We start from the raw sequence: 72,089 nt of genomic DNA on the forward strand, positions 1-72,089 counted from the left end.
CTCTCCTCACCTGTACGGTTCTATGATCTCCTCTCTATCGCTCTCCTCACCTGTATGGTTCTATGATCTCCTCTCTATCGCTCTCCTCACATGTACGGTTCTATTGTGTCCTCTCTATCGCTCTCCTCACCTGTACGGTTCTATTGTCTCCTCTCTATCGCTCTCATCACCTGTACGGTTCCATTGTCTCCTCTCTATCGCTCTCATCACCTGTACGGTTCTATGATCTCCTCTCTATCGCTATCCTCACCTGTACGGTTCCATTGTCTCCTCTCTATCGCTCTCCTCACCTGTACGGTTCTATTGTCTCCTCTCTATCGCTCTCCTCACCTGTACGGTTCTATTGTCTCCTCTCTATCGCTCTCATCACCTGTACAGGTCTATTGTCTCCTCTCTATCGCTCTCATAACCTGTACGGTTCTATTGTCTCCTCTCTATCGCTCTCCTCACCTGTACGGTTCTATGATCTCCTCTCTATCACTCTCCTCACCTGTACGGTTCTATTGTCTCCTCTCTATCGCTCTCCTCACCTGTACGGTTCCATTGTCTCCTCTCTATTGCTCTCCTCACCTTTACGGTTCTATGATTTCCTCTCTATCGCTCTCATCACCTGTACGGTTCTATTGTCTCCTCTCTATCGCTCTCCTCACCTGTACGGTTCTATGATCTCCTCTCTATCGCTCTCCTCACCTGTACGGTTCTATGATCTCCTCTCTATCGCTCTCCTCAGCTGTACGGTTCTATTGTCTCCTCTCTATCGCTCTCCTCACCTGTACGGTTCCATTGTCTCCTCTCTATCGCTCTCCTCACCTCTAGGGTTCTATGATTTCCTCTCTATCGCTCTCATCACCTGTACGGTTCTATTGTCTCCTCTCTATCGCTCTCCTCACCTGTACAGGTCTATTGTCTCCTCTCTATCGCTCTCATCACCTGTACGGTTCTATTGTCTCCTCTCTATCTCTCTCCTCACCTGTACGGTTCTATTGCCTCCTCTCTATCGCTCTCATCACCTGTACGGTTCTATTGCCTCCTCTCTATCGCTCTCATCACTTGTACGGTTCTATTGTCTCCTCTCTATCGCTCTCCTCACCTGTACGGTTCTATTGTCTCCTCTCTATCGCTCTCATCACCTGTACGGTTCTATGATCTCCTCTCTATCGCTCTCCTCACCTGTACGGTTCCATTGTCTCCTCTCTATCGCTCTCCTCACCTGTACGGTTCTATTGTCTCCTCTCTATCGCTCTCATCACCTGTATGGTTCTATTGTCTCCTCTCTATCGCTCTCCTCACCTGTACGGTTCTATTGTCTCTTCTCTATCGCTCTCCTCACCTGTACGGTTCTATGGTCTCCTCTCTATCGCTCTCCTCACCTGTACGGTTCTATTGTCTCCTCTCTATCGCTCTCATCACCTGTACGGTTCTATTGTCTCCTCTCTATCGCTCTCCTCACCTGTACGGTTCTATTGTCTCCTCTCTATCGCTCTCATCACCTGTACGGTTCTATTGTCTCCTCTCTATCGCTCTCCTCACCTGTACGGTTCTATTGTCTCCTCTCTATCGCTCTCATCACCTGTACGGTTCTATGATCTCCTCTCTATCGCTCTCATCACCTGTACGGTTCTATTGTCTCCTCTCTAGCGCTCTCCTCACCTGTACGGTTCTATGATCTCCTCTCTATCGTTCTCCTCACCTGTACGGTTCTATTGTCTCCTCTCTATCGCTCTCATCACCTGTACGGTTCCATTGTCTCCTCTCTATCGCTCTCCTCACCTGTACGGTTCTATTGTCTCCTCTCTATCGCTCTCCTCACCTGTATGGTTCTATTGTCTCCTCTCTATCGCTCTCCTCACCTGTATGGTTCTATGATCTCCTCTCTATCGCTCTCATCACCTGTACGGTTCTATTGTCTCCTCTCTATCGCTCTCATCACCTGTACGGTTCCATTGTCTCCTCTCTATCGCTCTCCTCACCTGTACGGTTCTATTGTCTCCTCTCTATCGCTCTCATCACCTGTACGGTTCTATGATCTCCTCTCTATCACTCTCCTCACCTGTACGGTTCTATGATCTCCTCTCTATCGCTCTCATCACCTGTACGGTTCTATGATCTCCTCTCTATCGCTCTCCTCACCTGTACGGTTCTATTGTCTCCTCTCTATCGCTCTCATCACCTGTACGGTTCTATTGTCTCCTCTCTATCGCTCTCCTCACCTGTACGGTTCCAATGTCTCCTCTCTATTGCTCTCCTCACCTGTACGGTTCCATTGTCTCCTCTCTATCGCTCTCCTCACCTGTACGGTTCCATTGTCTCCTCTCTATCGCTCTCCTCACCTGTACGGTTCTATTGTCTCCTCTCTATCGCTCTCCTCATCTGTATGGTTCTATTGTGTCCTCTCTATCACTCTCCTCACCTGTACGGTTCTATGATCTCCTCTCTATCGCTCTCCTCACCTGTACGGTTCCATTGTCTCCTCTCTATTGCTCTCCTCACCTGTACGGTTCTATTGTCTCCTCTCTATCGCTCTCATCACCTGTACGGTTCTATTGTCTCCTCTCTATCGCTCTCCTCACCTGTACGGTTCCATTGTCTCCTCTCTATCACTCTCCTCACCTGTACGGTTCTATTGTCTCCTCTCTATCGCTCTCATCACCTGTACGGTTCTATGATCTCCTCTCTATCGCACTCCTCACCTGTATGGTTCTATTGTCTACTCTCTATAACTCTCATCACCTGTACGGTTCTATTGTCTCCTCTCTATCGCTCTCCTCACCTGTACGGTTCTATTGTCTCCTCTCTATCACTCTCCTCACCTGTATGGTTCTATGATCTCCTCTCTATCGCTCTCATCACCTGTACGGTTCTATTATTTCCTCTCTATCACTCTCCTCACCTGTACGGTTCTATGATCTCCTCTCTATCGCTCTCCTCACCTGTACGGTTCCATTGTCTCCTCTCTATCACTCTCCTCACCTGTACGGTTCTATTGTCTCCTCTCTATCGCTCTCATCACCTGTATGGTTCTATTGTCTCCTCTCTATCACTCTCATCACCTGTACGGTTCTATTGTCTCCTCTCTATCACTCTCCTCACCTGTACGGTTCTATTGTCTACTCTCTATTGCTCTCATCACCTGTATGGTTCCAATGTTTACTCTTTATCGCTCTCATCACCTGTATGGTTCTATTGTCTCCTCTCTATCGGTCTCATCACCTGTACGGTTCCATTGTCTCCTCTCTATTGCTCTCATCACCTGTACGGTTCTATTGTCTCCTCTCTATCGCTCTCCTCACCTGTACGGTTCTATTGTCTCCTCTCTATCGCTCTCCTCACCTGTACGGTTCTATTGTCTCCTCTCTATCGCTCTCATCACCTGTACGGTTCCATTGTCTCCTCTCTATCGCTCTCCTCACCTGTACGGTTCTATTGTCTCCTCTCTATCGCTCTCCTCACCTGTACGGTTCCATTGTCTCCTCTCTATTGCTCTCATCACCTGTATGGTTCTATTGTCTCCTCTCTATCGCTCTCCTCACCTGTACGGTTCTATTGTCTCCTCTCTATCGCTCTCCTCACCTGTATGGTTCTATTGTCTCCTCTCTATCGCTCTCCTCACCTGTATGGTTCTATGATCTCCTCTCTATCGCTCTCATCACCTGTACGGTTCTATTGTCTCCTCTCTATCGCTCTCATCACCTGTACGGTTCCATTGTCTCCTCTCTATCGCTCTCCTCACCTGTACGGTTCTATTGTCTCCTCTCTATCGCTCTCATCACCTGTACGGTTCTATGATCTCCTCTCTATCACTCTCCTCACCTGTACGGTTCTATGATCTCCTCTCTATCGCTCTCATCACCTGTACGGTTCTATGATCTCCTCTCTATCGCTCTCCTCACCTGTACGGTTCTATTGTCTCCTCTCTATCGCTCTCATCACCTGTACGGTTCTATTGTCTCCTCTCTATCGCTCTCCTCACCTGTACGGTTCCAATGTCTCCTCTCTATTGCTCTCCTCACCTGTACGGTTCCATTGTCTCCTCTCTATCGCTCTCCTCACCTGTACGGTTCCATTGTCTCCTCTCTATCGCTCTCCTCACCTGTACGGTTCTATTGTCTCCTCTCTATCGCTCTCCTCATCTGTATGGTTCTATTGTGTCCTCTCTATCACTCTCCTCACCTGTACGGTTCTATGATCTCCTCTCTATCGCTCTCCTCACCTGTACGGTTCCATTGTCTCCTCTCTATTGCTCTCCTCACCTGTACGGTTCTATTGTCTCCTCTCTATCGCTCTCATCACCTGTACGGTTCTATTGTCTCCTCTCTATCGCTCTCCTCACCTGTACGGTTCCATTGTCTCCTCTCTATCACTCTCCTCACCTGTACGGTTCTATTGTCTCCTCTCTATCGCTCTCATCACCTGTACGGTTCTATGATCTCCTCTCTATCGCACTCCTCACCTGTATGGTTCTATTGTCTACTCTCTATAACTCTCATCACCTGTACGGTTCTATTGTCTCCTCTCTATCGCTCTCCTCACCTGTACGGTTCTATTGTCTCCTCTCTATCACTCTCCTCACCTGTATGGTTCTATGATCTCCTCTCTATCGCTCTCATCACCTGTACGGTTCTATTATTTCCTCTCTATCACTCTCCTCACCTGTACGGTTCTATGATCTCCTCTCTATCGCTCTCCTCACCTGTACGGTTCCATTGTCTCCTCTCTATCACTCTCCTCACCTGTACGGTTCTATTGTCTCCTCTCTATCGCTCTCATCACCTGTATGGTTCTATTGTCTCCTCTCTATCACTCTCATCACCTGTACGGTTCTATTGTCTCCTCTCTATCACTCTCCTCACCTGTACGGTTCTATTGTCTACTCTCTATTGCTCTCATCACCTGTATGGTTCCAATGTTTACTCTTTATCGCTCTCATCACCTGTATGGTTCTATTGTCTCCTCTCTATCGGTCTCATCACCTGTACGGTTCCATTGTCTCCTCTCTATTGCTCTCATCACCTGTACGGTTCTATTGTCTCCTCTCTATCGCTCTCCTCACCTGTACGGTTCTATTGTCTCCTCTCTATCGCTCTCCTCACCTGTACGGTTCTATTGTCTCCTCTCTATCGCTCTCATCACCTGTACGGTTCCATTGTCTCCTCTCTATCGCTCTCCTCACCTGTACGGTTCTATTGTCTCCTCTCTATCGCTCTCCTCACCTGTACGGTTCCATTGTCTCCTCTCTATTGCTCTCATCACCTGTATGGTTCTATTGTCTCCTCTCTATCGCTCTCATCACCTGTACGGTTCTATTGTCTCCTCTCTATCGCTCTCCTCACCTGTACGGTTCTATTGTCTACTCTCTATCGCTCTCATCACCTGTACGGTTCTATTGTCTCCTCTCTATCGCTCTCCTTACCTGTACGGTTCTATTGTCTCCTCTCTATCACTCTCATCACCTCTATGGTTCTATTGTCTACTCTCTATCGCTCTCCTCACCTGTACGGTTCTATTGTCTCCTCTCTATCGCTCTCATCACCTGTACGGTTCTATTGTCTCCTCTCTATCGCTCTCCTCACCTGTACGGTTCCATTGTCTCCTCTCTATCGCTCTCCTCACCTGTACGGTTCTATTGTCTCCTCTCTATCGCTCTCATCACCTGTACGGTTCTATTGTCTACTCTCTATCGCTCTCATCACCTGTACGGTTCCATTGTCTCCTCTCTATCGCTCTCCTCACCTGTACGGTTCTATTGTCTCCTCTCTATCGCTCTCATCACCTGTACGGTTCTATTGTCTACTCTCTATCGCTCTCCTCACCTGTACGGTTCCATTGTCTCCTCTCTATCGCTCTCATCACATGTACGGTTCTATTGTCTCCTCTCTATCGCTCTCATCACCTGTACGGTTCTATTGTCTCCTCTCTATCGCTCTCCTCACCTGTACGGTTCTATTGTCTCCTCTCTATCGCTCTCATCACCTGTACGGTTCTATGATCTCCTTTCTATCGCTCTCATCACCTGTACGGTTCTATTGTCTCCTCTCTAGCGCTCTCCTCACCTGTACGGTTCTATGATCTCCTCTCTATCGTTCTCCTCACCTGTACGGTTCTATTGTCTCCACTCTATCGCTCTCATCACCTGTACGGTTCCATTGTCTCCTCTCTATCGCTCTCCTCACCTGTACGGTTCTATTGTCTCCTCTCTATCGCTCTCCTCACCTGTATGGTTCTATTGTCTCCTCTCTATCGCTCTCCTCACCTGTATGGTTCTATGATCTCCTCTCTATCGCTCTCATCACCTGTACGGTTCTATTGTCTCCTCTCTATCGCTCTCATCACCTGTACGGTTCCATTGTCTCCTCTCTATCGCTCTCCTCACCTGTACGGTTCTATTGTCTCCTCTCTATCGCTCTCATCACCTGTACGGTTCTATGATCTCCTCTCTATCGCTCTCCTCACCTGTACGGTTCTATGATCTCCTCTCTATCGCTCTCATCACCTGTACGGTTCTATGATCTCCTCTCTATCGCTCTCCTCACCTGTACGGTTCTATTGTCTCCTCTCTATCGCTCTCCTCACCTGTACGGTTCTATTGTCTCCTCTCTATCGCTCTCCTCACCTGTACGGTTCTATTGTCTCCTCTCTATCGCTCTCCTCACCTGTACGGTTCTATTGTCTCCTCTCTACCACTCTCCTCACCTGTACGATTCTATGATCTCCTCTCTATCGCTCTCATCACCTGTACGGTTCTATTGTCTCCTCTCTATCACTCTCCTCACCTGTACGGTTCTATGATCTCCTCTCTATTGCTCTCCTCACATGTACGGTTCCATTGTCTCCTCTCTATCGCTCTCCTCACCTGTACGGTTCTATTGTCTCCTCTCTATCGCTCTCATCACCTGTACGGTTCTATTGTCTCCTCTCTATCGCTCTCCTCACCTGTACGGTTCCAATGTCTCCTCTCTATTGCTCTCCTCACCTGTACGGTTCCATTGTCTCCTCTCTATCGCTCTCCTCACCTGTACGGTTCCATTGTCTCCTCTCTATCGCTCTCCTCACCTGTACGGTTCTATTGTCTCCTCTCTATCGCTCTCCTCATCTGTATGGTTCTATTGTGTCCTCTCTATCACTCTCCTCACCTGTACGGTTCTATGATCTCCTCTCTATCGCTCTCCTCACCTGTACGGTTCCATTGTCTCCTCTCTATCGCTCTCCTCACCTGTACGGTTCTATTGTCTCCTCTCTATCGCTCTCATCACCTGTACGGTTCTATTGTCTCCTCTCTATCGCTCTCCTCACCTGTACGGTTCTAATGTCTCCTCTCTATCGCTCTCCTCACCTGTACGGTTCCATTGTCTCCTCTCTATCGCTCTCCTCACCTGTACGGTTCTATTGTCTCCTCTCTATCGCTCTCCTCACCTGTACGGTTCTATTGTCTCCTCTCTATCACTCTCCTCACCTGTATGGTTCTATGATCTCCTCTCTATCGCTCTCATCACCTGTACGGTTCTATTATTTCCTCTCTATCACTCTCCTCACCTGTACGGTTCTATGATCTCCTCTCTATCGCTCTCCTCATCTGTACGGTTCTATTGTCTCCTCTCTATCGCTCTCATCACCTGTATGGTTCTATTGTCTCCTCTCTATCACTCTCATCACCTGTACTGTTCTATTGTCTCCTCTCTATCACTCTCCTCACCTGTACGGTTCTATTGTCTACTCTCTATTGCTCTCATCACCTGTATGGTTCCAATGTTTACTCTTTATCGCTCTCATCACCTGTATGGTTCTATTGTCTCCTCTCTATCGGTCTCATCACCTGTACGGTTCCATTGTCTCCTCTCTATTGCTCTCATCACCTGTACGGTTCTATTGTCTCCTCTCTATCGCTCTCCTCACCTGTACGGTTCTATTGTCTCCTCTCTATCGCTCTCCTCACCTGTACGGTTCTATTGTCTCCTCTCTATCGCTCTCATCACCTGTACGGTTCCATTGTCTCCTCTCTATCGCTCTCCTCACCTGTATGGTTCTATTGTCTCCTCTCTATCGCTCTCCTCACCTGTACGGTTCCATTGTCTCCTCTCTATTGCTCTCATCACCTGTATGGTTCTATTGTCTCCTCTCTATCGCTCTCATCACCTGTACGGTTCTATTGTCTCCTCTCTATCGCTCTCCTCACCTGTACGGTTCTATTGTCTACTCTCTATCGCTCTCATCACCTGTACGGTTCTATTGTCTCCTCTCTATCACTCTCCTCACCTGTACGGTTCTATTGTCTCCTCTCTATTGCTCTCATCACCTGTACGGTTCTATTGTCTCCTCTCTTTCGCTCTCCTCACCTGTACGGTTCTATTGTCTCCTCTCTATCGCTCTCCTCACCTGTACGGTTCTATTATCTCCTCTCTATCGCTCTCATCACCTGTACGGTTCTATTGTCTCCTCTCTATCGCTCTCCTCACCTGTACGGTTCTATGATCTCCATTCTATCGCTCTCCTCACCTGTACGGTTCTATGATCTCCTCTGTATCGCTCTCCTTACCTGTACGGTTCTATTGTCTCCTCTCTATCACTCTCATCACCTCTATGGTTCTATTGTCTACTCTCTATCGCTCTCCTCACCTGTACGGTTCTATTGTCTCCTCTCTATCGCTCTCATCACCTGTACGGTTCTATTGTCTCCTCTCTCTCGCTCTCCTCACCTGTACGGTTCCATTGTCTCCTCTCTATCGCTCTCCTCACCTGTACGGTTCTATTGTCTCCTCTCTATCGCTCTCATCACCTGTACGGTTCTATTGTCTACTCTCTATCGCTCTCATCACCTGTACGGTTCCATTGTCTCCTCTCTATCGCTCTCCTCACCTGTACGGTTCTATTGTCTCCTCTCTATCGCTCTCATCACCTGTACGGTTCTATTGTCTACTCTCTATCGCTCTCCTCACCTGTACGGTTCCATTGTCTCCTCTCTATCGCTCTCATCACCTGTACGGTTCTATTGTCTCCTCTCTATCGCTCTCCTCACCTGTAAGGTTCTAATGTCTCCTCTCTATCGCTCTCATCACCTGTACGGTTCTATTGTCTCCTCTCTATCGCTCTCATCACCTGTACGGTTCTATTGTCTCCTCTCTATTGCTCTCATCACCTGTACGGTTCTAATGTCTCCTCTCTATCGCTCTCATCACCTGTACGGTTCCATTGTCTCCTCTCTATCGCTCTCCTTACCTGTACGGTTCTATTGTCTCCTCTCTATCGCTCTCATCACCTGTACGGTTCTATTGTCTCCTCTCTATCGCTCTCCTCACCTGTACGGTTCCATTGTCTCCTCTCTATCGCTCTCATCACCTGTACGGTACTATTGTCTCCTCTCTACTGCTCTCCTCACCTGTACGGTTCTAATGTCTCCTCTCTATCGCTCTCATCACCTGTAAGGTTCTATTGCCTCCTCTCTATCGCTCTCATCACCTGTACGGTTCTATTGTCTGCTCTCTATCGCTCTCCTCACCTGTACGGTTCTATGATCTCCTCTCTATCGCTCTCCTCACCTGTACGGTTCCATTGTCTCCTCTCTATCGCTCTCCTCACCTGTACGGTTCTATTGTCTCCTCTCTATCGCTCTCATCACCTGTACGGTTCTATTGTCTCCTCTCTATCGCTCTCCTCACCTGTACGGTTCTATTGTCTCTTTTCTATCGCTTTCCTCACCTGTACGGTTCTATAGTCTCCTCTCTATCGCTCTCCTCACCTGTACGGTTCTATTGTCTCCTCTCTATCGCTCTCATCACCTGTACGGTTCTATTGTCTCCTCTCTATCGCTCTCCTCACCTGTACGGTTCCATTGTCTCCTCTCTATCGCTCTCATCACCTGTACTGTTCTATTGTCTCCTCTCTATCGCTCTCCTCACCTGTACGGTTTTATTGTCTCCTCTCTATCGCTCTCATCACCTGTACGGTTCTATTGTTTACTCTCTATCGCTCTCCTCACCTGTACGGTTCCATTGTCTCCTCTCTATCACTCTCCTCACCTGTACGGTTCTATTGTCTCCTCTCTATCGCTCTCCTCACCTGTACGGTTTCATTGTCTCCTCTCTATCGCTCTCATCACCTGTACAATTCTATTGTCTCCTTTCTAACGCTCTCCTCACCTGTACGGTTCTAATGTCTCCTCTCTATCGCTCTCATCACCTGTACGGTTCTATTGTCTCCTCTCTATCACTCTCATCACCTGTACGGTTCTATTGTCTCCTCTCTATCGCTCTTCTCACCTGTACGGTTCTATTGTCTCCTCTCTATCGCTCTCATCACCTGTACGGTTCCATTGTCTCCTCTATATCGCTCTCCTCACCTGTACGGTTCTATTGTCTCCTCTCTATCGCTCTCATCACCTGTACGGTTCCATTGTCTCCTCTCTATTGCTCTCATCACCTGTACGGTTCTATTGTCTCCTCTCTATCGCTCTCATCACCTGTACGGTTCTATTGTCTCCTCTCTATCGCTCTCCTCACCTGTACGGTTCCATTGTCTCCTCCCTATCGCTCTCCTCACCTGTACAGTTCCATTGTCTCCTATCTATCGCTCTCCTCACCTGTACGGTTCTATTGTCTCCTCTCTGTCGCTCTCATCACCTGTACGGTTCCAATGTCTACTCTTTATCGCTCTCCTCACCTGTACGGTTCTATTGTCTCCTCTCTATCGCTCTCATCACCTGTACGGTTCCATTGTCTCCTCTCTATCGCTCTCCTCACCTGTACAGTTCCATTGTCTCCTATCTATCGCTCTCCTCACCTGTACGGTTCTATTGTCTCCTCTCTGTCGCTCTCATCACCTGTACGGTTACAATGTCTGCTCTTTATCGCTCTTCTCATCTGTACGGTTCTATTGTCTCCTCTCTATCGCTCTCATCACCTGTACGGTTCTATTGTCTCCTCTCTATCGCTCTCATCACCTGTACGGTTCTATTGTCTCCTCTCTATCGCTCTCCTCACCTGTACGGTTCTATGATCTCCTCTCTATCGCTCTCCTCACCTGTATGGTTCTATGATCTCCTCTCTATCGCTCTCATCACCTGTACGGTTCTATTGTCTCCTCTCTATCGCTCTCCTCACCTGTACGGTTCTATTGTCTCCTCTCTATCGCTCTCCTCACCTGTACGGTTCCATTGTCTCCTCTCTATCGCTCTCCTCAACTGTACGGTTCCATTGTCTCCTCTCTATCGCTCTCCTCACCTGTACGGTTCCATTGTCTCCTCTCTATCGCTCTCCTCACCTGTACGGTTCTATTGTCTCCTCTCTATCGCTCTCCTCATCTGTATGGTTCTATTGTGTCCTCTCTATCACTCTCCTCACCTGTACGGTTCTATGATCTCCTCTCTATCGCTCTCCTCACCTGTACGGTTCCATTGTCTCCTCTCTATTGCTCTCCTCACCTGTACGGTTCTATTGTCTCCTCTCTATCGCTCTCATCACCTGTACGGTTCTATTGTCTCCTCTCTATCGCTCTCCTCACCTGTACGGTTCCATTGTCTCCTCTCTATCACTCTCCTCACCTGTACGGTTCTATTGTCTCCTCTCTATCGCTCTCATCACCTGTACGGTTCTATGATCTCCTCTCTATCGCACTCCTCACCTGTATGGTTCTATTGTCTACTCTCTATAACTCTCATCACCTGTACGGTTCTATTGTCTCCTCTCTATCGCTCTCCTCACCTGTACGGTTCTATTGTCTCCTCTCTATCACTCTCCTCACCTGTATGGTTCTATGATCTCCTCTCTATCGCTCTCATCACCTGTACGGTTCTATTATTTCCTCTCTATCACTCTCCTCACCTGTACGGTTCTATGATCTCCTCTCTATCGCTCTCCTCACCTGTACGGTTCCATTGTCTCCTCTCTATCACTCTCCTCACCTGTACGGTTCTATTGTCTCCTCTCTATCGCTCTCATCACCTGTATGGTTCTATTGTCTCCTCTCTATCACTCTCATCACCTGTACGGTTCTATTGTCTCCTCTCTATCACTCTCCTCACCTGTACGGTTCTATTGTCTACTCTCTATTGCTCTCATCACCTGTATGGTTCCAATGTTTACTCTTTATCGCTCTCATCACCTGTATGGTTCTATTGTCTCCTCTCTATCGGTCTCATCACCTGTACGGTTCCATTGTCTCCTCTCTATTGCTCTCATCACCTGTACGGTTCTATTGTCTCCTCTCTATCGCTCTCCTCACCTGTACGGTTCTATTGTCTCCTCTCTATCGCTCTCCTCACCTGTACGGTTCTATTGTCTCCTCTCTATCGCTCTCATCACCTGTACGGTTCCATTGTCTCCTCTCTATCGCTCTCCTCACCTGTACGGTTCTATTGTCTCCTCTCTATCGCTCTCCTCACCTGTACGGTTCCATTGTCTCCTCTCTATTGCTCTCATCACCTGTATGGTTCTATTGTCTCCTCTCTATCGCTCTCATCACCTGTACGGTTCTATTGTCTCCTCTCTATCGCTCTCCTCACCTGTACGGTTCTATTGTCTACTCTCTATCGCTCTCATCACCTGTACGGTTCTATTGTCTCCTCTCTATCGCTCTCCTTACCTGTACGGTTCTATTGTCTCCTCTCTATCACTCTCATCACCTCTATGGTTCTATTGTCTACTCTCTATCGCTCTCCTCACCTGTACGGTTCTATTGTCTCCTCTCTATCGCTCTCATCACCTGTACGGTTCTATTGTCTCCTCTCTATCGCTCTCCTCACCTGTACGGTTCCATTGTCTCCTCTCTATCGCTCTCCTCACCTGTACGGTTCTATTGTCTCCTCTCTATCGCTCTCATCACCTGTACGGTTCTATTGTCTACTCTCTATCGCTCTCATCACCTGTACGGTTCCATTGTCTCCTCTCTATCGCTCTCCTCACCTGTACGGTTCTATTGTCTCCTCTCTATCGCTCTCATCACCTGTACGGTTCTATTGTCTACTCTCTATCGCTCTCCTCACCTGTACGGTTCCATTGTCTCCTCTCTATCGCTCTCATCACATGTACGGTTCTATTGTCTCCTCTCTATCGCTCTCATCACCTGTACGGTTCTATTGTCTCCTCTCTATCGCTCTCCTCACCTGTACGGTTCTATTGTCTCCTCTCTATCGCTCTCATCACCTGTACGGTTCTATGATCTCCTCTCTATCGCTCTCATCACCTGTACGGTTCTATTGTCTCCTCTCTAGCGCTCTCCTCACCTGTACGGTTCTATGATCTCCTCTCTATCGTTCTCCTCACCTGTACGGTTCTATTGTCTCCTCTCTATCGCTCTCATCACCTGTACGGTTCCATTGTCTCCTCTCTATCGCTCTCCTCACCTGTACGGTTCTATTGTCTCCTCTCTATCGCTCTCCTCACCTGTATGGTTCTATTGTCTCCTCTCTATCGCTCTCCTCACCTGTATGGTTCTATGATCTCCTCTCTATCGCTCTCATCACCTGTACGGTTCTATTGTCTCCTCTCTATCGCTCTCATCACCTGTACGGTTCCATTGTCTCCTCTCTATCGCTCTCCTCACCTGTACGGTTCTATTGTCTCCTCTCTATCGCTCTCATCACCTGTACGGTTCTATGATCTCCTCTCTATCGCTCTCCTCACCTGTACGGTTCTATGATCTCCTCTCTATCGCTCTCATCACCTGTACGGTTCTATGATCTCCTCTCTATCGCTCTCCTCACCTGTACGGTTCTATTGTCTCCTCTCTATCGCTCTCCTCACCTGTACGGTTCTATTGTCTCCTCTCTATCGCTCTCCTCACCTGTACGGTTCTATTGTCTCCTCTCTATCGCTCTCCTCACCTGTACGGTTCTATTGTCTCCTCTCTACCACTCTCCTCACCTGTACGATTCTATGATCTCCTCTCTATCGCTCTCATCACCTGTACGGTTCTATTGTCTCCTCTCTATCACTCTCCTCACCTGTACGGTTCTATGATCTCCTCTCTATTGCTCTCCTCACATGTACGGTTCCATTGTCTCCTCTCTATCGCTCTCCTCACCTGTACGGTTCTATTGTCTCCTCTCTATCGCTCTCATCACCTGTACGGTTCTATTGTCTCCTCTCTATCGCTCTCCTCACCTGTACGGTTCCAATGTCTCCTCTCTATTGCTCTCCTCACCTGTACGGTTCCATTGTCTCCTCTCTATCGCTCTCCTCACCTGTACGGTTCCATTGTCTCCTCTCTATCGCTCTCCTCACCTGTACGGTTCTATTGTCTCCTCTCTATCGCTCTCCTCATCTGTATGGTTCTATTGTGTCCTCTCTATCACTCTCCTCACCTGTACGGTTCTATGATCTCCTCTCTATCGCTCTCCTCACCTGTACGGTTCCATTGTCTCCTCTCTATCGCTCTCCTCACCTGTACGGTTCTATTGTCTCCTCTCTATCGCTCTCATCACCTGTACGGTTCTATTGTCTCCTCTCTATCGCTCTCCTCACCTGTACGGTTCTAATGTCTCCTCTCTATCGCTCTCCTCACCTGTACGGTTCCATTGTCTCCTCTCTATCGCTCTCCTCACCTGTACGGTTCTATTGTCTCCTCTCTATCGCTCTCCTCACCTGTACGGTTCTATTGTCTCCTCTCTATCACTCTCCTCACCTGTATGGTTCTATGATCTCCTCTCTATCGCTCTCATCACCTGTACGGTTCTATTATTTCCTCTCTATCACTCTCCTCACCTGTACGGTTCTATGATCTCCTCTCTATCGCTCTCCTCATCTGTACGGTTCTATTGTCTCCTCTCTATCGCTCTCATCACCTGTATGGTTCTATTGTCTCCTCTCTATCACTCTCATCACCTGTACTGTTCTATTGTCTCCTCTCTATCACTCTCCTCACCTGTACGGTTCTATTGTCTACTCTCTATTGCTCTCATCACCTGTATGGTTCCAATGTTTACTCTTTATCGCTCTCATCACCTGTATGGTTCTATTGTCTCCTCTCTATCGGTCTCATCACCTGTACGGTTCCATTGTCTCCTCTCTATTGCTCTCATCACCTGTACGGTTCTATTGTCTCCTCTCTATCGCTCTCCTCACCTGTACGGTTCTATTGTCTCCTCTCTATCGCTCTCCTCACCTGTACGGTTCTATTGTCTCCTCTCTATCGCTCTCATCACCTGTACGGTTCCATTGTCTCCTCTCTATCGCTCTCCTCACCTGTATGGTTCTATTGTCTCCTCTCTATCGCTCTCCTCACCTGTACGGTTCCATTGTCTCCTCTCTATTGCTCTCATCACCTGTATGGTTCTATTGTCTCCTCTCTATCGCTCTCATCACCTGTACGGTTCTATTGTCTCCTCTCTATCGCTCTCCTCACCTGTACGGTTCTATTGTCTACTCTCTATCGCTCTCATCACCTGTACGGTTCTATTGTCTCCTCTCTATCACTCTCCTCACCTGTACGGTTCTATTGTCTCCTCTCTATTGCTCTCATCACCTGTACGGTTCTATTGTCTCCTCTCTTTCGCTCTCCTCACCTGTACGGTTCTATTGTCTCCTCTCTATCGCTCTCCTCACCTGTACGGTTCTATTATCTCCTCTCTATCGCTCTCATCACCTGTACGGTTCTATTGTCTCCTCTCTATCGCTCTCCTCACCTGTACGGTTCTATGATCTCCATTCTATCGCTCTCCTCACCTGTACGGTTCTATGATCTCCTCTGTATCGCTCTCCTTACCTGTACGGTTCTATTGTCTCCTCTCTATCACTCTCATCACCTCTATGGTTCTATTGTCTACTCTCTATCGCTCTCCTCACCTGTACGGTTCTATTGTCTCCTCTCTATCGCTCTCATCACCTGTACGGTTCTATTGTCTCCTCTCTCTCGCTCTCCTCACCTGTACGGTTCCATTGTCTCCTCTCTATCGCTCTCCTCACCTGTACGGTTCTATTGTCTCCTCTCTATCGCTCTCATCACCTGTACGGTTCTATTGTCTACTCTCTATCGCTCTCATCACCTGTACGGTTCCATTGTCTCCTCTCTATCGCTCTCCTCACCTGTACGGTTCTATTGTCTCCTCTCTATCGCTCTCATCACCTGTACGGTTCTATTGTCTACTCTCTATCGCTCTCCTCACCTGTACGGTTCCATTGTCTCCTCTCTATCGCTCTCATCACCTGTACGGTTCTATTGTCTCCTCTCTATCGCTCTCCTCACCTGTAAGGTTCTAATGTCTCCTCTCTATCGCTCTCATCACCTGTACGGTTCTATTGTCTCCTCTCTATCGCTCTCATCACCTGTACGGTTCTATTGTCTCCTCTCTATTGCTCTCATCACCTGTACGGTTCTAATGTCTCCTCTCTATCGCTCTCATCACCTGTACGGTTCCATTGTCTCCTCTCTATCGCTCTCCTTACCTGTACGGTTCTATTGTCTCCTCTCTATCGCTCTCATCACCTGTACGGTTCTATTGTCTCCTCTCTATCGCTCTCCTCACCTGTACGGTTCCATTGTCTCCTCTCTATCGCTCTCATCACCTGTACGGTACTATTGTCTCCTCTCTACTGCTCTCCTCACCTGTACGGTTCTAATGTCTCCTCTCTATCGCTCTCATCACCTGTAAGGTTCTATTGCCTCCTCTCTATCGCTCTCATCACCTGTACGGTTCTATTGTCTGCTCTCTATCGCTCTCCTCACCTGTACGGTTCTATGATCTCCTCTCTATCGCTCTCCTCACCTGTACGGTTCCATTGTCTCCTCTCTATCGCTCTCCTCACCTGTACGGTTCTATTGTCTCCTCTCTATCGCTCTCATCACCTGTACGGTTCTATTGTCTCCTCTCTATCGCTCTCCTCACCTGTACGGTTCTATTGTCTCTTTTCTATCGCTTTCCTCACCTGTACGGTTCTATAGTCTCCTCTCTATCGCTCTCCTCACCTGTACGGTTCTATTGTCTCCTCTCTATCGCTCTCATCACCTGTACGGTTCTATTGTCTCCTCTCTATCGCTCTCCTCACCTGTACGGTTCCATTGTCTCCTCTCTATCGCTCTCATCACCTGTACTGTTCTATTGTCTCCTCTCTATCGCTCTCCTCACCTGTACGGTTTTATTGTCTCCTCTCTATCGCTCTCATCACCTGTACGGTTCTATTGTTTACTCTCTATCGCTCTCCTCACCTGTACGGTTCCATTGTCTCCTCTCTATCACTCTCCTCACCTGTACGGTTCTATTGTCTCCTCTCTATCGCTCTCCTCACCTGTACGGTTTCATTGTCTCCTCTCTATCGCTCTCATCACCTGTACAATTCTATTGTCTCCTTTCTAACGCTCTCCTCACCTGTACGGTTCTAATGTCTCCTCTCTATCGCTCTCATCACCTGTACGGTTCTATTGTCTCCTCTCTATCACTCTCATCACCTGTACGGTTCTATTGTCTCCTCTCTATCGCTCTTCTCACCTGTACGGTTCTATTGTCTCCTCTCTATCGCTCTCATCACCTGTACGGTTCCATTGTCTCCTCTATATCGCTCTCCTCACCTGTACGGTTCTATTGTCTCCTCTCTATCGCTCTCATCACCTGTACGGTTCCATTGTCTCCTCTCTATTGCTCTCATCACCTGTACGGTTCTATTGTCTCCTCTCTATCGCTCTCATCACCTGTACGGTTCTATTGTCTCCTCTCTATCGCTCTCCTCACCTGTACGGTTCCATTGTCTCCTCCCTATCGCTCTCCTCACCTGTACAGTTCCATTGTCTCCTATCTATCGCTCTCCTCACCTGTACGGTTCTATTGTCTCCTCTCTGTCGCTCTCATCACCTGTACGGTTCCAATGTCTACTCTTTATCGCTCTCCTCACCTGTACGGTTCTATTGTCTCCTCTCTATCGCTCTCATCACCTGTACGGTTCCATTGTCTCCTCTCTATCGCTCTCCTCACCTGTACAGTTCCATTGTCTCCTATCTATCGCTCTCCTCACCTGTACGGTTCTATTGTCTCCTCTCTGTCGCTCTCATCACCTGTACGGTTACAATGTCTGCTCTTTATCGCTCTTCTCATCTGTACGGTTCTATTGTCTCCTCTCTATCGCTCTCATCACCTGTACGGTTCTATTGTCTCCTCTCTATCGCTCTCATCACCTGTACGGTTCTATTGTCTCCTCTCTATCGCTCTCCTCACCTGTACGGTTCTATGATCTCCTCTCTATCGCTCTCCTCACCTGTATGGTTCTATGATCTCCTCTCTATCGCTCTCATCACCTGTACGGTTCTATTGTCTCCTCTCTATCGCTCTCCTCACCTGTACGGTTCTATTGTCTCCTCTCTATCGCTCTCCTCACCTGTACGGTTCCATTGTCTCCTCTCTATCGCTCTCCTCAACTGTACGGTTCCATTGTCTCCTCTCTATCGCTCTCCTCACCTGTACGGTTCCATTGTCTCCTCTCTATCGCTCTCCTCAACTGTACGGTTCCATTGTCTCCTCTCTATCGCTCTCTTCACCTGTACGGTTCTATTGTCTCCTCTCTATTGCTCTCCTCACCTGTACGGTTCTATTGTCTCCTCTCTATCGCTCTCATCACCTGTACGGTTCTATTGTCTCCTCTCCATCGCTCTCATCACCTGTACGGTTTCATTGTCTGCGCTTTATCGCTCTCATCACCTGTACGGTTCTATTGTCTCCTCTCTATCGCTCTCCTCACCTGTACGGTTCCATTGTCTCCTCTCTATCGCTCTCATCACCTGTACTGTTCCATTGTCTCCTCTCTATCGCTCTCCTCACCTGTACGGTTCTATTGTCTCCTCTCTATCACTCTCCTCACCTGTACAGTTCTATTGTCTCCTCTCTATCGCTCTCCTCACCTGTACGGTTTCATTGTCTCCTCTCTATCGCTCTCATCACCTGTACAATTCTATTGTCTCCTCTCTATCGCTCTCCTCACCTGTACGGTTCTAATGTCTCCTCTCTATCGCTCTCATCACCTGTACGGTTCTATTGTCTCCTCTCTATCGCTCTCATCACCTGTACGGTTCCATTGTCTCCTCTCTATCGCTCTCCTCACCTGTACGGTTCTATTGTCTCCTCTCTATCGCTCTCATCACCTGTACGGTTCTATTGTCTCCTCTCTATCGCTCTCATCACCTGTACGGTTCTATTGTCTCCTCTCTATCGCTCTTCTCACCTGTACGGTTCTATTGTCTCCTCTCTATCGCTCTCATCACCTGTACGGTTCCATTGTCTCCTCTATATCGCTCTCCTCACCTGTACGGTTCTATTGTCTCCTCTCTATCGCTCTCATCACCTGTACGGTTCCATTGTCTCCTCTCTATTGCTCTCATCACCTGTACGGTTCTATTGTCTCCTCTCTATCGCTCTCATCACCTGTACGGTTCTATTGTCTCCTCTCTATCGCTCTCCTCACCTGTACGGTTCTATTGTCTCCTCTCTATCGCTCTCATCACCTGTACGGTTCCATTGTCTCCTCTCTATCGCTCTCCTCAACTTTACGGTTCCATTGTCTCCTCTCTATCGCTCTCCTCACCTGTACGGTTCTATTGTCTCCTCCCTATCACTCTCCTCACCTGTACAGTTCCATTGTCTCCTCTCTATCGCTCTCATCACCTGTACGGTTCCATTGTCTCCTCCCTATCGCTCTCCTCACCTGTACAGTTCCATTGTCTCCTATCTATCGCTCTCCTCACCTGTACGGTTCTATTGTCTCCTCTCTGTCGCTCTCATCACCTGTACGGTTCCAATGTCTACTCTTTATCGCTCTCCTCACCTGTACGGTTCTATTGTCTCCTCTCTATCGCTCTCATCACCTGTACGGTTCCATTGTCTCCTCTCTATCGCTCTCCTCACCTGTACAGTTCCATTGTCTCCTATCTATCGCTCTCCTCACCTGTACGGTTCTATTGTCTCCTCTCTGTCGCTCTCATCACCTGTACGGTTACAATGTCTGCTCTTTATCGCTCTCCTCACCTGTACGGTTCTATTGTCTCCTCTCTATCGCTCTCATCACCTGTACGGTTCTATTGTCTCCTCTCTATTGCTCTCATCACCTGTACGGTTCTATTGTCTCCTCTCTATCGCTCTCCTCACCTGTACGGTTCTATGATCTCCTCTCTATCGCTCTCCTCACCTGTATGGTTCTATGATCTCCTCTCTATCGCTCTCATCACCTGTACGGTTCTATTGTCTCCTCTCTATCGCTCTCCTCACCTGTACGGTTCTATTGTCTCCTCTCTATCGCTCTCCTCACCTGTACGGTTCTATTGTCTCCTCTCTATCGCTCTCATCACCTGTACGGTTCTATTGTCTCCTCTCTATTGCTCTCCTCACCTGTACGGTTCTATTGTCTCCTCTCTATCGCTCTCCTCACCTGTACGGTTCTATTGTCTCCTCTCTATCGCTCTCATCACCTGTACGGTTCTATTGTCTCCTCTCTATCGCTCTCCTCACCTGTACGGTTCTATTGTCTCCTCTCTATCGCTCTCCTCACCTGTACGGTTCTATTGTCTCCTCTCTATCGCTCTCATCACCTGTACGGTTCTATTGTCTCCTCTCTATTGCTCTCCTCACCTGTACGGTTCCATTGTCTCCTCTCTATCGCTCTCCTCAACTGTACGGTTCCATTGTCTCCTCTCTATCGCTCTCCTCACCTGTACGGTTCCATTGTCTCCTCTCTATCGCTCTCCTCAACTGTACGGTTCCATTGTCTCCTCTCTATCGCTCTCTTCACCTGTACGGTTCTATTGTCTCCTCTCTATCGCTCTCCTCACCTGTACGGTTCTATTGTCTCCTCTCTATCGCTCTCATCACCTGTACGGTTCTATTGTCTCCTCTCCATCGCTCTCATCACCTGTACGGTTCCATTGTCTGCGCTTTATCGCTCTCATCACCTGTACGGTTCTATTGTCTCCTCTCTATCGCTCTCCTCACCTGTACGGTTCTATTGTCTCCTCTCTATCGCTCTCATCACCTGTATGGTTCTATGATCTCTCTATCGCTCTCCTCACCTGTACGGTTCTATTGTCTACTCTCTATCACTCTCCTCACCTGTACGGTTCTATTGTCTCCTTTCTATCGCTCTCCTCACCTGTACGGTTCCATTGTCTCCTCTCTATCGCTCTCATCACCTGTACGGTTCTATTGTCTCCTCTCTATCGCTCTCCTCACCTGTACGGTTCTATTGTCTCCTCTCTATCGCTCTCATCACCTGTACGGTTCTATTGTCTCCTCTCTTTCGCTCTCCTCACCTGTACGGTTCTATTGTCTCCTCTCTATCGCTCTCCTCACCTGTACGGTTCTATTATCTCCTCTCTATCGCTCTCATCACCTGTACTGTTCTATTGTCTCCTCTCTATCGCTCTCCTCACCTGTACGGTTCTATGATCTCCATTCTATCGCTCTCCTCACCTGTACGGTTCTATGATCTCCTCTCTATCGCTCTCCTCACCTGTACGGTTCTATTGTCTCCTCTCTATCGCTCTCCTCACCTGTATGGTTCTATTGTCTCCTCTCTATCGCTCTCATCACCTGTACGGTTCCATTGTCTCCTCTCTATCGCTCTCCTCACCTGTACGGTTCTATGATCTCCTATCGCTCTCATCACCTGTACGGTTCTATTGTCTCCTCTCTATCGCTCTCCTCACCTGTACGGTTCTATTGTCTCCTCTCTATCGCTCTCATCACCTGTACGATTCTATTGTCTCCTCTCTATCGCTCTCATCACCTGTACGGTTCTATGATCTCCTCTCTATCGCTCTCATCACCTGTACGGTTCTATTGTCTCCTCTCTAGCGCTCTCCTCACCTGTACGGTTCTATGATCTCCTCTCTATCGCTCTCCTCACCTGTACGGTTCTATTGTCTCCTCTCTATCGCTCTCCTCACCTGTATGGTTCCATTGTCTCCTCTCTATCGCTCTCCTCACCTGTACGGTTCTATGATCTCCATTCTATCGCTCTCCTCACCTGTACGGTTCTATGATCTCCTCTCTATCGCTCTCCTTACCTGTACGGTTCTATTGTCTCCTCTCTATCACTCTCATCACCTCTATGGTTCTATTGTCTACTCTCTATCGCTCTCCTCACCTGTACGGTTCCATTGTCTCCTCTCTATCGCTCTCATCACCTGTACGGTTCTATTGTCTCCTCTCTATCGCTCTCCTCACCTGTACGGTTCTATTGTCTCCTCTCTATCGCTCTCATCACCTGTACGGTTCTATTATGTCCTCTCTATCACTCTCCTCACCTGTACGGTTCTATTGTCTCCTCCCTATCACTCTCCTCACCTTTACAGTTCCATTGTCTCCTCTCTATCGCTCTCATCACCTGTACGGTTCCATTGTCTCCTCCCTATCGCTCTCCTCACCTGTACAGTTCCATTGTCTCCTATCTATCGCTCTCCTCACCTGTACGGTTCTATTGTCTCCTCTCTGTCGCTCTCATCACCTGTACGGTTCCAATGTCTACTCTTTATCGCTCTCCTCACCTGCACGGTTCTATTGTCTCCTCTCTATCGCTCTCATCACCTGTACGGTTCCATTGTCTCCTCTCTATCGCTCTCCTCACCTGTACAGTTCCATTGTCTCCTATCTATCGCTCTCCTCACCTGTACGGTTCTATTGTCTCCTCTCTGTCGCTCTCATCACCTGTACGGTTCCAATGTCTGCTCTTTATCGCTCTCCTCACCTGTACGGTTCTATTGTCTCCTCTCTATCGCTCTCATCACCTGTACGGTTCTATTGTCTCCTCTCTATCTCTCTCATCACCTGTACGGTTCTATTGTCTCCTCTCTATCGCTCTCCTCACCTGTACGGTTCTATGATCTCCTCTCTATCGCTCTCCTCACCTGTATGGTTCTATGATCTCCTCTCTATCGCTCTCATCACCTGTACGGTTCTATTGTCTCCTCTCTATCGCTCTCCTCACCTGTACGGTTCTATTGTCTCCTCTCTATCGCTCTCCTCACCTGTACGGTTCCATTGTCTCCTCTCTATCGCTCTCCTCAACTGTACGGTTCCATTGTCTCCTCTCTATCGCTCTCCTCACCTGTACGGTTCCATTGTCTCCTCTCTATCGCTCTCCTCAACTGTACGGTTCCATTGTCTCCTCTCTATCGCTCTCTTCACCTGTACGGTTCTATTGTCTCCTCTCTATCGCTCTCCTCACCTGTACGGTTCTATTGTCTCCTCTCTATCGCTCTCATCACCTGTACGGTTCTATTGTCTCCTCTCCATCGCTCTCATCACCTGTACGGTTCCATTGTCTGCTCTTTATCGCTCTCATCACCTGTACGGTTCTATTGTCTCCTCTCTATCGCTCTCCTCACCTGTACGGTTCCATTGTCTCCTCTCTATCGCTCTCATCACCTGTATGGTTCTATGATCTCTCTATCGCTCTCCTCACCTGTACGGTTCTATTGTCTACTCTCTATCACTCTCCTCACCTGTACGGTTCTATTGTCTCCTTTCTATCGCTCTCCTCACCTGTACGGTTCCATTGTCTCCTCTCTATCGCTCTCATCACCTGTACGGTTCTATTGTCTCCTCTCTATCGCTCTCCTCACCTGTACGGTTCTATTGTCTCCTCTCTATCGCTCTCATCACCTGTACGGTTCTATTGTCTCCTCTCTTTCGCTCTCCTCACCTGTACGGTTCTATTGTCTCCTCTCTATCGCTCTCCTCACCTGTACGGTTCTATTATCTCCTCTCTATCGCTCTCATCACCTGTACGGTTCTATTGTCTCCTCTCTATCGCTCTCCTCACCTGTACGGTTCTATGATCTCCATTCTATCGCTCTCCTCACCTGTACGGTTCTATGATCTCCTCTCTATCACTCTCCTTACCTGTACGGTTCTATTGTCTCCTCTCTATCACTCTCATCACCTCTATGGTTCTATTGTCTACTCTCTATCGCTCTCCTCACCTGTACGGTTCTATTGTCTCCTCTCTATCGCTCTCATCACCTGTACGGTTCTATTGTCTCCTCTCTATCGCTCTCCTCACCTGTACGGTTCCATTGTCTCCTCTCTATCGCTCTCCTCACCTGTACGGTTCTATTGTCTCCTCTCTATCGCTCTCATCACCTGTACGGTTCTATTGTCTACTCTCTATCGCTCTCATCACCTGTACGGTTCCATTGTCTCCTCTCTATCGCTCTCCTCACCTGTACGGTTCTATTGTCTCCTCTCTATCGCTCTCATCACCTGTACGGTTCTATTGTCTACTCTCTATCGCTCTCCTCACCTGTACGGTTCCATTGTCTCCTCTCTATCGCTCTCATCACCTGTACGGTTCTATTGTCTCCTCTCTATCACTCTCCTCACCTGTAAGGTTCTAATGTCTCCTCTCTATCGCTCTCATCACCTGTACGGTTCTATTGTCTCCTCGCTATCGCTCTCATCACCTGTACGGTTCTATTGTGTCCTCTCTATTGCTCTCATCACCTGTACGGTTCTAATGTCTCGTCTCTATCGCTCTCATCACCTGTACGGTTCCATTGTCTCCTCTCTATCGCTCTCCTCACCTGTACTGTTCTATTGTCTCCTCTCTATCGCTCTCATCACCTGTACGGTTCTATTGTCTCCTCTCTATCGCTCTCCTCACCTGTACGGTTCCATTGTCTCCTCTCTATCGCTCTCATCACCTGTACGGTACTATTGTCTCCTCTCTACTGCTCTCCTCACCTGTACGGTTCTAATGTCTCCTCTCTATCGCTCTCATCACCTGTACGGTTCTATTGTCTCCTCTCTATCACTCTCATCACCTGTACGGTTCCATTGTCTCCTCTCTATCGCTCTCCTCACCTGTACGGTTCCATTGTCTCCTCTCTATCGCTCTCATCACCTGTACGGTTCTATGATCTCCTCTCTATCTCTCTCCTCACCTGTACGGTTCTATTGCCTCCTCTCTATCGCTCTCATCACCTGTAAGGTTCTATTGCCTCCTCTCTATCGCTCTCATCACCTGTACCGTTCTATTGTCTCCTCACTATCGCTCTCCTCACCTGTACGGTTCTATGATCTCCTCTCTATCGCTCTCCTCACCTGTACGGTTCCATTGTCTCCTCTCTATCGCTCTCCTCACCTGTACGGTTCTATTGTCTCCTCTCTATCGCTCTCATCACCTGTACGGTTCTATTGTCTCCTCTCTATCGCTCTCCTCACCTGTACGGTTCTATTGTCTCTTCTCTATCGCTTTCCTCACCTGTACGGTTCTATGGTCTCCTCTCTATCGCTCTCCTCACCTGTACGGTTCTATTGTCTCCTCTCTATCGCTCTCATCACCTGTACGGTTCTATTGTCTCCTCTCTATCGCTCTCCTCACCTGTACGGTTCCATTGTCTCCTCTCTATCGCTCTCATCACCTGTACTGTTCCATTGTCTCCTCTCTATCGCTCTCCTCACCTGTACGGTTCTATTGTCTCCTCTCTATCGCTCTCATCACCTGTACGGTTCTATTGTTTACTCTCTATCGCTCTCCTCACCTGTACGGTTCCATTGTCTCCTCTCTATCACTCTCCTCACCTGTACGGTTCTATTGTCTCCTCTCTATCGCTCTCATCACCTGTACGGTTCTATTGTCTCCTCTCTATCGCTCTCCTCACCTGTACGGTTTCATTGTCTCCTCTCTATCGCTCTCATCACCTGTACAATTCTATTGTCTCCTCTCTATCGCTCTCCTCACCTGTACGGTTCTAATGTCTCCTCTCTATCGCTCTCATCACCTGTACGGTTCTATTGTCTCCTCTCTATCACTCTCATCACCTGTACGGTTCTATTGTCTCCTCTCTATCGCTCTCCTCACCTGTACAGTTCTATTGTCTCCTCTCTATCGCTCTCATCACCTGTACGGTTCCATTGTCTCCTCTATATCGCTCTCCTCACCTGTACGGTTCTATTGTCTCCTCTCTATCGCTCTCATCACCTGTACGGTTCCATTGTCTCCTCTCTATTGCTCTCATCACCTGTACGGTTCTATTGTCTCCTCTCTATCGCTCTCATCACCTGTACGGTTCTATTGTCTCCTCTCTATCGCTCTCCTCACCTGTACGGTTCTATTGTCTCCTTTCTATCACTCTCATCACCTGTACGGTTCCATTGTCTCCTCTCTATCGCTCTCCTCAACTTTACGGTTCCATTGTCTCCTCTCTATCGCTCTCCTCACCTGTACGGTTCTATTGTCTCCTCCCTATCACTCTCCTCACCTGTACAGTTCCATTGTCTCCTCTCTATCGCTCTCATCACCTGTACGGTTCCATTGTCTCCTCCCTATCGCTCTCCTCACCTGTACAGTTCCATTGTCTCCTATCTATCGCTCTCCTCACCTGTACGGTTCTATTGTCTCCTCTCTGTCGCTCTCATCACCTGTACGGTTCCAATGTCTACTCTTTATTGCTCTCCTCACCTGTACGGTTCTATTGTCTCCTCTCTATCGCTCTCATCACCTGTACGGTTCCATTGTCTCCTCTCTATCGCTCTCCTCACCTGTACAGTTCCATTGTCTCCTATCTATCGCTCTCCTCACCTGTACGGTTCTATTGTCTCCTCTCTGTCGCTCTCATCACCTGTACGGTTCCAATGTCTGCTCTTTATCGCTCTCCTCACCTGTACGGTTCTATTGTCTCCTCTCTATTGCTCTCATCACCTGTACGGTTCTATTGTCTCCTCTCTATCGCTCTCATCACCTGTACGGTTCTATTGTCTCCTCTCTATCGCTCTCCTCACCTGTACGGTTCTATGATCTCCTCTCTATCGCTCTCCTCACCTGTATGGTTCTATGATCTCCTCTCTATCGCTCTCATCACCTGTACGGTTCTATTGTCTCCTCTCTATCGCTCTCCTCACCTGTACGGTTCTATTGTCTCCTCTCTATCGCTCTCCTCACCTGTACGGTTCCATTGTCTCCTCTCTATCGCTCTCCTCAACTGTACGGTTCCATTGTCTCCTCTCTATCGCTCTCCTCACCTGTACGGTTCCATTGTCTCCTCTCTATCGCTCTCCTCAACTGTACGGTTCCATTGTCTCCTCTCTATCGCTCTCTTCACCTGTACGGTTCTATTGTCTCCTCTCTATCGCTCTCCTCACCTGTACGGTTCTATTGTCTCCTCTCTATCGCTCTCATCACCTGTACGGTTCTATTATCTCCTCTCCATCGCTCTCATCACCTGTACGGTTCCATTGTCTGCTCTTTATCGCTCTCATCACCTGTACGGTTCTATTGTCTCCTCTCTATCGCTCTCCTCACCTGTACGGTTCTATTGTCTCCTCTCTATCGCTCTCATCACCTGTATGGTTCTATGATCTCTCTATCGCTCTCCTCACCTGTACGGTTCTATTGTCTACTCTCTATCACTCTCCTCACCTGTACGGTTCTATTGTCTCCTTTCTATCGCTCTCCTCACCTGTACGGTTCCATTGTCTCCTCTCTATCGCTCTCATCACCTGTACGGTTCTATTGTCTCCTCTCTATCACTCTCCTCACCTGTACGGTTCTATTGTCTCCTCTCTATCGCACTCCTCACCTGTATGGTTCTATTGTCTACTCTCTATCACTCTCATCACCTGTACGGTTCTATTGTCTCCTCTCTATCGCTCTCCTCACCTGTACGGTTCTATTATCTCCTCTCTATCGCTCTCATCACCTGTACGGTTCTATTGTCTCCTCTCTATCGCTCTCCTCACCTGTACGGTTCTATGATCTCCATTCTATCGCTCTCCTCACCTGTACGGTTCTATGATCTCCTCTCTATCGCTCTCCTCACCTGTACGGTTCTATTGTCTCCTCTCTATCGCTCTCCTCACCTGTATGGTTCTATTGTCTCCTCTCTATCGCTCTCATCACCTGTACAGGTCTATTGTCTCCTCTCTATCGCTCTCATCACCTGTACGGTTCTATGATCTCCTCTCTATCTCTCTCCTCACCTGTACGGTTCTATTGTCTCCTCTCTATTGCTCTCATCACCTGTACGGTTCTATTGTCTCCTCTCTATCGCTCTCATCACCTGTACGGTTCTATTGTCTCCTCTCTATCGCTCTCCTCACCTGTACGGTTCTATTGTCTCCTCTCTATCGCTCTCCTCACCTGTACGGTTCTATTGTCTCCTCTCTATCGCTCTCCTCACCTGTACGGTTCTATTGTCTCCTCTCTATCGCTCTCATCACCTGTACGGTTCTATTGTCTCCTCTCTATTGCTCTCCTCACCTGTACGGTTCTATTGTCTCCTCTCTATCGCTCTCCTCACCTGTACGGTTCTATTGTCTCCTCTCTATCGCTCTCATCACCTGTACGGTTCTATTGTCTCCTCTCTATCGCTCTCCTCACCTGTACGGTTCTATTGTCTCCTCTCTATCGCTCTCCTCACCTGTACGGTTCTATTGTCTCCTCTCTATCGCTCTCATCACCTGTACGGTTCTATTGTCTCCTCTCTATTGCTCTCCTCACCTGTACGGTTCCATTGTCTCCTCTCTATCGCTCTCCTCAACTGTACGGTTCCATTGTCTCCTCTCTATCGCTCTCCTCACCTGTACGGTTCCATTGTCTCCTCTCTATCGCTCTCCTCAACTGTACGGTTCCATTGTCTCCTCTCTATCGCTCTCTTCACCTGTACGGTTCTATTGTCTCCTCTCTATCGCTCTCCTCACCTGTACGGTTCTATTGTCTCCTCTCTATCGCTCTCATCACCTGTACGGTTCTATTGTCTCCTCTCCATCGCTCTCATCACCTGTACGGTTCCATTGTCTGCGCTTTATCGCTCTCATCACCTGTACGGTTCTATTGTCTCCTCTCTATCGCTCTCCTCACCTGTACGGTTCTATTGTCTCCTCTCTATCGCTCTCATCACCTGTATGGTTCTATGATCTCTCTATCGCTCTCCTCACCTGTACGGTACTATTGTCTACTCTCTATCACTCTCCTCACCTGTACGGTTCTATTGTCTCCTTTCTATCGCTCTCCTCACCTGTACGGTTCCATTGTCTCCTCTCTATCGCTCTCATCACCTGTACGGTTCTATTTTCTCCTCTCTATCGCTCTCCTCACCTGTACGGTTCTATTGTCTCCTCTCTATCGCTCTCATCACCTGTACGGTTCTATTGTCTCCTCTCTTTCGCTCTCCTCACCTGTACGGTTCTATTGTCTCCTCTCTATCGCTCTCCTCACCTGTACGGTTCTATTATCTCCTCTCTATCGCTCTCATCACCTGTACTGTTCTATTGTCTCCTCTCTATCGCTCTCCTCACCTGTACGGTTCTATGATCTCCATTCTATCGCTCTCCTCACCTGTACGGTTCTATGATCTCCTCTCTATCGCTCTCCTCACCTGTACGGTTCTATTGTCTCCTCTCTATCGCTCTCCTCACCTGTATGGTTCTATTGTCTCCTCTCTATCGCTCTCATCACCTGTACAGGTCTATTGTCTCCTCTCTTTCACTCTCCTCACCTGTACGGTTCTATGATCTCCTCTCTATCTCTCTCCTCACCTGTACGGTTCTATTGCCTCCTCTCTATCGCTCTCATCACCTGTAAGGTTCTATTGCCTCCTCTCTATCGCTCTCATCACCTGTAAGGTTCTATTGCCTCCTCTCTATCGCTCTCCTCACCTGTACGGTTCTATTGTCTCCTCTCTGTCGCTCTCATCACCTGTACGGTTCCAATGTCTGCTCTTTATCGCTCTCCTCACCTGTACGGTTCTATTGTCTCCTCTCTATCGCTCTCATCACCTGTACGGTTCTATTGTCTCCTCTCTATCTCTCTCATCACCTGTACGGTTCTATTGTCTCCTCTCTATCGCTCTCCTCACCTGTACGGTTCTATGATCTCCTCTCTATCGCTCTCCTCACCTGTATGGTTCTATGATCTCCTCTCTATCGCTCTCATCACCTGTACGGTTCTATTGTCTCCTCTCTATCGCTCTCCTCACCTGTACGGTTCTATTGTCTCCTCTCTATCGCTCTCCTCACCTGTACGGTTCCATTGTCTCCTCTCTATCGCTCTCCTCAACTGTACGGTTCCATTGTCTCCTCTCTATCGCTCTCCTCACCTGTACGGTTCCATTGTCTCCTCTCTATCGCTCTCCTCAACTGTACGGTTCCATTGTCTCCTCTCTATCGCTCTCTTCACCTGTACGGTTCTATTGTCTCCTCTCTATCGCTCTCCTCACCTGTACGGTTCTATTGTCTCCTCTCTATCGCTCTCATCACCTGTACGGTTCTATTGTCTCCTCTCCATCGCTCTCATCACCTGTACGGTTCCATTGTCTGCTCTTTATCGCTCTCATCACCTGTACGGTTCTATTGTCTCCTCTCTATCGCTCTCCTCACCTGTACGGTTCCATTGTCTCCTCTCTATCGCTCTCATCACCTGTATGGTTCTATGATCTCTCTATCGCTCTCCTCACCTGTACGGTTCTATTGTCTACTCTCTATCACTCTCCTCACCTGTACGGTTCTATTGTCTCCTTTCTATCGCTCTCCTCACCTGTACGGTTCCATTGTCTCCTCTCTATCGCTCTCATCACCTGTACGGTTCTATTGTCTCCTCTCTATCGCTCTCCTCACCTGTACGGTTCTATTGTCTCCTCTCTATCGCTCTCATCACCTGTACGGTTCTATTGTCTCCTCTCTTTCGCTCTCCTCACCTGTACGGTTCTATTGTCTCCTCTCTATCGCTCTCCTCACCTGTACGGTTCTATTATCTCCTCTCTATCGCTCTCATCACCTGTACGGTTCTATTGTCTCCTCTCTATCGCTCTCCTCACCTGTACGGTTCTATGATCTCCATTCTATCGCTCTCCTCACCTGTACGGTTCTATGATCTCCTCTCTATCGCTCTCCTTACCTGTACGGTTCTATTGTCTCCTCTCTATCACTCTCATCACCTCTATGGTTCTATTGTCTACTCTCTATCGCTCTCCTCACCTGTACGGTTCTATTGTCTCCTCTCTATCGCTCTCATCACCTGTACGGTTCTATTGTCTCCTCTCTATCGCTCTCCTCACCTGTACGGTTCCATTGTCTCCTCTCTATCGCTCTCCTCACCTGTACGGTTCTATTGTCTCCTCTCTATCGCTCTCATCACCTGTACGGTTCTATTGTCTACTCTCTATCGCTCTCATCACCTGTACGGTTCCATTGTCTCCTCTCTATCGCTCTCCTCACCTGTACGGTTCTATTGTCTCCTCTCTATCGCTCTCATCACCTGTACGGTTCTATTGTCTACTCTCTATCGCTCTCCTCACCTGTACGGTTCCATTGTCTCCTCTCTATCGCTCTCATCACCTGTACGGTTCTATTGTCTCCTCTCTATCACTCTCCTCACCTGTAAGGTTCTAATGTCTCCTCTCTATCGCTCTCATCACCTGTACGGTTCTATTGTCTCCTCGCTATCGCTCTCATCAACTGTACGGTTCTATTGTGTCCTCTCTATTGCTCTCATCACCTGTACGGTTCTAATGTCTCGTCTCTATCGCTCTCATCACCTGTACGGTTCCATTGTCTCCTCTCTATCGCTCTCCTCACCTGTACTGTTCTATTGTCTCCTCTCTATCGCTCTCATCACCTGTACGGTTCTATTGTCTCCTCTCTATCACTCTCCTCACCTGTAAGGTTCTAATGTCTCCTCTCTATCGCTCTCATCACCTGTACGGTTCTATTGTCTCCTCGCTATCGCTCTCATCAACTGTACGGTTCTATTGTGTCCTCTCTATTGCTCTCATCACCTGTACGGTTCTAATGTCTCGTCTCTATCGCTCTCATCACCTGTACGGTTCCATTGTCTCCTCTCTATCGCTCTCCTCACCTGTACGGTTCTATTGTCTCCTCTCTATCGCTCTCCTCACCTGTACGGTTCCATTGTCTCCTCTCTATCGCTCTCATCACCTGTACGGTACTATTGTCTCCTCTCTACTGCTCTCCTCACCTGTACGGTTCTAATGTCTCCTCTCTATCGCTCTCATCACCTGTACGGTTCTATTGTCTCCTCTCTATCGCTCTCCTCACCTGTACGGTTCCATTGTCTCCTCTCTATCGCTCTCATCACCTGTACTGTTCCATTGTCTCCTCTCTATCGCTCTCCTCACCTGTACGGTTCTATTGTCTCCTCTCTATCGCTCTCCTCACCTGTACGGTTCTATGATCTCCTATCGCTCTCATCACCTGTACGGTTCTATTGTCTCCTCTCTATCGCTCTCCTCAACTGTACGGTTCTATTGTCTCCTCTCTATCGCTCTCATCACCTGTACGGTTCTATTGTCTCCTCTCTATCGCTCTCCTCACCTGTACGGTTCTATTGTCTCCTCTCTATCGCTCTCATCACCTGTACGGTTCTATGATCTCCTCTCTATCGCTCTCATCACCTGTACGGTTCTATTGTCTCCTCTCTATCGCTCTCCTCACCTGTACGGTTCTATTGTCTCCTCTCTATCGCTCTCATCACCTGTACGGTTCTATTGTCTCCTCTCTATCGCTCTCCTCACCTGTACGGTTCTATTGTCTCCTCTCTATCGCTCTCATCACCTGTACGGTTCTATGATCTCCTCTCTATCGCTCTCATCACCTGTACGGTTCTATTGTCTCCTCTCTATCGCTCTCCTCACCTGTACGGTTCTATTGTCTCCTCTCTATCGCTCTCATCACCTGTACGGTTCTATTGTCTCCTCTCTATCGCTCTCCTCACCTGTACGGTTCTATTGTCTCCTCTCTATCGCTCTCATCACCTGTACGGTTCTATGATCTCCTCTCTATCGCTCTCATCACCTGTACGGTTCTATTGTCTCCTCTCTAGCGCTCTCCTCACCTGTACGGTTCTATGATCTCCTCTCTATCGCTCTCATCACCTGTACGGTTCCATTGTCTCCTCTCTATCGCTCTCCTCACCTGTACGGTTCTATTGTCTCCTCTCTATCGCTCTCATCACCTGTACGGTTCTATGATCTCCTCTCTATCGCTCTCATCACCTGTACGGTTCTATGATCTCCTCTCTATCGCTCTCATCACCTGTACGGTTCTATGATCTCCTCTCTATCGCTCTCCTCACCTGTACGGTTCTATTGTTACCTCTCTATCGCTCTCCTCACCTGTACGGTTCTATTGTCTCCTCTCTATCGCTCTCCTCACCTGTACGGTTCTATTGTCTCCTCTCTATCGCTCTCCTCACCTGTACGGTTCTATTGTCTCCTCTCTATCACTCTCCTCACCTGTACGGTTCTATGATCTCCTCTCTATCGCTCTCATCACCTGTATGGTTCTATTGTGTCCTCTCTATCACTCTCCTCACCTGTACGGTTCTATGATCTCCTCTCTATCGCTCTCCTCACCTGTACGGTTCCATTGTCTCCTCTCTATCGCTCTCCTCACCTGTACGGTTCTATTGTCTCCTCTCTATCGCTCTCATCACCTGTACGGTTCTATTGTCTCCTCTCTATCGCTCTCCTCACCTATACGGTTCTAATGTCTCCTCTCTATCGCTCTCCTCACCTGTACGGTTCTATTGTCTCCTCTCTATCGCTCTCCTCACCTGTACGGTTCTTATGTCTCCTCTCTATCGCTCTCCTCACCTGTACGGTTCTATTGTCTCCTCTCTATCGCTCTCCTCACCTGTACGGTTCCATTGTCTCCTCTCTATCACTCTCCTCACCTGTACGGTTCTATTGTCTCCTCTCTATCGCTCTCATCACCTGTACGGTTCTATGATCTCCTCTCTATCGCACTCCTCACCTGTATGGTTCTATTGTCTACTCTCTATCACTCTCATCACCTGTACGGTTCTATTGTCTCCTCTCTATCGCTCTCCTCACCTGTACGGTTCTATTGTCTCCTCTCTATCACTCTCCTCACCTGTACGGTTCTATGATCTCCTCTCTATCGCTCTCATCACCTGTACGGTTCTATTATCTCCTCTCTATCACTCTCCTCACCTGTACGGTTCTATGATCTCCTCTCTATCGCTCTCCTCACCTGTACGGTTCCATTGTCTCCTCTCTATCACTCTCCTCACCTGTACGGTTCTATTGTCTCCTCTCTATCGCTCTCATCGCCTGTACGGTTCTATTGTCTCCTCTCTATCACTCTCATCACCTGTACGGTTCTATTGTCTCCTCTCTATCACTCTCCTCACCTGTACGGTTCTATTGTCTACTCTCTATCGCTCTCCTCACCTGTACGGTTCTATTGTCTACTCTCTATCACTCTCCTCACCTGTACGGTTCTATTGTCTCCTCTCTATCACTCTCCTCATCTGTACGGTTCTATTGTCTCCTCTCTATCGCTCTCCTCACCTGTACGGTTCTATTGTCTCCTCTCTATCACTCTCCTCACCTGTACGGTTCTATTGTCTCCTCTCTATCACTCTCCTCACCTGTACGGTTCTATGATCTCCTCTCTATCGCTCTCATCACCTGTACGGTTCTATTGTCTCCTCTCTATCACTCTCCTCACCTGTACGGTTCTATGATCTCCTCTCTATTGCTCTCCTTACATGTACGGTTCCATTGTCTCCTCTCTATCGCTCTCCTCACCTGTACGGTTCTATTGCCTCCTCTCTATCGCTCTCATCACCTGTACGGTTCTATTGTCTCCTCTTTATCGCTCTCCTCACCTGTACGGTTCCAATGTCTCCTCTCTATCGCTCTCCTCACCTGTACGGTTCCATTGTCTCCTCTCTATCGCTCTCCTCACCTGTACGGTTCCATTGTCTCCTCTCTATCGCTCTCCTCACCTGTACGGTTCTATTGTCTCCTCTCTATCGCTCTCCTCATCTGTATGGTTCTATTGTGTCCTCTCTATCACTCTCCTCACCTGTACGGTTCTATGATCTCCTCTCTATCGCTCTCCTCACCTGTACGGTTCCATTGTCTCCTCTCTATCGCTCTCCTCACCTGTACGGTTCTATTGTCTCCTCTCTATCGCTCTCATCACCTGTACGGTTCTATTGTCTCCTCTCTATCGCTCTCCTCACCTGTACGGTTCTAATGTCTCCTCTCTATCGCTCTCCTCACCTGTACGGTTCTATTGTCTCCTCTCTATCGCTCTCCTCACCTGTACGGTTCTTATGTCTCCTCTCTATCGCTCTCCTCACCTGTACGGTTCTATTGTCTCCTCTCTATCGCTCTCCTCACCTGTACGGTTCCATTGTCTCCTCTCTATCACTCTCCTCACCTGTACGGTTCTATTGTCTCCTCTCTATCGCTCTCATCACCTATACGGTTCTATGATCTCCTCTCTATCGCACTCCTCACCTGTATGGTTCTATTGTCTACTCTCTATCACTTTCATCACCTGTACGGTTCTATTGTCTCCTCTCTATCGCTCTCCTCACCTGTACGGTTCTATTGTCTCCTCTCTATCACTCTCCTCACCTGTACGGTTCTATGATCTCCTCTCTATCGCTCTCATCACCTGTACGGTTCTATTATCTCCTCTCTATCACTCTCCTCACCTGTACGGTTCTATGATCTCCTCTCTATCGCTCTCCTCACCTGTACGGTTCCATTGTCTCCTCTCTATCACTCTCCTCACCTGTACGGTTCTATTGTCTCCTCTCTATCGCTCTCATCACCTGTACGGTTCTATTGTCTCCTCTCTATCACTCTCATCACCTGTACGGTTCTATTGTCTCCTCTCTATCACTCTCCTCACCTGTACGGTTCTATTGTCTACTCTCTATCGCTCTCCTCACCTGTACGGTTCTATTGTCTACTCTCTATCACTCTCCTCACCTGTACGGTTCTATTGTCTCCTCTCTATCGCTCTCCTCATCTGTACGGTTCTATTGTCTCCTCTCTATCGCTCTCCTCACCTGTACGGTTCTATTGTCTCCTCTCTATCGCTCTCCTCACCTGTACGGTTCCATTGTCTCCTCTCTATCGCTCTCCTCACCTGTACGGTTCCATTGTCTCCTCTCTATCGCTCTCCTCACCTGTACGGTTCTATTGTCTCCTCTCTATCGCTCTCCTCATCTGTATGGTTCTATTGTGTCCTCTCTATCACTCTCCTCACCTGTACGGTTCTATGATCTCCTCTCTATCGCTCTCCTCACCTGTACGGTTCCATTGTCTCCTCTCTATCGCTCTCCTCACCTGTACGGTTCTATTGTCTCCTCTCTATCGCTCTCATCACCTGTACGGTTCTATGATCTCCTCTCTATCGCACTCCTCACCTGTATGGTTCTATTGTCTCCTCTCTATCACTCTCATCACCTGTACGGTTCTATTGTCTCCTCTCTATCGCTCTCCTCACCTGTACGGTTCTATTGTCTCCTCTCTATCGCTCTCCTCACCTGTACGGTTCTATGATCTCCTCTCTATCGCTCTCATCACCTGTACGGTTCTATTATCTCCTCTCTATCACTCTCCTCACCTGTACGGTTCTATGATCTCCTCTCTATCGCTCTCCTCACCTGTACGGTTCCATTGTCTCCTCTCTATCACTCTCCTCACCTGTACGGTTCTATTGTCTCCTCTCTATTGCTCTCATCACCTGTACGGTTCTATTGTCTCCTCTCTATCACTCTCATCACCTGTACGGTTCTATTGTCTCCTCTCTATCACTCTCCTCACCTGTACGGTTCTATTGTCTCCTCTCTATTGCTCTCATCACCTGTACGGTTCTATTGTCTCCTCTCTATCACTCTCATCACCTGTACGGTTCTATGATCTCCTCTCTATCACTCTCCTCACCTGTACGGTTCTATTATCTACTCTCTATCACTCTCCTCACCTGTACGGTTCTATTGTCTCCTCTCTATCACTCTCCTCATCTGTACGGTTCTATTGTCTCCTCTCTATCGCTCTCCTCACCTGTACGGTTCTATTGTCTCCTCTCTATCGCTCTCCTCACCTGTACGGTTCTATTGTCTCCTCTCTATCACTCTCCTCACCTGTACGGTTCTATGATCCCCTCTCTATCGCTCTCATCACCTGTAAGGTTCTATTGTCTCCTCTCTATCACTCTCCTCACCTGTATGGTTCTATGATCTCCTCTCTATTGCTCTCCTCACATGTACGGTTCCATTGTCTCCTCTCTATCGCTCTCCTCACCTGTACGATTCTATTGCCTCCTCTCTATCGCTCTCATCACCTGTACGGTTCTATTGTCTCCTCTTTATCGCTCTCCTCACCTGTACGGTTCCAATGTCTCCTCTCTATCGCTCTCCTCACCTGTACGGTTCCATTGTCTCCTCTCTATCGCTCTCCTCACCTGTACGGTTCCATTGTCTCCTCTCTATCGCTCTCCTCACCTGTACGGTTCTATTGTCTCCTCTCTATCGCTCTCCTCATCTGTATGGTTCTATTGTGTCCTCTCTATCACTCTCCTCACCTGTACGGTTCTATGATCTCCTCTCTATCGCTCTCCTCACCTGTACGGTTCCATTGTCTCCTCTCTATCGCTCTCCTCACCTGTACGGTTCTATTGTCTCCTCTCTATCGCTCTCATCACCTGTACGGTTCTATTGTCTCCTCTCTATCGCTCTCCTCACCTGTACGGTTCTAATGTCTCCTCTCTATCGCTCTCCTCACCTGTACGGTTCTATTGTCTCCTCTCTATCGCTCTCCTCACCTGTACGGTTCTTATGTCTCCTCTCTATCGCTCTCCTCACCTGTACGGTTCTATTGTCTCCTCTCTATCGCTCTCCTCACCTGTACGGTTCCATTGTCTCCTCTATATCACTCTCCTCACCTGTACGGTTCTATGATCTCCTCTCTATCGCTCTCCTCACCTGTACGGTTCCATTGTCTCCTCTCTATCACTCTCCTCACCTGTACGGTTCTATTGTCTCCTCTCTATTGCTCTCATCACCTGTACGGTTCTATTGTCTCCTCTCTATCACTCTCATCACCTGTACGGTTCTATTGTCTCCTCTCTATCACTCTCCTCACCTGTACGGTTCTATTATCTACTCTCTATCACTCTCCACACCTGTACGGTTCTATTGTCTCCTCTCTATCACTCTCCTCATCTGTACGGTTCTATTGTCTCCTCTCTATCGCTCTCCTCACCTGTACGGTTCTATTGTCTCCTCTCTATCGCTCTCCTCACCTGTACGGTTCTATTGTCTCCTCTCTATCACTCTCCTCACCTGTACGGTTCTATGATCTCCTCTCTATCGCTCTCATCACCTGTACGGTTCTATTGTCTCCTCTCTATCACTCTCCTCACCTGTATGGTTCTATGATCTCCTCTCTATTGCTCTCCTCACATGTACGGTTCCATTGTCTCCTCTCTATCGCTCTCCTCACCTGTACGGTTCTATTGCCTCCTCTCTATCGCTCTCATCACCTGTACGGTTCTATTGTCTCCTCTTTATCGCTCTCCTCACCTGTACGGTTCCAATGTCTCCTCTCTATCGCTCTCCTCACCTGTACGGTTCCATTGTCTCCTCTCTATCGCTCTCCTCACCTGTACGGTTCCATTGTCTCCTCTCTATCGCTCTCCTCACCTGTACGGTTCTATTGTCTCCTCTCTATCGCTCTCCTCATCTGTATGGTTCTATTGTGTCCTCTCTATCACTCTCCTCACCTTTTCGGTTCTATGATCTCCTCTCTATCGCTCTCCTCACCTGTACGGTTCCATTGTCTCCTCTCTATCGCTCTCCTCACCTGTACGGTTCTATTGTCTCCTCTCTATCGCTCTCCTCATCTGTATGGTTCTATTGTGTCCTCTCTATCACTCTCCTCACCTTTTCGGTTCTATGATCTCCTCTCTATCGCTCTCCTCACCTGTACGGTTCCATTGTCTTCTCTCTATCGCTCTCATCACCTGTACGGTTCTATTGTCTCCTCTCTATCACTCTCCTCACCTGTACGGTTCTATTGTCTCCTCTCTATCACTCTCCTCATCTGTACGGTTCTATTGTCTCCTCTCTATCGCTCTCCTCACCTGTACGGTTCCAATGTCTCCTCTCTGTCGCTCTCCTCACCTGTACGGTTCCATTGTCTCCTCTCTATCGCTCTCCTCACCTGTACGATTCCATTGTCTCCTCTCTATCGCTCTCCTCACCTGTACGGTTCTATTGTCTACTCTCTATCACTCTCCTCACCTGTACGGTTCTATTGTGTCCTCTCTATCACTCTCCTCACCTGTACGGTTCTATTGTCTCCTCTCTATCGCTCTCCTCACCTGTACGGTTCTTTTGTCTCCTCTCTATCGCTCTCCTCACCTGTACGGTTCTATTGCCTCCTCTCTATCGCTCTCCTCACCTGTACGGTTCCATTGTCTCCTCTCTATCGCTCTCCTCACCTGTACGGTTCTATTGTCTCCTCTCTATCGCTCTCCTCACCTGTACGGTTCTTATGTCTCCTCTCTATCGCTCTCCTCACCTGTACGGTTCTATTGTCTCCTCTCTATCGCTCTCCTCACCTGTACGGTTCCATTGTCTCCTCTCTATCACTCTCCTCACCTGTACGGTTCTATTGTCTCCTCTCTATCGCTCTCATCACCTGTACGGTTCTATGATCTCCTCTCTATCGCACTCCTCACCTGTATGGTTCTATTGTCTCCTCTCTATCACTCTCATCACCTGTACGGTTCTATTGTCTCCTCTCTATCGCTCTCCTCACCTGTACGGTTCTATTGTCTCCTCTCTATCACTCTCCTCACCTGTACGGTTCTATGATCTCCTCTCTATCGCTCTCATCACCTGTACGGTTCTATTATCTCCTCTCTATCACTCTCCTCACCTGTACGGTTCTATGATCTCCTCTCTATCGCTCTCCTCACCTGTACGGTTCCATTGTCTCCTCTCTATCACTCTCCTCACCTGTACGGTTCTATTGTCTCCTCTCTATCGCTCTCATCACCTGTACGGTTCTATTGTCTCCTCTCTATCACTCTCATCACCTGTACGGTTCTATTATCTCCTCTCTATCACTCTCCTCACTTGTACGGTTCTATGATCTCCTCTCTATCGCTCTCCTCACCTGTACGGTTCCATTGTCTCCTCTCTATCACTCTCCTCACCTGTACGGTTCTATTGTCTCCTCTCTATCACTCTCCTCATCTGTACGGTTCTATTGTCTCCTCTCTATCGCTCTCCTCACCTGTACGGTTCTATTGTCTCCTCTCTATCGCTCTCCTCACCTGTACGGTTCTATTGTCTCCTCTCTATCACTCTCCTCACCTGTACGGTTCTATGATCTCCTCTCTATCGCTCTCATCACCTGTACGGTTCTATTGTCTCCTCTCTATCACTCTCCTCACCTGTACGGTTCTATGATCTCCTCTCTATTGCTCTCCTCACATGTACGGTTCCATTGTCTTCTCTCTATCGCTCTCCTCACCTGTACGGTTCTATTGCCTCCTCTCTATCGCTCTCATCACCTGTACGGTTCTATTGTCTCCTCTTTATCGCTCTCCTCACCTGTACGGTTCTATGATCTCCTCTCTATCGCTCTCCTCACCTGTACGGTTCCATTGTCTCCTCTCTATCGCTCTCCTCACCTGTACGGTTCCATTGTCTCCTCTCTATCGCTCTCCTCACCAGTACGGTTCTATTGTCTCCTCTCTATCGCTCTCCTCATCTGTATGGTTCTATTGTGTCCTCTCTATCACTCTCCTCACCTGTACGGTTCTATGATCTCCTCTCTATCGCTCTCCTCACCTGTACGGTTCCATTGTCTCCTCTCTATCGCTCTCCTCACCTGTACGGTTCTATTGTCTTCTCTCAATCGCTCTTATCACCTGTACGGTTCTATTGTCTCCTCTCTATTGCTCTCCTCACCTGTACGGTTCTAATGTCTCCTCTCTATCGCTCTCCTCACCTGTACGGTTCTATTGTCTCCTCTCTATCGCTCTCCTCACCTGTACGGTTCTTATGTCTTCTCTCTATCGCTCTCCTCACCTGTACGGTTCTATTGTCTCCTCTCTATCGCTCTCCTCACCTGTACGGTTCCATTGTCTCCTCTCTATCACTCTCCTCACCTGTACGGTTCTATTGTCTCCTCTCTATCGCTCTCATCACCTGTACGGTTCTATGATCTCCTCTCTATCGCACTCCTCACCTGTATGGTTCTATTGTCTACTCTCTATCACTCTCATCACCTGTACGGTTCTATTGTCTCCTCTCTATCGCTCTCCTCACCTGTACGGTTCTATTGTCTCCTCTCTATCACTCTCCTCACCTGTACGGTTCTATGATCTCCTCTCTATCGCTCTCATCACCTGTACGGTTCTATTATCTCCTCTCTATCACTCTCCTCACCTGTACGGTTCTATGATCTCCTCTCTATCGCTCTCCTCACCTGTACGGTTCCATTGTCTCCTCTCTATCGCTCTCATCACCTGTACGGTTCTATGATCTCCTCTCTATCGCACTCCTCACCTGTATGGTTCTATTGTCTCCTCTCTATCACTCTCCTCACCTGTACGGTTCTATTGTCTACTCTCTATCGCTCTCCTCACCTGTACGGTTCTATTGTCTACTCTCTATCACTCTCCTCACCTGTACGGTTCTATTGTCTCCTCTCTATCACTCTCCTCATCTGTACGGTTCTATTGTCTCCTCTCTATCACTCTCCTCACCTGTACGGTTCTATTGTCTCCTCTCTATCACTCTCCTCACCTGTACGGTTCTATTGTCTCCTCTCTATCACTCTCCTCACCTGTACGGTTCTATGATCTCCTCTCTATCGCTCTCATCACCTGTACGGTTCTATTGTCTCCTCTCTATCACTCTCCTCACCTGTACGGTTCTATGATCTCCTCTCTATTGCTCTCCTCACATGTACGGTTCCATTGTCTCCTCTCTATCGCTCTCCTCACCTGTACGGTTCTATTGCCTCCTCTCTATCGCTCTCATCACCTGTACAGTTCTATTGTCTCCTCTTTATCGCTCTCCTCACCTGTACGGTTCTATGATCTCCTCTCTATCGCTCTCCTCACCTGTACGGTTCCATTGTCTCCTCTCTATCGCTCTCCTCACCTGTACGGTTCCATTGTCTCCTCTCTATCGCTCTCCTCACCTGTACGGTTCTATTGTCTCCTCTCTATCGCTCTCCTCATCTGTATGGTTCTATTGTGTCCTCTCTATCACTCTCCTCACCTGTACGGTTCTATGATCTCCTCTCTATCGCTCTCCTCACCTGTACGGTTCCATTGTCTCCTCTCTATCGCTCTCCTCACCTGTACGGTTCTATTGTCTTCTCTCAATCGCTCTTATCACCTGTACGGTTCTATTGTCTCCTCTCTATCGCTCTCCTTACCTGTACGGTTCTAATGTCTCCTCTCTATCGCTCTCCTCACCTGTACGGTTCTATTGTCTCCTCTCTATCGCTCTCCTCACCTGTACGGTTCTTATGTCTCCTCTCTATCGCTCTCCTCACCTGTACGGTTCTATTGTCTCCTCTCTATCGCTCTCCTCACCTGTACGGTTCCATTGTCTCCTCTCTATCACTCTCCTCACCTGTACGGTTCTATTGTCTCCTCTCTATCGCTCTCATCACCTGTACGGTTCTATGATCTCCTCTCTATCGCACTCCTCACCTGTATGGTTCTATTGTCTCCTCTCTATCACTCTCATCACCTGTACGGTTCTATTGTCTCCTCTCTATCACTCTCCTCACCTATACGGTTCTATTGTCTACTCTCTATCGCTCTCCTCACCTGTACGGTTCTATTGTCTCCTCTGTATCGCTCTCCTCACCTGTACGGTTCCATTGTCTCCTCTCTATCGCTGTCATCACCTGTACGGTTCCATTGTCTCCTCTCTATCACTCTCCTCACCTGTACGGTTCCATTGTCTCCTCTCTATCGCTCTCATCACCTGTACGGTTCTATTGTCTCCTCTCTATCGCTCTCCTCACCTGTACGGTTCTATGATCTCCTCTCTATCGCTCTCCTCACCTGTACGGTTCTATGATCTCCTCTCTATCGCTCTCCTCACCTGTACGGTTCTATGATCTCCTCTCTATCGCTCTCCTCACCTGTACGGTTCTATTGTCTCCTCTCTATCACTCTCCTCACCTGTACGGTTCTATTGTCTCCTCTCTATCGCTCTCCTCACCTGTACGGTTCTATTGTCTCCTCTCTATCGCTCTCCTCACCTGTACGGTTCTATGATCTCCTCTCTATCACTCTCCTCACCTGTACGGTTCTATGATCTCCTCTCTATCACTCTCCTCACCTGTACGGTTCTATTGTCTCCTCTCTATCACTCTCCTCACCTGTACGGTTCTATTGTCTCCTCTCTATCGCTCTCCTCACCTGTACGGTTCTATTGTCTCCTCTCTATCGCTCTCCTCACCTGTACGGTTCCATTGTCTCCTCTCTATCGCTGTCATCACCTGTACGGTTCCATTGTCTCCTCTCTATCGCTCTCCTCACCTGTACGGTTCTATGATCTCCTCTCTATCGCTCTCCTCACCTGTACGGTTCTATTGTCTCCTCTCTATCGCTCTCCTCACCTGTACGGTTCTATTGTCTCCTCTCTATCGCTCTCCTCACCTGTACGGTTCTATTGTCGCCTCTCTATCGCTCTCATCACCTGTACGGTTCCATTGTCTCCTCTCTATCGCTCTCATCACCTGTACGGTTCTATTGTCTCCTCTCTATCGCTCTCCTCACCTGTACGGTTCTATGATCTCCTCTCTATCGCTCTCCTCACCTGTACGGTTCTCTAATCTCCTCTCTATCACTCTCCTCACCTGTACGGTTCTATTGTCTCCTCTCTATCACTCTCCTCACCTGTACGGTTCTTATGTCTCCTCTCTATCGCTCTCCTCACCTGTACGGTTCTATTGTCTCCTCTCTATCGCTCTCCTCACCTGTACGGTTCCATTGTCTCCTCTCTATCACTCTCATCACCTGTACGGTTCTATTGTCTCCTCTCTATCGCTCTCATCACCTGTACGGTTCTATGATCTCCTCTCTATCGCACTCCTCACCTGTATGGTTCTATTGTCTACTCTCTATCACTCTCATCACCTGTACGGTTCTATTGTCTCCTCTCTATCGCTCTCCTCACCTGTACGGTTCTATTGTCTCCTCTCTATCACTCTCCTCACCTGTACGGTTCTATTGTCTACTCTCTATCGCTCTCCTCACCTGTACGGTTCTATTGTCTAATCTCTATCACTCTCCTCACCTGTACGGTTCTATTGTCTCCTCTCTATCACTCTCCTCATCTGTACGGTTCTATTGTCTCCTCTCTATCGCTCTCCTCACCTGTACGGTTCCAATGTCTCCTCTCTGTCGCTCTCCTCACCTGTACGGTTCCATTGTCTCCTCTCTATCGCTCTCCTCACCTGTACGATTCCATTGTCTCCTCTCTATCGCTCTCCTCACCTGTACGGTTCTATTGTCTCCTCTCTATCACTCTCCTCACCTGTACGGTTCTATTGTGTCCTCTCTATCACTCTCCTCACCTGTACGGTTCTATTGTCTCCTCTCTATCGCTCTCCTCACCTGTACGGTTCTATTGTCTCCTCTCTATCGCTCTCCTCACCTGTACGGTTCTATTGTCTACTCTCTATCACTCTCCTCACCTGTACGGTTCTATTGTGTCCTCTCTATCACTCTCCTCTCCTGTACGGTTCTTTTGTCTCCTCTCTATCGCTCTCCTCACCTGTACGGTTCTATTGTCTCCTCTCTATCGCTCTCCTCACCTATACGGTTCTATTGTCTACTCTCTATCGCTCTCCTCACCTGTACGGTTCTATTGTCTACTCTCTATCACTCTCCTCACCTGTACGGTTCTATTGTCTCCTCTCTATCACTCTCCTCATCTGTACGGTTCTATTGTCTCCTCTCTATCGCTCTCCTCACCTGTACGGTTCCAATGTCTCCTCTCTGTCGCTCTCCTCACCTGTACGGTTCCATTGTCTCCTCTCTATCGCTCTCCTCACCTGTACGATTCCATTGTCTCCTCTCTATCGCTCTCCTCACCTGTACGGTTCTATTGTCTCCTCTCTATCACTCTCCTCACCTGTACGGTTCTATTGTGTCCTCTCTATCACTCTCCTCACCTGTACGGTTCTATTGTCTCCTCTCTATCGCTCTCCTCACCTGTACGGTTCTATTGTCTCCTCTCTATCGCTCTCCTCACCTGTACGGTTCTATTGTCTCCTCTCTATCGCTCTCCTCACCTGTACGGTTCCATTGTCTCCTCTCTATCGCTCTCCTCACCTGTACGGTTCCATTGTCTCCTCTCTATCGCTCTCCTCACCTGTACGGTTCTATGATCTCCTCTCTATCACTCTCCTCACCTGTATGGTTCTATTGTCTCCTCTCTATCTCTCTCCTCACCTGTACGGTTCTATTGTCTCCTCTCTATCGCTCTCCTCACCTGTACGGTTCTATTGTCTCCTCTCTATCGCTCTCCTCACCTGTACGGTTCAATTGTCTCCTCTCTATCGCTCTCCTCATCTGTACGGTTCCATTGTCTCCTCTCTATCACTCTCCTCACCTGTACGATTCTATTGTCTCCTCTCTATCGCTCTCCTCACCTGTACGGTTCTATGATCTCCTCTCTATCACTCTCCTCACCTGTACGGTTCTATTGTCTCCTCTCTATCGCTCTCCTCACCTGTACGGTTCCATTGTCTCCTCTCTATCGCTCTCCTCACCTGTACGGTTCCATTGTCTCCTCTCTATCGCTCTCCTCACCTGTACGGTTCCATTGTCTCCTCTCTATCGCTCTCCTCACCTGTACGGTTCCATTGTCTCCTCTCTATCGCTCTCCTCACCTGTACGGTTCTATGATCTCCTCTCTATCACTCTCCTCACCTGTACGGTTCTATTGTCTCCTCTCTATCGCTCTCCTCACCTGTACGGTTCCATTGTCTCCTCTCTATCACTCTCCTCACCTGTACGGTTCTATGATCTCCTCTCTATCACTCTCCTCACCTGTACGGTTCCATTGTCTCCTCTCTATCGCTGTCATCACCTGTACGGTTCTATTGTCTCCTCTCTATCGCTCTCCTCACCTGTACGGTTCTATTGTCTCCTCTCTATCGCTCTCCTCATCTGTATGGTTCTATTGTCTCCTCTCTATCACTGTCCTCACCTGTACGGTTCTATTGTCTCCTCTCTATCGCTCTCCTCACCTGTACGGTTCTATGATCTCCTCTCTATCACTCTCCTCACCTGTACGGTTCTATTGTCTCCTCTCTATCGCTCTCCTCACCTGTACGGTTCCATTGTCTCCTCTCTATCGCTCTCCTCACCTGTACGGTTCCATTGTCTCCTCTCTATCGCTCTCCTCACCTGTACGGTTCCATTGTCTCCTCTCTATCGCTCTCCTCACCTGTACGGTTCTATGATCTCCTCTCTATCACTCTCCTCACCTGTACGGTTCTATTGTCTCCTCTCTATCGCTCTCCTCACCTGTACGGTTCCATTGTCTCCTCTCTATCACTCTCCTCACCTGTACGGTTCTATGATCTCCTCTCTATCACTCTCCTCACCTGTACGGTTCTATTGTCTCCTCTCTATCACTCTCCTCACCTGTACGTTTCTATTGTCTCCTCTCTATCGCTCTCCTCACCTGTACGGTTCTATTGTCTCCTCTCTATCGCTCTCCTCACCTGTACGGTTCCATTGTCTCCTCTCTATCGCTGTCATCACCTGTACGGTTCCATTGTCTCCTCTCTATCACTCTCCTCACCTGTACGGTTCCATTGTCTCCTCTCTATCGCTCTCATCACCTGTACGGTTCTATTGTCTCCTCTCTATCGCTCTCCTCACCTGTACGGTTCTATGATCTCCTCTCTATCGCTCTCCTCACCTGTACGGTTCTATGATCTCCTCTCTATCGCTCTCCTCACCTGTACGGTTCTATGATCTCCTCTCTATCGCTCTCCTCACCTGTACGGTTCTATTGTCTCCTCTCTATCGCTCTCCTCACCTGTACGGTTCTATTGTCTCCTCTCTATCGCTCTCCTCATCTGTACGGTTCTATGATCTCCTCTCTATCACTCTCCTCACCTGTACGGTTCTATGATCTCCTCTCTATCACTCTCCTCACCTGTACGGTTCTATTGTCTCCTCTCTATCACTCTCCTCACCTGTACGGTTCTATTGTCTCCTCTCTATCGCTCTCCTCACCTGTACGGTTCCATTGTCTCCTCTCTATCACTCTCCTCACCTGTACGGTTCTATGATCTCCTCTCTATCACTCTCCTCACCTGTACGGTTCCATTGTCTCCTCTCTATCGCTGTCATCACCTGTACGGTTCTATTGTCTCCTCTCTATCGCTCTCCTCACCTGTACGGTTCTATTGTCTCCTCTCTATCGCTCTCCTCATCTGTATGGTTCTATTGTCTCCTCTCTATCACTCTCCTCACCTGTACGGTTCTATTGTCTCCTCTCTATCGCTCTCCTCACCTGTACGGTTCTATTGTCTCCTCTCTATCGCTCTCCTCACCTGTACGGTTCCATTGTCTCCTCTCTATCGCTGTCATCACCTGTACGGTTCCATTGTCTCCTCTCTATCACTCTCCTCACCTGTACGGTTCCATTGTCTCCTCTCTATCGCTCTCATCATTTGTACGGTTCTATTGTCTCCTCTCTATCGCTCTCCTCACCTGTACGGTTCTATGATCTCCTCTCTATCACTCTCCTCACCTGTACGGTTCCATTGTCTCCTCTCTATCGCTGTCATCACCTGTACGGTTCTATTGTCTCCTCTCTATCGCTCTCCTCACCTGTACGGTTCTATTGTCTCCTCTCTATCGCTCTCCTCACCTGTACGGTTCTATGATCTCCTCTCTATCACTCTCCTCACCTGTACGGTTCTATTGTCTCCTCTCTATCGCTCTCCTCACCTGTACGGTTCCATTGTCTCCTCTCTATCGCTCTCCTCACCTGTACGGTTCCATTGTCTCCTCTCTATCGCTCTCCTCACCTGTACGGTTCCATTGTCTCCTCTCTATCGCTCTCCTCACCTGTACGGTTCTATGATCTCCTCTCTATCACTCTCCTCACCTGTACGGTTCTATTGTCTCCTCTCTATCGCTCTCCTCACCTGTACGGTTCCATTGTCTCCTCTCTATCACTCTCCTCACCTGTACGGTTCTATGATCTCCTCTCTATCACTCTCCTCACCTGTACGGTTCTATTGTCTCCTCTCTATCACTCTCCTCACCTGTACGGTTCTATTGTCTCCTCTCTATCGCTCTCCTCACCTGTACGGTTCTATTGTCTCCTCTCTATCGCTCTCCTCACCTGTACGGTTCCATTGTCTCCTCTCTATCGCTGTCATCACCTGTACGGTTCCATTGTCTCCTCTCTATCACTCTCCTCACCTGTACGGTTCCATTGTCTCCTCTCTATCGCTCTCATCACCTGTACGGTTCTATTGTCTCCTCTCTATCGCTCTCCTCACCTGTACGGTTCTATGATCTCCTCTCTATCGCTCTCCTCACCTGTACGGTTCTATGATCTCCTCTCTATCGCTCTCCTCACCTGTACGGTTCTATGATCTCCTCTCTATCGCTCTCCTCACCTGTACGGTTCTATTGTCTCCTCTCTATCGCTCTCCTCACCTGTACGGTTCTATTGTCTCCTCTCTATCGCTCTCCTCACCTGTACGGTTCTATGATCTCCTCTCTATCACTCTCCTCACCTGTACGGTTCTATGATCTCCTCTCTATCACTCTCCTCACCTGTACGGTTCTATTGTCTCCTCTCTATCACTCTCCTCACCTGTACGGTTCTATTGTCTCCTCTCTATCGCTCTCCTCACCTGTACGGTTCTATTGTCTCCTCTCTATCACTCTCCTCACCTGTACGGTTCCATTGTCTCCTCTCTATCACTGTCATCACCTGTACGGTTCCATTGTCTCCTCTCTATCGCTCTCCTCACCTGTACGGTTCTATGATCTCCTCTCTATCGCTTTCCTCACCTGTACAGTTCTATTGTCTCCTCTCTATCGCTCTCCTCACCTGTACGGTTCTATTGTCTCCTCTCTATCGCTCTCCTCACCTGTACGGTTCTATTGTCTCCTCTCTATCGCTCTCATCACCTGTACGGTTCCATTGTCTCCTCTCTATCGCTCTCATCACCTGTACGGTTCTATTGTCTCCTCTCTATCGCTCTCCTCACCTGTACGGTTCTATGATCTCCTCTCTATCGCTCTCCTCACCTGTACGGTTCTCTAATCTCCTCTCTATCACTCTCCTCACCTGTACGGTTCTATTGTCTCCTCTCTATCACTCTCCTCACCTGTACAGTTCTATTGTCTCCTCTCTATCGCTCTCCTCACCTGTGCGGATCTATTGTCTCCTCTCTATCGCTCTCCTCACCTGTACGGTTCTATTGTCTCCTCTCTATCGCTCTCCTCACCTGTACGGTTCTATTGTCTCCTCTCTATCGCTCTCATCACCTGTACGGTTCTATTGTCTCCTCTCTATCACACTCCTCACCTGTACGGTTCTATTGTCTCCTCTCTATCGCTCTCCTCACCTGTACGGTTCCATTGTCTCCTCTCTATCGCTCTCCTCATCTGTACGGTTCCATTGTCTCCTCTCTATCGCTCTCCTCACCTGTACGGTTCTATGATCTCCATTCTATCGCTCTCCTCACCTGTACGGTTCTATGATCTCCTCTCTATCGCTCTCCTCACCTGTACGGTTCTATTGTCTCCTCTCTATCGCTCTCCTCACCTGTACGGTTCTATTGTCTCCTCTCTATCGCTCTCATCACCTGTACAGGTCTATTGTCTCCTCTCTATCGCTCTCATCACCTGTACGGTTCTATGATCTCCTCTCTATCTCTCTCCTCACCTGTACGGTTCTATTGCCTCCTCTCTATCGCTCTCATCACCTGTAAGGTTCTATTGCCTCCTCTCTATCGCTCTCATCACCTGTACGGTTCTATTGTCTCCTCTCTATCGCTCTCCTCAACTGTACGGTTCTATGATCTCCTCTCTATCGCTCTCCTCACCTGTACGGTTCCATTGTCTCCTCTCTATCGCTCTCCTCACCTGTACGGTTCTATTGTCTCCTCTCTATCGCTCTCATCACCTGTACGGTTCTAATGTCTCCTCTCTATCGCTCTCCTCACCTGTACGGTTCTATTGTCTCTTCTCTATCGCTTTCCTCACCTGTACGGTTCTATGGTCTCCTCTCTATCGCTCTCCTCACCTGTACGGTTCTATTGTCTCCTCTCTATCGCTCTCCTCACCTGTACGGTTCTATTGTCTCCTCTCTATCGCTCTCATCACCTGTACGGTTCTATTGTCTCCTCTCTATCGCTCTCCTCACCTGTACGGTTCTATTGTCTCCTCTCTATCGCTCTCATCACCTGTACGGTTCTATGATCTCCTCTCTATCGCTCTCATCACCTGTACGGTTCTATTGTCTCCTCTCTAGCGCTCTCCTCACCTGTACGGTTCTATGATCTCCTCTCTATCGCTCTCCTCACCTGTACGGTTCTATTGTCTCCTCTCTATCGCTCTCCTCACCTGTACGGTTCCATTGTCTCCTCTCTATCGCTCTCCTCACCTGTACGGTTCTATTGTCTCCTCTCTATCGCTCTCCTCACCTGTATGGTTCTATTGTCTCCTCTCTATCGCTCTCCTCACCTGTATGGTTCTATGATCTCCTCTCTTTCGCTCTCATCACCTGTACAGTTCTATTGTCTCCTCTCTATCGCTCTCATCACCTGTACGGTTCCATTGTCTCCTCTCTATCGCTCTCCTCACCTGTACGGTTCTATTGTCTCCTCTCTATCGCTCTCATCACCTGTACGGTTCTATGATCTCCTCTCTATCGCTCTCATCACCTGTACGGTTCTATGATCTCCTCTCTATCGCTCTCCTCACCTGTACGGTTCTATTGTCTCCTCTCTATCGCTCTCCTCACCTGTACGGTTCTATGATCTCCTCTCTATCGCTCTCCTCACCTGTACGGTTCTATGATCTCCTCTCTATCGCTCTCCTCACCTGTACGGTTCTATTGTCTCCTCTCTATCGCTCTCCTCACCTGTACGGTTCTATGATCTCCTCTCTATTGCTCTCCTCACATGTACGGTTCCATTGTCTCCTCTCTATCGCTCTCCTCACCTGTACGGTTCTATTGCCTCCTCTCTATCGCTCTCATCACCTGTACGGTTCTATTGTCTCCTCTTTATCGCTCTCCTCACCTGTACGGTTCCATTGTCTCCTCTCTATCGCTCTCCTCACCTATACGGTTCCATTGTCTCCTCTCTATCGCTCGCCTCACCTGTACGGTTCTATTGTCTCCTCTCTATCGCTCTCCTCATCTGTATGGTTCTATTGTGTCCTCTCTATCACTCTCCTCACCTGTACGGTTCTATGATCTCCTCTCTATCGCTCTCCTCACCTGTACGGTTCCATTGTCTCCTCTCTATCGCTCTCCTCACCTGTACGGTTCTATTGTCTCCTCTCTATCGCTCTCATCACCTGTACGGTTCTATTGTCTCCTCTCTATCGCTCTCCTCACCTGTACGGTTCTAATGTCTCCTCTCTATCGCTCTCCTCACCTGTACGGTTCTATTGTCTCCTCTCTATCGCTCTCCTCACCTGTACGGTTCTTATGTCTCCTCTCTATCGCTCTCCTCACCTGTACGGTTCTATTGTCTCCTCTCTATCGCTCTCCTCACCTGTACGGTTCCATTGTCTCCTCTCTATCACTCTCCTCACCTGTACGGTTCTATTGTCTCCTCTCTATCGCTCTCATCACCTGTACTGTTCTATGATCTCCTCTCTATCGCACTCCTCACCTGTATGGTTCTATTGTCTACTCTCTATCACTCTCATCACCTGTACGGTTCTATTGTCTCCTCTCTATCGCTCTCATCACCTGTACGGTTCTATTGTCTCCTCTCTATCACTCTCCTCACCTGTACGGTTCTATGATCTCCTCTCTATCGCTCTCATCACCTGTACGGTTCTATTATCTCCTCTCTATCACTCTCCTCACCTGTACGGTTCTATGATCTCCTCTCTATCGCTCTCCTCACCTGTACGGTTCCATTGTCTCCTCTCTATCACTCTCCTCACCTGTACGGTTCTATTGTCTCCTCTCTATCGCTCTCATCACCTGTACGGTTCTATTGTCTCCTCTCTATCACTCTCATCACCTGTACGGTTCTATTGTCTCCTCTCTATCACTCTCCTCACCTGTACAGTTCTATTGTCTACTCTCTATCGCTCTCCTCACCTGTACGGTTCTATTGTCTACTCTCTATCACTCTCCTCACCTGTACGGTTCTATTGTCTCCTCTCTATCGCTCTCCTCACCTGTACGGTTCCATTGTCTCCTCTCTATCACTCTCCTCACCTGTACGGTTCTATTGTCTCCTCTCTATCGCTCTCATCACCTGTACGGTTCTATGATCTCCTCTCTATCGCACTCCTCACCTGTATGGTTCTATTGTCTACTCTCTATCACTCTCATCACCTGTACGGTTCTATTGTCTCCTCTCTATCGCTCTCATCACCTGTACGGTTCTATTGTCTCCTCTCTATCACTCTCCTCACCTGTACGGTTCTATGATCTCCTCTCTATCGCTCTCATCACCTGTACGGTTCTATTATCTCCTCTCTATCACTCTCCTCACCTGTACGGTTCTATGATCTCCTCTCTATCGCTCTCCTCACCTGTACGGTTCCATTGTCTCCTCTCTATCACTCTCCTCACCTGTACGGTTCTATTGTCTCCTCTCTATCGCTCTCATCACCTGTACGGTTCTATTGTCTCCTCTCTATCACTCTCATCACCTGTACGGTTCTATTGTCTCCTCTCTATCACTCTCCTCACCTGTACAGTTCTATTGTCTACTCTCTATCGCTCTCCTCACCTGTACGGTTCTATTGTCTACTCTCTATCACTCTCCTCACCTGTACGGTTCTATTGTCTCCTCTCTATCACTCTCCTCATCTGTACGGTTCTATTGTCTCCTCTCTATCGCTCTCCTCACCTGTACGGTTCCAATGTCTCCTCTCTGTCGCTCTCCTCACCTGTACGGTTCCATTGTCTCCTCTCTATCGCTCTCCTCACCTGTACGATTCCATTGTCTCCTCTCTATCGCTCTCCTCACCTGTACGGTTCTATTGTCTCCTCTCTATCACTCTCCTCACCTGTACGGTTCTATTGTGTCCTCTCTATCACTCTCCTCACCTGTACGGTTCTATTGTCTCCTCTCTATCGCTCTCCTCACCTGTACGGTTCTATTGTCTCCTCTCTATCGCTCTCCTCACCTGTACGATTCTATTGTCTCCTCTCTATCGCTCTCCTCACCTGTACGGTTCCATTGTCTCCTCTCTATCGCTCTCCTCACCTGTACGGTTCTATTGTCTCCTCTCTATCGCTCTCCTCACCTGTACGGTTCCATTGTCTCCTCTCTATCGCTCTCCTCAATTGTACGGTTCTATGATCTCCTCTCTATCACTCTCCTCACCTGTATGGTTCTATTGTCTCCTCTCTATCGCTCTCCTCACCTGTACGGTTCTATTGTCTCCTCTCTATCGCTCTCCTCACCTGTACGGTTCTATTGTCTCCTCTCTATCGCTCTCCTCACCTGTACGGTTCCATTGTCTCCTCTCTATCGCTCTCCTCATCTGTACGGTTCCATTGTCTCCTCTCTATCACTCTCCTCACCTGTACGGTTCTATTGTCTCCTCTCTATCGCTCTCCTCACCTGTACGGTTCTATGATCTCCTCTCTATCACTCTCCTCACCTGTACGGTTCTATTGTCTCCTCTCTATCGCTCTCCTCACCTGTACGGTTCCATTGTCTCCTCTCTATCACTCTCCTCACCTGTACGGTTCCATTGTCTCCTCTCTATCGCTCTCCTCACCTGTACGGTTCTATGATCTCCTCTCTATCACTCTCCTCACCTGTACGGTTCTATTGTCTCCTCTCTATCGCTCTCCTCACCTGTACGGTTCCATTGTCTCCTCTCTATCGCTCTCCTCACCTGTACGGTTCTATGATCTCCTCTCTATCACTCTCCTCACCTGTACGGTTCTATTGTCTCCTCTCTATCACTCTCCTCACTTGTACGGTTCTATTGTCTCCTCTCTATCGCTCTCCTCACCTGTACGGTTCTATTGTCTCCTCTCTATCGCTCTCCTCACCTGTACGGTTCCATTGTCTCCTCTCTATCGCTGTCATCACCTGTACGGTTCCATTGTCTCCTCTCTATCACTCTCCTCACCTGTACGGTTCCATTGTCTCCTCTCTATCGCTCTCATCACCTGTACGGTTCTATTGTCTCCTCTCTATCGCTCTCCTCACCTGTACGGTTCTATGATCTCCTCTCTATCGCTCTCCTCACCTGTACGGTTCTATGATCTCCTCTCTATCGCTCTCCTCACCTGTACGGTTCTATGATCTCCTCTCTATCGCTCTCCTCACCTGTACGGTTCTATTGTCTCCTCTCTATCGCTCTCCTCACCTGTACGGTTCTATTGTCTCCTCTCTATCGCTCTCCTCACCTGTACGGTTCTATTGTCTCCTCTCTATCGCTCTCCTCACCTGTACGGTTCTATGATCTCCTCTCTATCACTCTCCTCACCTGTACGGTTCTATGATCTCTTCTCTATCACTCTCCTCACCTGTACGGTTCTATTGTCTCCTCTCTATCACTCTCCTCACCTGTACGGTTCTATTGTCTCCTCTCTATCGCTCTCCTCACCTGTACGGTTCTATTGTCTCCTCTCTATCACTCTCCTCACCTGTACGGTTCCATTGTCTCCTCTCTATCGCTGTCATCACCTGTACGGTTCCATTGTCTCCTCTCTATCGCTCTCCTCACCTGTACGGTTCTATGATCTCCTCTCTATCGCTCTCCTCACCTGTACAGTTCTATTGTCTCCTCTCTATCGCTCTCCTCACCTGTACGGTTCTATTGTCTCCTCTCTATCGCTCTCCTCACCTGTACGGTTCTATTGTCTCCTCTCTATCGCTCTCATCACGAGTACGGTTCCATTGTCTCCTCTCTATCGCTCTCATCACCTGTACGGTTCTATTGTCTCCTCTCTATCGCTCTCCTCACCTGTACGGTTCTATGATCTCCTCTCTATCGCTCTCCTCACCTGTACGGTTCTCTAATCTCCTCTCTATCACTCTCCTCACCTGTACGGTTCTATTGTCTCCTCTCTATCAGTCTCCTCACCTGTACGGTTCTATTGTCTCCTCTCTATCGCTCTCCTCACCTGTACGGTTCTATTGTCTCCTCTCTATCGCTCTCCTCACCTGTACGGTTCTATGATCTTCTCTCTATCACTCTCCTCACCTGTACGGTTCTATGATCTCCTCTCTATCACTCTCCTCACCTGTACGGTTCTATTGTCTCCTCTCTATCACTCTCCTCACCTGTACGGTTCTATTGTCTCCTCTCTATCGTTCTCCTCACCTGTACGGTTCTATGATCTCCTCTCTATCGCTCTCCTCACCTGTACAGTTCTATTGTCTCCTCTCTATCGCTCTCCTCACCTGTGCGGATCTATTGTCTCCTCTCTATCGCTCTCCTCACCTGTACGGTTCTATTGTCTCCTCTCTATCGCTCTCCTCACCTGTACGGTTCTATTGTCTCCTCTCTATCGCTCTCATCACCTGTACGGTTCTATTGTCTCCTCTCTATCACTCTCCTCACCTGTACGGTTCTATTGTCTCCTCTCTATCGCTCTCCTCACCTGTACGGTTCCATTGTCTCCTCTCTTTCGCTCTCCTCACCTGTACGGTTCTATTGTCTCCTCTCTATCGCTCTCCTCACCTGTACGGTTCCATTGTCTCCTCTCTATCTCTCTCATCACCTGTACGGTTCTATTGTCTCCTCTCTATCACTCTCCTCACCTGTATGGTTCTATGATCTCCTCTCTATCACTCTCCTCACCTGTACGGTTCTATTGTCTCCTCTCTATCGCTCTCATCACCTGTACGGTTCTATTGTCTCCTCTCTATCACTCTCCTCACCTGTACGGTTCTATTGTCTCCTCTCTATCGCTCTCCTCACCTGTACGGTTCTATTGTCTCCTCTCTATCGCTCTCCTCACCTGTACGGTTCTATTGTCTCCTCTCTATCGCTCTCATCACCTGTACGGTTCTATTGTCTCCTCTCTATCACTCTCCTAACCTGTACGGTTCTATTGTCTCCTTTCTATCGCTCTCCTCACCTGTACGGTTCTATTGTCTCCTCTCTATCGCTCTCATCACCTGTACGGTTCTATTGTCTCCGCTCTATCGCTCTCCTCACCTGTACGGTTCTATTGTCTCCTCTCTATCGCTCTCCTCACCTGTACAGTTCTATTGTCTCCTTTCTATCGCTCTCATCACCTGTACGGTTCTATTGTCTCCTCTCTATCGCTCTCCTCACCTGTACGGTTCCATTGTCCCCTCTCTATCGCTCTCCTCACCTGTATGGTTCTATTGTCTCCTCTCTATCGCTCTCCTCACCTGTACGGTTCCATTGTCTCCTCTCTATCGCTCTCCTCACCTGTACGGTTCTATTGTCTCCTCTCTATCGCTCTCCTCACCTGTACGGTTCCATTGTCTCCTCTCTATCGCTCTCATCACCTGTACGGTTCTATTGTCTCCTCTCTATCGCTCTCCTCACCTGTACGGTTCTATTGTCTCCTCTCTATCGCTCTCCTCACCTGTATGGTTCTATGATCTCCTCTCTATCACTCTCCTCACCTGTATGGTTCTATGATCTTCTCTCTATCACTCTCCTCACCTGTACGGTTCTATGATCTCCTCTCTATCACTCTCCTCACCTGTACGGTTCTATTGTCTCCTCTCTATCACTCTCCTCACCTTTACGGTTCTATTGTCTCCTCTCTATCACTCTCCTCACCTGTACGGTTCTATTGTCTCCTCTCTATCGCTCTCCTCACCTGTACGGTTCTATGATCTTCTCTCTATCACTCTCCTCACCTGTACGGTTCTATGATCTCCTCTCTATCACTCTCCTCACCTGTACGGTTCTATTGTCTCCTCTCTATCACTCTCCTCACCTGTATGGTTCTATGATCTCCTCTCTATCACTCTCCTCACCTGTACGGTTCTATTGTCTCCTCTCTATCGCTCTCATCACCTGTACGGTTCTATTATCTCCTCTCTATCACTCTCCTCACCTGTACGGTTCTATTGTCTCCTCTCTATCGCTCTCCTCACCTGTACGGTTCTATTGTCTCCTCTCTATCGCTCTCCTCACCTGTACGGTTCTATTGTCTCCTCTCTATCGCTCTCATCACCTGTACGGTTCTATTGTCTCCTCTCTATCACTCTCCTCACCTGTACGGTTCTATTGTCTCCTCTCTATCGCTCTCCTCACCTGTACGGTTCTATTGTCTCCTCTCTATCGCTCTCATCACAAGTACGGTTCCATTGTCTCCTCTCTATCGCTCTCATCACCTGTACGGTTCTATTGTCTCCTCTCTATCGCTCTCCTCACCTGTACGGTTCTATGATCTCCTCTCTATCGCTCTCCTCACCTGTACGGTTCTCTAATCTCCTCTCTATCACTCTCCTCACCTGTACGGTTCTATTGTCTCCTCTCTATCACTCTCCTCACCTGTACGGTTCTATTGTCTCCTCTCTATCGCTCTCCTCACCTGTACGGTTCTATTGTCTCCTCTCTATCGCTCTCCTCACCTGTACGGTTCTATGATCTTCTCTCTATCACTCTCCTCACCTGTACGGTTCTATGATCTCCTCTCTATCACTCTCCTCACCTGTACGGTTCTATTGTCTCCTCTCTATCACTCTCCTCACCTGTACGGTTCTATTGTCTCCTCTCTATCGCTCTCCTCACCTGTACGGTTCTATGATCTCCTCTCTATCGCTCTCCTCACCTGTACAGTTCTATTGTCTCCTCTCTATCGCTCTCCTCACCTGTGCGGATCTATTGTCTCCTCTCTATCGCTCTCCTCACCTGTACGGTTCTATTGTCTCCTCTCTATCGCTCTCCTCACCTGTACGGTTCTATTGTCTCCTCTCTATCGCTCTCATCACCTGTACGGTTCTATTGTCTCCTCTCTATCACTCTCCTCAAACGTACGGTTCTATTGTCTCCTCTCTATCGCTCTCCTCACCTGTACGGTTCCATTGTCTCCTCTCTATCTCTCTCATCACCTGTACGGTTCTATTGTCTCCTCTCTATCACTCTCCTCACCTGTATGGTTCTATGATCTCCTCTCTATCACTCTCCTCACCTGTACGGTTCTATTGTCTCCTCTCTATCGCTCTCATCACCTGTACGGTTCTATTGTCTCCTCTCTATCACTCTCCTCACCTGTACGGTTCTATTGTCTCCTCTCTATCGCTCTCCTCACCTGTACGGTTCTATTGTCTCCTCTCTATCGCTCTCCTCACCTGTACGGTTCTATTGTCTCCTCTCTATCGCTCTCATCACCTGTACGGTTCTATTGTCTCCTCTCTATCACTCTCCTCACCTGTACGGTTCTATTGTCTCCTCTCTATCGCTCTCCTCACCTGTACGGTTCTATTGTCTCCTCTCTATCGCTCTCATCACCTGTACGGTTCTATTGTCTCCGCTCTATCACTCTCCTCACCTGTACGGTTCTATTGTCTCCTCTCTATCGCTCTCCTCACCTGTACAGTTCTATTGTCTCCTTTCTATCGCTCTCATCACCTGTACGGTTCTATTGTCTCCTCTCTATCGCTCTCCTCACCTGTACGGTTCCATTGTCTCCTCTCTATCGCTCTCCTCACCTGTATGGTTCTATTGTCTCCTCTCTATCGCTCTCCTCACCTGTACGGTTCCATTGTCTCCTCTCTATCGCTCTCCTCACCTGTACGGTTCTATTGTCTCCTCTCTATCGCTCTCCTCACCTGTACGGTTCCATTGTCTCCTCTCTATCGCTCACATCACCTGTACGGTTCTATTGTCTCCTCTCTATCGCTCTCCTCACCTGTACGGTTCTATTGTCTCCTCTCTATCGCTCTCCTCACCTGTATGGTTCTATGATCTCCTCTCTATCACTCTCCTCACCTGTACGGTTCTATTGTCTCCTCTCTATCGCTCTCCTCACCTGTACGGTTCTATTGTCTCCTCTCTATCGCTCTCCTCACCTGTACGGTTCTATTGTCTCCTCTCTATCGCTCTCCTCACCTGTACGGTTCTATTGTCTCCTCTCTATCGCTCTCCTCACCTGTACGGTTCTATGATCTTCTCTCTATCACTCTCCTCACCTGTACGGTTCTATGATCTCCTGTCTATCACTCTCCTCACCTGTACGGTTCTATTGTCTCCTCTCTATCACTCTCCTCACCTGTACGGTTCTATTGTCTCCTCTCTATCGCTCTCCTCACCTGTACGGTTCTATTGTCTCCTCTCTATCGCTCTCCTCACCTGTACGGTTCTATGATCTTCTCTCTATCACTCTCCTCACCTGTACGGTTCTATGATCTCCTCTCTATCACTCTCCTCACCTGTACGGTTCTATTGTCTCCTCTCTATCACTCTCCTCACCTGTATGGTTCTATGATCTCCTCTCTATCACTCTCCTCACCTGTACGGTTCTATTGTCTCCTCTCTATCGCTCTCATCACCTGTACGGTTCTATTGTCTCCTCTCTATCACTCTCCTCACCTGTACGGTTCTATTGTCTCCTCTCTATCGCTCTCCTCACCTGTACGGTTCTATTGTCTCCTCTCTATCGCTCTCCTCACCTGTACGGTTCTATTGTCTCCTCTCTATCGCTCTCATCACCTGTACGGTTCTATTATCTCCTCTCTATCACTCTCCTCACCTGTACGGTTCTATTGTCTCCTCTCTATCGCTCTCCTCACCTGTACGGTTCTATGATCTTCTCTCTATCACTCTCCTCACCTGTACGGTTCTATGATCTCCTCTCTAGGGATGAGCCGAACACCCCCCGGTTCGGTTCGCACCAGAACCCGCGAACGGACCGAAAGTTCGCACGAACGTTAGAACCCCATTGACGTCTATGGGACTCGAACGTTCGAAATCAAAAGTGCTCATTTTAAAGGCTAATTTGCATGGTATTGTCCTAAAAAGGGTTTGGGGACCCGGGTCCTACCCCAGGGGACATGTATCAATGCAAAAAAAACTTTTAAAAACGGCCGTTTTTTCGGGAGCAGTGATTTTAATGATGCTTAAAGTAAAAAAAAAAAAAGTGAAATATTCCTTTAAATATCGTACCTGGGGGGTGTCTATAGTATGTCTGTAAAGTGACGCGTGTTTCCCATGTTTAGAACAGTCCCTGCACCAAATGTCATTTTTAAAGGAAAAAATCTCATTTAAAACTGCTTGCGGGTTTAATGTCATGTCGGGTCATGGCAATATGGATGAAAATCAGTGAGACAAACGGCATGGGTACCCCCCAGTCCATTACCAGTCCCTTTGGGTCTTGTATGGATATTAAGGGGAACCCCGCACCCAAATTAAAATAAGGAAAGGTGTGGGGCCACCAGGCCCTATATACTCTGAACAGCAGTATACAGGCGGTGCAAACAAGACAGGGACTGTAGGTTTGTTGTTAAGTAGAATCTGTTTGTAATTTTGAACATTTTTAACGTGTTTAGCTCCAGCCAAAAAATCTTTTCTAAGCTTTTTGGAAAACATAGGGAAGGGTTATCACCCCTGTGACATTTGTTTTGCTGTCTTTCCTCCTCTTCAGAAGATTTCACCTCACTTTTTTGTCCCAATGAAAAATGTTTTTTGAAAATTTGGGTTTTTTTGTGGAACAAGGATTGGAAAGCATCAGTGGAAAGGAGAACTTGTTTTCCCATATTAACTCTTACAGGAGAGAATTTCCCTTCCTAGGGGTAGATTTCATCTCACTTCCTGTTGTCTCCTTCCGTTTGCAAGTAGGAGTCGTTTGTAAGTTAGATGTTTGAAAGTAGGGTCCTGCCCTATATACTCAGCAGAAATTTGGGCCTTAGGTGTTGCTGTGGCCACAACACTGTAAGCCCTCACAGGGCCCTGCTGTGAAATATTAGATCAAGAATTGTAATTACATGCCCCTGTTGAACAGCAGCTGAAAAATTAGGCCTTAGGCACTGGTGCTGGTGCCACAACACTGCAACCCCTCACAGACACTCTAGTTGGAACGCAGGAACGAGCCCTGCTGCAAATTATTGCTTCAAAAATTGTAATTACACGCCCCTGTTAGACAGGGGCAGAAAAATTGGGCCTTAGGCACTGGTGCTGGTGCCACAACACTGCAACCCCTCACAGACACTCTAGTTGGAACGCAGGAACGAGCCCTGCTGCAAATGATTGCTTCAAAAATTGTAATTACACGCCCCTGTTAGACAGGGGCAGAAAAATTGGGCCTTAGGCACTGGTGCTGGTGCCACAACACTGCAACCCCTCACAGACACTCTAGTTGGAACGCAGGAACGAGCCCTACTGCAAAGTATTGCATCAAAAATTGTAATTACACGCCCCTGTTAGACAGGGGCAGAAAAATTGGGCCTTAGGCACTGGTGCTGGTGCCACAACACTGCAACCCCTCACAGACACTCTAGTTGGAACGCAGGAACGAGCCCTGCTGCAAAGTATTGCATCAAAAATTGTAATTACACGCCCCTGTTAGACAGGGGCAGAAAAATTGGGCCCTAGGCACTGGTGCTGGTGCCACAACACTGCAACCCCTCACAGACACTCTAGTTGGAATGCAGGAACGAGCCCTGCTGCAAAGTATTACATCAAAAATTGTAATTACACGCCCCTGTTAAACAGGGGCTGAAAAATTGTGCCTTAGGCACTGGTGGTGGCGCCCAGAACCAAAAATGTTCTTACAAGCTATCAGCGTGATGATTGAGGAGGAAGAGGATAATTACTCAGGGATAGTCACTCAGCATCAGCATAGGCAGTCTTTGAAGGGATCTGAGATTTCAAAAAAAATTATTCGGTTACATCAGCATCAGGTGCTTGGTAGCTGGTGGTGATCCAAGACTCATTCATTTTTATGAAGGTCAGCCGATCGACCGAGTCGGTGGACAGACGCACCCTGTGATCGGTTACCACGCCTCCAGCAGCACTGAATGTGCGTTCCGAAAGAACGCTGGATGCAGGACAGGCCAGTAGCTCAATTGCATACTGTGCAAGCTCTGGCCAGTGATCCATCCTCAAGACCCAGTAACCCAGAGGATTTTCGGTGGGAAAGGTGTCCAAGTCTGATCTTGCCCCTAGGTATTCCTGCACCATGTAAAACAGACGCTGGCGATGGTTGCTGGAACCGATCATACCTTGGGGCTGCGGACCAAAAAATTGTCTGAACGCATCGGTCAGACGGCCACCTTCTCCACCGCTCCTTCTTTGACTGACCGAAGCCTCAGCAACACGTTGTCCAGAAACAGGAGTTTGTAACCTCCCAGTCTCTGGGAACGCGTTGCACAGACCTTTCTGCAAGGCCTCCCGAAGATGTTTCATCCTCTGCTCCCTCTGCGATGGCAAGATAAGGTCCGCAACCTTACCCTTGTAACGTGGATCAAGGAGGGTTGCCAGCCAGTATTGGTCCTTCTCCTTGATACCACGAATACGAGGATCCTTACGCAGGCTTTGCAGGATCAGGGAGGCCATGCAGCGTAGGTTTGCTGAGGCATTCGGTCCGGAGTCCTCTGGGTCACTAAGAACGACATGGTCCGCAGCCACCTCCTCCCAGCCACGTACAAGTCCATGTGTTTCTTGGGACTGATCCCTTAAAGACTGCTGCTGATGCTGAGTGCCAGGCTCCACCTCCATACTGACACAATCTTCCTCCTCCTCCTCTTCCTCCTCGTCCTCTTCCTGTGTGATCGGCGGGCACGCAGGAACACTGTCTGGATAAAGGGGGCCTTGAGAGCTAAGGAAGTCCTCCTCTTCCTGCCTCTGTTCTGCCTCAAGTGCCCTGTCCATTATTCCACGCAGCGTGTGCTCCAACAGGTGGACAAGGGGGACAGTGTCACTGATGCATGCACTGTCACTGCTCACCATCCTCGTGGCCTCCTCGAATGGTGACAGGACAGTGCATGCATCCCTGATCATGGCCCACTGGCGTGGGGAAAAAAAAACCAAGCTCCCCTGACCCTGTCCTGGTGCCATAGTCGCACAGGTACTCATTGATGGCCCTCTGCTGCGTGTGCAGCCGCTGCAGCATGGCCAACGTTGAGTTCCACCTGGTGGGCATGTCACAGATTAGGCGGTTCTTGGGCAGGTTAAACTCCTTTTGGAGGTCCGTCAGCCGAGCACTGGCATTATATGACCGGCGGAAATGCACACAGACTTTCCTGGCCTGCCTCAGGACATCCTGTAAGCCCGGGTACCTGCCCAAGAACCGCTGCACCACCAAGTTAAGGACGTGAGCCAAACAGGGCACATGGGTCATTTGTCCCTGTCGGAGGGCAGAGAGGAGGTTGGTGCCATTGTCGCAAACCACCATTCCTGCCTTAAGTTGGCGTGGCGTCAACCACCTCTGAACCTGCCCCTGCAGAGCTGACAGAACCTCTGCCCCAGTGTGGCTCCTGTCCCCCAAGCACACCAGCTCAAGCACCGCATGGCATCTTTTGGCCTGCGTACTTGCGTAGCCCCTTGAACGCCTACGGAGCACCGCTGGTTCCGAGGAAGAGGCCATGGAGGAAGAAGAAGAGGAGGGGGTGGAGGAGAGAGGTGTGTCACAATCAGCATTTTGGAGGCGTGGTGGCGGAACAACCTCCAACACTACTGCACCTTGTCCTGCATCCTTCCCAGCTGCCAGCAGAGTCACCCAATGCGCCGTGAAACTTAGGTAACGTCCCTGTCCATGCCTGCTGGACCATGAGTCAGCGGTAATATGCACCTTACCGCTGACCGCCCTGTCCAGCGAGGCATGGACATTGCCTTCCACATGCCGGTAGAGAGCCGGAATCGCCTTCCGTGAGAAAAAGTGGCGTTTGGGTACCTGCCACTGAGGAACCGCACATTCCACAAACTCACGGAAGGGGGCAGAGTCTACCAACTGAAAAGGCAGCAGTTGAAGTGCTAGCAATTTTGCCAAGCTAGCATTCAACCGCTGGGCATGTGGATGGCTGGGAGCAAACTTCTTTCGGCGGTGCAGCAGCTGGGGCAGGGAAATTTGCCTGGTACAATCTGACGTCGGTGTACCAAAAGCAGATTGCCCACAAGTACTTGGCTGTGACACACCTAATTCTACACCTTCATTCCTCTCACTGTAGGTCTCAGAGAGGACTGAAGGTCTAGTGGGGTTGGAAATCTCAGCTGATGAGGAGCAAGGAGAGATCCTCTTTGTTCTTTGGTGTGGGTCTTTTAGATACGCTTGCCAACGAACTGCATGGCAGGTCAACATATGTCTGGTCAAGCATGTGGTACCCAAGCGGGAGATATTTTGGCCACGCGAGATACGCTTGAGACATATGTTGCAAATAGCAGCGGTGCGATCTGATGCACTCGTCTCAAAAAAGGCCCACACCAAAGAACTTTTTGAATAACGCGCAGAGACTGCAGCGCCCTGCACATGTGGAGCTTTGGGGTGTGATGCAGTCAATGTGCTGCCCTTAGGCTGGCCCCTGGAGGGCATCCTGCCTCGTTGGTGATGTGCTGCCGCCTCCTCCTCCTCCTCCTCCTCCTCCTCCTCCTCCTCCTCCTCCTCCTCTCTCCTATCAGGCACCCACGTTGAGTCAGTGACCTCATCATCCCCTCCCTCCTCATCACTGGAGCAAACCTGGCAGTATGCTGCAGCAGGGGGAGCATGACTGCCAGATTGCTGTCCTTCTTGGGCACCCCCTCTGTCCGCGCTCATGTTACTGCCTTCATCGAGCTCAGTATCGTCATCAGAGCCTTCCAAACGCTGGGCATCCTCCTGGAGCATGTACCCAACACTGTGGTCAAACAGTTCGAGGGAATCCTCATGAGGACATGGTGGAGCTAGGGAAGGAGTCACTGATGACATTGAGCTGAGGGAAGAGGCCGCTGCTTTGCCAGACAAAGCAACCTGGGCATGGGTGAGAGAGGATGAGGAGGATGAGGACGGCTTGGTCATCCACTCGACCAAGTCTTCCGCATGTTGCGGCTCAACATGGCCAGCTGCCGAAAAAAAGGCCAAGCGTGTCCCATGGCCACGTGCTGATGAGGATGCACCGTCTCCACGACCAGCACTAGACACAGAGCCTGCTTGCCCTCTCTTATTGGCTTGTGACTGTCTGCCTCTCCTTCTTGGCCTTCCAGACATACTAATGGCCTGTAGCTGCACTAAGCTGGGATAGAACACCTGTAATTTTCTTCAAGTAGCTTTATATACTGTAACCAGACAAGCCTGCCTGTCAGTAGGAAGATAACAGGAACGGATCTAGCTGAACACTGTGAGCAGGACGCACTGTACTAAATGTAAATAGTCTAGCTGCCTGACCGTGGTACTAATAGGATCAAATAGAACACCTGTAATTTTCTTCAGGTAGCTTTATATACTGTAACCAGACAAGCCTGCCTGTCAGTAGGAAGATAACAGGAACGGATCTAGCTGTACACTGTGAGCAGGACGCACTGTACTAAATGTAAATAGTCTAGCTGCCTGACCGTGGTACTAATAGGATCAAATAGAACACCTGTAATTTTCTTCAGGTAGCTTTATATACTGTAACCAGACAAGCCTGCCTGTCAGTAGGAAGATAACAGGAACGGATCTAGCTGTACACTGTGAGCAGGACGCACTGTACTAAATGTAAATAGTCTAGCTGCCTGACCGTGGTACTAATAGGATCAAATAGAACACCTGTAATTTTCTTCAGGTAGCTTTATATACTGTAACCAGACAAGCCTGCCTGTCAGTAGGAAGATAACAGGAACGGATCTAGCTGAACACTGTGAGCAGGACACACTGTACTAAATGTAAATAGTCTAGCTGCCTGACCGTGGTACTAATAGGATCAAATAGAACACCTGTAATTTTCTTCAGGTAGCTTTATATACTGTAACCAGACAAGCCTGCCTGTCAGTAGGAAGATAACAGGAACGGATCTAGCTGAACACTGTGAGCAGGACACACTGTACTAAATGTAAATAGTCTAGCTGCCTGACCGTGGTACTAATAGGATCAAATAGAACACCTGTAATTTTCTTCAGGTAGCTTTATATACTGTAACCAGACAAGCCTGCCGGTCAGTAGGAATTTAACAGGAACGGATCTAGCTGAACACTGTGAGCAGGACGCACTGCATTAAATGTAAATAGTCTAGATAGAAGATAACAGGAACGGATCTAGCTAAACTGAATACAGTGTATATATATATATGCAACACCTGGGATGCATATATATACACAATACACTGTAAGTGCAGCTAACTGACTGACTGTTCTGCCTAATCTATCTAACTCAAATCAAATGACACTGTCTCTCTCTCTCTCTATCTCTCAGCACACCGGAACACACACTACACAGGGCCGCCGTGCAGGCGGCCTTATATAGTGTGGGGTGTGTACTAAATGCCCTGAGCCGTAATTGGCCAAAGCCACCCTGGCTTTGGCCAATTACAGCTCTCTCTACTGACAGCGCTGTGATTGGCCAAGCATGCGGGTCATAGTGCATGCTTGGCCAATCATCAGCCAGCAATGCACTGCGATGCCGCAGTGAATTATGGGCCGTGACGCGCCACACGAATTTAGCGCGAACGGCCCATAACGTTCGCAATTCGGCGAACGATCGAACAGCCGATGTTCGAGTCGAACATGGGTTCGACTCGAACACGAAGCTCATCCCTACTCCTCTCTATCACTCTCCTCACCTGTACGGTTCTATTGTCTCCTCTGTATCACTCTCCTCACCTGTATGGTTCTATGATCTCCTCTCTATCACTCTCCTCACCTGTACGGTTCTATTGTCTCCTCTCTATCGCTCTCATCACCTGTACGGTTCTATTGTCTCCTCTCTATCACTCTCCTCACCTGTACGGTTCTATTGTCTCCTCTCTATCGCTCTCCTCACCTGTACGGTTCTATTGTCTCCTCTCTATCGCTCTCCTCACCTGTACGGTTCTATTGTCTCCTCTCTATCGCTCTCATCACCTGTACGGTTCTATTGTCTCCTCTCTATCACTCTCCTCACCTGTACGGTTCTATTGTCTCCTCTCTATCGCTCTCCTCACCTGTACGGTTCTTTTGTCTCCTCTCTATCGCTCTCATCACCTGTACGGTTCTATTGTCTCCGCTCTATCGCTCTCCTCACCTGTACGGTTCTATTGTCTCCTCTCTATCGCTCTCCTCACCTGTACAGTTCTATTGTCTCCTTTCTATCGCTCTCATCACCTGTACGGTTCTATTGTCTCCTCTCTATCGCTCTCCTCACCTGTACGGTTCCATTGTCTCCTCTCTATCGCTCTCCTCACCTGTACGGTTCCATTGTCTCCTCTCTATCGCTCTCCTCACCTGTACGGTTCTATTGTCTCCTCTCTATCGCTCTCCTCACCTGTACGGTTCCATTGTCTCCTCTCTATCGCTCTCCTCACCTGTACGGTTCTATTGTCTCCTCTCTATCGCTCTCCTCACCTGTACGGTTCCATTGTCTCCTCTCTATCGCTCTCATCACCTGTACGGTTCTATTGTCTCCTCTCTATCGCTCTCCTCACCTGTACGGTTCTATTGTCTCCTCTCTATCGCTCTCCTCACCTGTATGGTTCTATGATCTCCTCTCTATCACTCTCCTCACCTGTACGGTTCTATTGTCTCCTCTCTATCGCTCTCCTCACCTGTACGGTTCTATTGTCTCCTCTCTATCGCTCTCCTCACCTGTACGGTTCTATTGTCTCCTCTCTATCGCTCTCCTCACCTGTACGGTTCTATTGTCTCCTCTCTATCGCTCTCCTCACCTGTATGGTTCTATGATCTCCTCTCTATCGCTCTCCTCACCTGTACGGTTCTATTGTCTCCTCTCTGTCGCTCTCATCACCTGTACGGTTCCATTGTCTCCTCTCTATTGCTCTCATCACCTGTACGGTTCTATTGTCTCCTCTCTATCGCTCTCCTCACCTGTACGGTTCTATTGTCTCCTCTCTATCGCTCTCCTCACCTGTACGGTTCCATTGTCTCCTCTCTATCGCTCTCCTCACCTGTATGGTTCTATTGTCTCCTCTCTATCGCTCTCCTCACCTGTACGGTTCCATTGTCTCCTCTCTATCGCTCTCCTCACCTGTACGGTTCTATTGTCTCCTCTCTATCGCTCTCCTCACCTGTACGGTTCCATTGTCTCCTCTCTATCGCTCTCATCACCTGTACGGTTCTATTGTCTCCTCTCTATCGCTCTCCTCACCTGTACGGTTCCATTGTCTCCTCTCTATCGCTCTCCTCACCTGTACGGTTCTATTGTCTCCTCTCTATCGCTCTCCTCACCTGTACGGTTCCATTGTCTCCTCTCTATCGCTCTCCTCACCTGTACGGTTCTATTGTCTCCTCTCTGTCGCTCTCATCACCTGTACGGTTCCATTGTCTCCTCTCTATTGCTCTCATCACCTGTACGGTTCTATTGTCTCCTCTCTATCGCTCTCCTCACCTGTACGGTTCCATTGTCTCCTCTCTATCGCTCTCCTCACCTGTACGGTTCTATTGTCTCCTCTCTATCGCTCTCCTCACCTGTACGGTTCTATTGTCTCCTCTCTATCGCTCTCCTCACCTGTACGGTTCTATTGTCTCCTCTCTATCGCTCTCCTCACCTGTACGGTTCTATTGTCTCCTCTCTGTCGCTCTCATCACCTGTACGGTTCCATTGTCTCCTCTCTATTGCTCTCATCACCTGTACGGTTCTATTGTCTCCTCTCTATCGCTCTCCTCACCTGTACGGTTCTATTGTCTCCTCTCTATCGCTCTCCTCACCTGTACGGTACTATTGTCTCCTCTCTGTCGCTCTCATCACCTGTACGGTTCCATTGTCTCCTCTCTATTGCTCTCATCACCTGTACGGTTCTATTGTCTCCTCTCTATCGCTCTCCTCACCTGTATGGTTCTATTGTCTCCTCTCTATCGCTCTCCTCACCTGTATGGTTCTATTGTCTCCTCTCTATCGCTCTCCTCACCTGTACGGTTCTATTGTCTCCTCTCTATCGCTCTCCTCACCTGTACGGTTCTATGATCTCCTCTCTATCTCTCTCCTCACCTGTACGGTTCTATTGCCTCCTCTCTATCACTCTCCTCACCTGTACGGTTCCATTGTCTCCTCTCTATCGCTCTCCTCACCTGTACGGTTCTATTGTCTCCTCTCTGTCGCTCTCATCACCTGTACGGTTCCATTGTCTCCTCTCTATTGCTCTCATCACCTGTACGGTTCTATTGTCTCCTCTCTATCGCTCTCCTCACCTGTACGGTTCCATTGTCTCCTCTCTATCGCTCTCCTCACCTGTACGGTTCTATTGTCTCCTCTCTATCGCTCTCCTCACCTGTACGGTTCTATTGTCTCCTCTCTATCGCTCTCCTCACCTGTACGGTTCTATTGTCTCCTCTCTATCGCTCTCCTCACCTGTACGGTTCTATTGTCTCCTCTCTGTCGCTCTCATCACCTGTACGGTTCCATTGTCTCCTCTCTATTGCTCTCATCACCTGTACGGTTCTATTGTCTCCTCTCTATCGCTCTCCTCACCTGTACGGTTCTATTGTCTCCTCTCTATCGCTCTCCTCACCTGTACGGTTCTATTGTCTCCTCTCTGTCGCTCTCATCACCTGTACGGTTCCATTGTCTCCTCTCTATTGCTCTCATCACCTGTACGGTTCTATTGTCTCCTCTCTATCGCTCTCCTCACCTGTATGGTTCTATTGTCTCCTCTCTATCGCTCTCCTCACCTGTATGGTTCTATTGTCTCCTCTCTATCGCTCTCCTCACCTGTACGGTTCTATTGTCTCCTCTCTATCGCTCTCCTCACCTGTACGGTTCTATGATCTCCTCTCTATCTCTCTCCTCACCTGTACGGTTCTATTGCCTCCTCTCTATCACTCTCCTCACCTGTACGGTTCCATTGTCTCCTCTCTATCGCTCTCCTCACCTGTACGGTTCTATTGTCTCCTCTCTGTCGCTCTCATCACCTGTACGGTTCCATTGTCTCCTCTCTATTGCTCTCATCACCTGTACGGTTCTATTGTCTCCTCTCTATCGCTCTCCTCACCTGTACGGTTCCATTGTCTCCTCTCTATCGCTCTCCTCACCTGTACGGTTCTATTGTCTCCTCTCTATCGCTCTCCTCACCTGTACGGTTCCATTGTCTCCTCTCTATCGCTCTCCTCACCTGTACGGTTCTATTGTCTCCTCTCTATCGCTCTCATCACCTGTACGGTTCCATTGTCTCCTCTCTATTGCTCTCATCACCTGTACGGTTCTATTGTCTCCTCTCTATCACTCTCATCACCTGTACGGTTCTATTGTCTCCTCTCTATCGCTCTCCTCACCTGTACGGTTCCATTGTCTCCTCTCTATCACTCTCATCACCTGTACGGTTCTAATGTGTCCTCTCTATCACTCTCCTCACCTGTACGGTTCCATTGTCTCCTCTCTATCACTCTCCTCACCTGTACGGTTCCATTGTCTCCTCTCTATCGCTCTCCTCACCTGTACGGTTCTATTGTCTCCTCTCTATCGCTCTCCTCACCTGTACGGTTCTATGATCTCCTCTCTATTGCTCTCCTCACCTGTACGGTTCTATTGTCTCCTCTCTATCGCTCTCATCACCTGTACGGTTCTATTGTCTCCTCTCTATCGCTCTCCTCACCTGTACGGTTCTATTGTCTCCACTCTATCACTCTCCTCACCTGTACGGTTCTATGATCTCCTCTCTATCGCTCTCCTCACCTGTACGGTTCTATTGTCTTATAGAAAAACAAACAATAGACATATCTGTTATTCGCACGTCATCCACTTACAGTTGAGTTTTAGGTGACAGAACGCAGTGCTGACATTTTGGCCTTTGGATCGAATCGCGTCGCTCAGCGTATGAAACGCATTCTGGTAAGTCTTCCAGGCAGAGAACAGGAACGTCTGAAGACAGACGGACGGGGAGATTCTTTGTCTAAATAAACCATTTTGTTTGTGTAAACTTGAAGCGCCATCAATCACGGGCGGCGAGGAGCGCCATAAATCTGCAGCCTTCTAATGATGAACACATGGTGTGGCGTGGACGCGGCGCGCTCCGAGTCGTCACATTCCGCAGACTTACATGTCTCGGGGGAAGTCAGATGATCTCATAAATCCAATTGCACTTTATTGATTTTTAAATCTTATTTCTTGAGGGGATTATGTCATAAAACAAAACGCAGGCGGCGCAATTGGGACCTCAGCATATGTTGTGCCGTAATTCCACCGCCGCCGCGTTCCTCCATCGTAATCACAAATGACAATTGCCAGTTTTGACGCTTTCTAATATTTTTTTAATGCTTACAATTAGATGGAGGGTTATATACAGACAATAAAAAAAGATCGTCTCCCCGGGGCCACAATGCGGAAATGAGCCCTCTGAGGGGGAGGGGAATGTACAATTCTTTGTCTTCATATATTCATCTCTGTTATATATTTTTATTATGGATTCAGAATTAACGAAGCGGCCGCGATCCATTCACCATCAATGTGTGATCCATTCACCATCACTGTGTGATCCATTCACCATCACTGTGTGATCCATTCACCATCACTGTGTGATCCATTCACCATCAATGTGTGATCCATTCACCATCACTGTCTGATCCATTCACCATCAATGTGTGATCCATTCACCATCACTGTCTGATCCATTCACCATCAATGTGTGATCTATTCACCATCAATGTGTGATCCATTCACCATCACTGTGTGATCCATTCACCATCACTGTGTGATCCATTCACCATCACTGTGTGATCTATTCACCATCAATGTGTGATCCATTCACCATCGCCATGTGATCCATTCATCATCACCGTCTGATCCATTCACCATCACTGTGTGATCCATTCACCATCACTGTGTGATCTATTCACCATCACTGTCTGATCCATTCATCATCACCGTCTGATCCATTCACCATCACTGTGTGATCCATTCACCATCAATGTCTGATCCATTCACCATCAATGTGTGATCCATTCTCCATCGCCATCTGATCCATTCACCATCACTGTCTGATCCATTCACCATCACTGTGTGATCCATTCACCATCACTGTGTGAGGTTCCTCTGGTCTCGGGTATTATAGTTGGTCACACAAGGACTAGACGACAATAGTTTAGGTGTAAACTGGAACTCTCTTTGTGAAAACTCACCCAGAAC

The sequence above is a fragment of the Aquarana catesbeiana genome, linkage group LG07, assembly GCF_042186555.1.
Source record: "Aquarana catesbeiana isolate 2022-GZ linkage group LG07, ASM4218655v1, whole genome shotgun sequence".
In the NCBI taxonomy this organism is placed as follows: Eukaryota; Metazoa; Chordata; class Amphibia; order Anura; family Ranidae; genus Aquarana; species Aquarana catesbeiana.